The sequence below is a fragment of the Microtus pennsylvanicus genome, chromosome 4, assembly GCF_037038515.1.
Source record: "Microtus pennsylvanicus isolate mMicPen1 chromosome 4, mMicPen1.hap1, whole genome shotgun sequence".
In the NCBI taxonomy this organism is placed as follows: domain Eukaryota; kingdom Metazoa; phylum Chordata; class Mammalia; order Rodentia; family Cricetidae; genus Microtus; species Microtus pennsylvanicus.
This window is the reverse complement of record NC_134582.1, coordinates 79,897,258-79,951,198: the sequence shown is the minus strand read 5'-3', so window position 1 is coordinate 79,951,198 and position 53,941 is coordinate 79,897,258. Positions and strand designations below refer to the sequence as shown.

Genomic DNA, 53,941 nt, shown 5'->3' with positions numbered 1-53,941 from the left:
GAAAGAGCCTAAAACACTAACAAGGAGATTCAGGGAGGTCCTGGTGAAAATGCACCTGTGCTCTTCCAGGGAGATTCTGGGAGGTCCCGTGCACCTGTGCTCTTCCCATGCCTCTCGAGTGTTCTGGCTAGTTTCAGCAGCTTGACACAAGCAACAGCCATCGGAGAGAAGGGATCCTCAATTGAGAAAAGCCTTCGTAAAATTTGGCTTTCAGCAAGCTCTTAGGGTGTTTTCTTAATTAGTGATTGATGTGAGAGGGTCCCACCTATCATGGTAGGGTCATCCTTGGGCTAGTGGTTCTGGGTTCTACAAGAAAGTAGGTGAGCAAGCCATGAGGAGCAAGCCATTAAGTAGCACTCTTCCATGGCCTGCTCCTGCTCTGCTTGAGTTCCTGTCCTGACTGCTTGATGAACAGAGATATGGAGGTATAAGCCAAATAAATCCTTTTCTACCCAAGTTGTGTTTGGTCTTGGCATTTCATCATAGCAATAGTAACCCTGACTAGGATGTCAAGGTTATATGATTATATATTTCTTTTATTATCAAAAGTATCTTGGACTATGTAAGCCAGAATTGAAAGTGTTCACGGAAGGCTTCATTCACAAAAGGTACAGAGCGGATTCTCAATGAGTGACCACACCCTGAAACCTTGACACTACACTATGTTCAGCAACATCTTCACTCAGATCACTAAACTTCATGATGCTCAGAAATGTGCCCCCCCCCCCCCGCTTTTGCTGACATCACCGCCACTCTGTTGAAGCTGTGCCCTGAGTGGCTCAAAGTCCGTTCAAGTGCAAAGTTTTCACAGCCTCAGCAGAGCTAGAGAGCAAAACTCCCCGGGCCTTCTGTTTCAATACCAAGCACAGGAGGTTTAGTCCATCAAAAGCTACTTCTGGGGAAAACCAACCAAACAACAAAGCCCAGCCATTTAAAACAATGCTGAAAGCATGTGGGGATGCCACTTCCTCTTCCTATGCCCCCTCTCATTTCTCCCTCCTTTGTCCACCTATGCCTTCTACTTTTTCAAATTCAGTTCTATTCACCTCAGATTTTATCATGAATCCCCAGTCAACTAGGGCTGGAAATCCATCTCAAAAGACATACTTAGGATGGAGAGGTACAGATGATGTCTTGTCCCTAAAACCAGAAGCCCAGGGATGGACCTAGTTTCAGGCCTGGCTAGGCCCAAGGTTTGATGTGACATCTGATCCCCCTCTTAATCGTTCAACATGTTCACTTCTGACTGACAAAAGGGCTGCTTGTCTCCCTTGATTCAAATCCTCAGCTTAGCACCTTCAGTCTGTGTTCATGTGTGGCAGACAGACTGGAGAGGATCAGTGTCTTCCACAGTATTTAATACAAATTCGGGCCAGGAGTCTGTTTGATCCAGTATGGGCCATATATCTGCAGCTGAGGCCGATCTGAGAGGAGAAAGCCCCATAAGGGGTCATCTGACAGATTGAATGGAAAGAGGGAGAGCATCTATTCCCAGAAGAATCAAGGTGCTGAAAGGGCAAAGACATATGACAGGGTGCTGCTGAATAATCCCTTTGTATACTAGAAAGATTTGCCGCTGTGATTGATTTAATAAACAAGCTGACTGGCCAATATCTGAACAGAATAAGGTTAGGCGGGAGAGAATGTTGGAGAAGAAGAAGAGTAGAGTCAAGAGTTGCCAGCCAGCCGGGCAGTGGCGGCGCACGCCTTTAATCCCAGCACTTGGGAGGCAGAGGCTGGCAAATCTCTGTGAGTTTGAGGCCAGCCTGGTCTACAGAGCGAGTTCCAGGACAGGCTCCAAGGTTAGACAGAGAAACCCTGTCTCAAAAAAACAAAAAACAAAACAGAAAAAAAAAACAAGAGTTTCCAGGCAGACACAGAAAAAGCAGGAGATGACTGTACCATGCTAATAAAGGTACCACCACATGGCAGAGCATAAATAAGGAGTATGGGTTAACATAATATGCAAGAGTTAGCTAGCAACAAGCCTGAGCTATAGACTGAGCATTTATAAATAATATTAGGCCTCCAAGTCAATTACTTGGGAAGTGGCTACTGGATTTTTGGGACTGGGCGGTCAGAATAGGAAACATCCATTTACAACAGGATTCGGGGCACACCCAGTTCTTCACCTTCACAATGTTGCTTGGCATGAATGTGATCTGTTTGTTGCTTGCTTGGTCCCACAGACTGCAGCAGAAGTGCAAGTGGTCTCTTCTGTCTTCCCTGCCATCTGGTCCTTTGCTATACAACCAAGCCCAGAACCATCCATGCCGGAAAAGAAACTGGAACAGAGCAAAGGCAGTCAACTGCTTTAGCTAAGGCTTCAGATGCAGAGATGAGCAAAGTCCCTAGCCATCTAGGGATGAAGTAAACTAGCAGAGAACAGGTCAAAGAAGCAGAAACACACAGCCAGCCATAGACTTAGTATTAGAGCACATTGTTACTGTTGTACAGCCTGGGGATGTGGAGTTATGATATGTGGTTCCTGTAGCAACAGGAAAGTAGTGAGTTGTATCTATCTACTACGCCTTCTTCTCTGCAGCCAATCTGGTGTCCCCTATCTGGCTTGCATAGCCGTAGTTACAGATACTGTTGCAAAGATGTCAAGTTAGAAATTCTACAGTTGCCAAGTTTTACACTTGCTTAATACCATTTGTCTTAAATACTTGTTTGCCTTCTCTCCTTTCTGCCCACTAGCTCTTTGAAAGGTTCTTTTGTGCTTTGCTGGAGGGGGGGGGGGAGGTGACTTAGTAGGGTTATTATTGCTGTGATGAAACACCTTGACTAAAGGAACTTGGGGAGGAAAGCATCTATTTGGCTTACATTTCCACATCACTATTCATCATCAAAGGAAGTTACTACAGGAACTCAAACAAGGCAGGAACCTGGAGACAGGAAATGATGCAGAAGCCATGGAGGAGTGCTGCTTATTGGTTTACTCTTCATGGCTTGCTCAGCCTGCTTTCTTATAGAACCCAGGGCCATTGGCCCAGGGATGATAATACCCACAATGGGTAGTCCCGCCAATAACAATCACTAATTAAGAAAATGTTCCGCAGGCTTGCCTACAGCCTGATCTTATAGGGTATTTTCTCAATTGAATCTCCCTTGTCTTTGATGACTGTAGCTTGTGTCAACTTGACATAAAACTAGTCAAGGATTGGGCCTTTGTTTTCCTTTGCAATCTTTTTTTTAATCCATTTTATAATCAGATTAAGGATAGACAGGAGTTCTGAGAACAATGAATACCATTCTAAATATCCATGGAATATTGCCCAGAGTTTTACTTTCCATGTTTGGTTTATGAATTCACCTGCAATTGAGTTAGTTTTATGTTGGCTAAGGCAGGGAGTCCCCTGATCACCGTATATTGAGCAAACACCTTACCTTTGCCTTGTGATACAGCAATTCAGGAGCCATATCTTTTGGTGCGGAATTGGTGGGCAGTAAAAGAAGTTACACAAACCGGTACTGAGTAGGAAGGGGCATGTTCAATGAATACAGTACAATGGACCAATGCAGCCACAGACAAACTGCCTTCTTGATTTAGACCAGGTTTTAATGTGGGACCTGTCTTGATTTCTTTTTCTGTTGTCGTGATTAACATTCTGACACAAGCAACCCAGAGGAGCAAGGTTCATTTTAGAACATAGCTCAAAAGAACAGTCCATCACACTGGGGAAGTCAAGGCAAGGAGAGCTTGAAGCAGAGGGTCACGTGGCATTCAGCGGGCTCCAAGGCAGCTAATTTGATCGGTGGGCTTGGTCACATCACTCCTCTGCCCTCCACACTCAGCAGGAACACTACTTTTCTTTACAGTGTTATTAGAGGCTTCTCCGACCAGCCTTGGAGGCAGAGGCTCCTGCCAGGAGTGTGATCCCTTTCCCATCTCTCCACGGGGTCTGGCATGTCTGTTTGGACTGGAGCTCCTCGTTGATCCTGGTACAAACACACTTCCTCCCTTCTTTACCATTGATCTGTGCCAAATTTTGTAACTGGAGGACAATCTACTCCTTCAGCTGTTTCTCTCATATACATTTTAAAGTCACCACACACACACACACACACACACACACACACACACACACACACACGGAGGGGGGAGGAAGAGAGGTAGGGTGTCCAGGATTCAATATATCCCTCCTCTTAGTCCAAGGAAGTCTGCCACCAACATTTCCACCTGACTAAGCTCAGTAGCCTCCATAACTCCAGAAAAGGCCTCTGGTCTGCACGTTCCCTATGTTCGGGTCTTAGTCCAGCAGTCAGTGACTCTTTCGAAGGTGGTGGTACTTTTATCATCTAAGTTTCCTTATAGCGACAGTTGTGTCAAATGAAGAAACACTGACCCAAAACGAATGAAGGAGCGGGTTATTGGACTTGCTGTAGCAGATAAACTAATAACGAAGGGTAGTCTCCTAAGGGAAATCAAATTGGACTACAGTGGGTTTGACCTGGGCCACACCGCGCGGCGAGGATGAACTTGGGCGTTCCTAGCAGGGCCAGAAGCAAATGCGCGAGCACGAGGGGCGTGCATAGACCGCGTAGCTCCGCAGCCCAGGCAGCAAGTGACACCGAGGCAGAGGCAGGAGCCTCTGGGCGGGGCCGCGCGTCCTGAGCGCGCATCGGGGCCGCGCTCCTGGGGGCGGCGCGCGGGACCGTGGCGCTTCCGGCAGCGGGAGGCGGCGCCGAGCGGGACCGAGCGGTGCGGGTAGCTGCCGGGGAGGCGGTGAGTGACGGGGTGGCTGCGGGGTGCGTGGGCTGGCTCTGTCTTGGGTTCCGCGGGGGACCCAGTGGGGTCCGCTACGCGCGCTGGGGATACTGGGGCGGGTGCCCTACACCCGGGGACCTCGTGGGTCCTCGGCTCCCGCGTGCGGCTAGGGAGGCCCCGCGTGGAGCTGGTCTCGCCTCTCCCCCATGGGAGGGCGCATTACGCATCCTGCCACGCGTCCCTAACCACCGCGTGACGAAACTTACTGGGTGCAGGCGGCCAAGATGGCTGCCGGGGGACGGTCTCCACGAGGATGGCAATTGCCAGGTGACCAGGTGGCTCCTAGACGCTGGGACCCCGGGCTCGGTCAGGAGACTACCTGGTGGCCTCCCTCCAGCTCATAATCTCTGCAGGGGACCAAAGTGTCCCAGGTAGATCTGTGGGACCTGCACCCTCTGCTCCCACATCATGTTACAGAGCATCGCAGGTCCAGCCGCCCCAGAATGATATTAACCACACTAAGGTCTTTGCCTACTGGGTTAGATCTCTGACTTTTGTGTCCATCCAATGCTGCCAAATCCTGGATATTCTCTCCATAATCCAGATTTGAAAATTGAGATTCAGAAGTTGAGTGACTCGCCTAAAGTGTCACAGCTGGTCAAGGGAAGAGCAAGGCAATCCGAGTATATGTAGTTTTTGCTAGTATGCTCTCAGTGAAGATTTGTTGAGAGACCTCCTGGAAAAGCCTGGAGTTTGAGCACTTACCTGGGACCCTTTCTTTACAGTTTTCTCACACTCCTGGTCCCGCGTTTGCGCGTTTGCATTCAAAGAAGATGCAGCAAACGAGATTAGCAGGTTAGCTGTTCTCAACTTGTGGCTGGTATCAGTTACATTATGATTCATAACAGTAGCAAAACTACAGTTATGAAGTAGCAAAGAAATAATTTTATGGTTGGGGGTCACCACAACATGAGGGGGTCACGGCATTAGGAAGGTTGAGAACCACTGCCTAGATTTTTCTCTCTGTCCATTTTCCAGGCAGAGGAAGGGGCAGGCACACAGGTAAACAAGGGGACTTTGTGGCTCTTACAATGTTAGACTCGGGCTTGCAAGGGAGAGCTGTTTGGGGAACAAATGGAACTTCGGCAGGAAGTCCCGGGACCTCAAGGCCTCTTCCTCTCCCTCAAGACTGTAGTTGCCCTGTTCTTAAAAATGGCAGTGTTTGGGAAGAGTTTGTCAGTTCCCGCCCAGCTCTGATAAGGAATTGCTTCATCAGTGGAGTCAAGGGTTAGGTGTAGGGTGCAGCCAAAGGTCTGTAAAATGTAGAGAGTGCATTTAGTTTTCTGTAAAAGTTTGGTGAAAAACCCCAGAATATGCAACCAAAGCTACTGGCTGAGAGGAACATCCTCTTGCCCCTCCTAACTTCCTGCAAAGAAAATTGTGAAGACAGCCAGGCCATAATGACTCATAAGGTTGTGTGTGTGGTGTGGCCAGAAAAGGGCATTAGATCCCCTGGAATTGCCCACCTCTGCAAGCTGCCAGATGTGGGAGACAGGAGATAAGAACCAAACCTAGGTACTCTGAAAGAGTATCAAGTGTTCTTGACAGCTTGTCTCTCTCCCCCACTTTGTAACTATTGGTTTCTGATGGCTGAGAATGAAACAAAGTATCTATCGCTGCAGAAATGGCAGCTTTAGCTGTGTAGAATTGTGCATAGGCCAATAGATGGTTTGGAGTTCAAGGTAAGAAGTCTTGTTTTTTTTTCCCTGTTGTTTGTTTGTTTTTGTAGATATTCATTAGAAAGTTAAAATTCTTCCTTAGGAATCTATCAGTATGGAAGTTTATATATCACTAATTGAGTGTGTATGTATATATGCCCAGGTACTTCATCTGTACAAAGTCCAAACTTATCAAACTTATTGTTTAGTTGATACTATTAATCTGTAACATCATTTCATAGACTTTGGTATCTATAATCTGTGAGTTGACCCTTCCCACCCTGCCTAAGGACCAAATCAAGGGCCTTGTGCTTGCTAAACAAGCACTCTACCGCCGAGTTAAACTCACTCCCAACACCAAGATGATTCTTTTTTTTTTTTTTTTTGATTTTTCGAGACAGGGTTTCTCTGTAGCTTTTGGTTCCTGTCCTGGAACTAGCTCTTGTAGACCAGGCTGGCCTCGAACTCACAGAGATCCGCCTGCCTCTGCCTCCCGAGTGCTGGGATTAAAGGCGTGCGCCACCACCGCCCGGCAAGATGATTCTTTTTGAGTAATAAATCATTTGACTGAATAGGTCCAAAATATTCTGTTAACAGTTGGGTAGTGTTTTAGCATTTTTGGTGGGTAGTGCCATTATCTCAAGTAGAAATCAATAGATTTTTTTAATTGGGTATATTTTCACCTTGTTCTAGGTGACTGCTTAAACAGCCCAGGCTGAGTTGCTGGAACATGAACAGGGTTGTCTTGTCACCTGAGTGCCAGCAGACAGATGTGCATGGGGATTGGGGGCAAAGCAGCAGGGCCTACATCTGCACCCAGCACTGTCCTTGAAAGCGAGGAAATGGATTTGCAGCACAAACCCATTACAACTGGACATGCTCTTATTAAACAAATTATTATTAATGTTATTATTATTAATTTTATGTACATGTGTGTGCAGCTGCATGAGATAGTGTGCAAGTTCCAGGCAGTTATGAGCCACTTGATATGGTGGGTGCTGAGAAATGAACCCAGGTCCTCTGGAAGAGCAGTCAGTGCTCTTAACCACTGAGGCATCTCACCATGCTCTTCAAACTAGTATAATTCTTTACACAGAACCTAACTTTCTGTGTAACTATCTATGGTTTAATCTCCTGAATGACCATGACCATAAGAAAGGACTGCGGGGGAGGGGGAGAGTATGCACACAGGTAACTGGCTAAAAGCCAAACAGAAATTAGTAAATAGTTGGCGTTAGTTTAGTGTTATTATCCATTGCAGACAGATCACCACGTCCATCCAAAACTGTGGTAAGGACAGAATTGCCCAGGCTGTCACCTTAGGAAGATACCTCAGGAGGCTATGTGGATTTAGCAGTTTACTGCTGCATGGATAGCCCCATATCTGAACCTGAGGAACCCCCAGAAGTGAGTCATACTTGCCAGCCTCAAGGGAGCCACCTGAACAGTGAGCTCCACCTTTATCTCCAGTGCTGGGAATGAAGCCAGGGCAAGTGCTCAGCCACTGAGCTACGTCCCCAGCCTTTGCTTAATATCCCCCAAAGAACAGCAGTTTTAGCCAACAACCTGCTTTCCAGTTCAGTAATATGATCGCCATTGTTAATCTTTAGCCAGGCTTAAAGGTTTGTCTCCGATACTCTGAGAAAGTTCTTTCCCTGTTTATTTTCTATGAAATTTCAGAGAACTCTTTTTTTTAACTAATAATCAAACATGTTTTGACATGTATCTCAAAGTTTTGAATTTGAATTCTTTTTATGAAAGTTTCTTTTGCTTAGACATTTGTGAAGATCTTTGGGAAGCTGGAGCCGCCTTGCTCCATTCTCCGTCAGCAGCCACCAGTGAGGACAGCAACTTCCGCCCTCCAGCATGGCTCGCTCAGTGGCCCCTACCTTTGGTGATTTCTGATTATGAGGTCAATATAGCCCTTTACTTGGTGATCCTACCAACCCTGTGAACTAGACTGCTTATCCAGTTTCTTCATTAGAAAAATGAGATTTAGGGTGAAAACTAACTCCCACTTTGTGGGGTTAGAGAATCCAAGTCACGTTCACTTGGTGAGGCTCCTGTTCTGTAAACTACTGGGGTTGATTCAGTTCTCAGATAGGTCACTACATAAACTGTCCTCCCTAGGCAGGAACCAGCCTGGAAAAACATGCCAGTAACAACAGGCACAAGCTGGGGAATCACTGAAATATTTAGACTGCTCTAGCTCAGGCCTAAAGGTCTTAACTCTGGGTCATCTGACAAACTAGGTTTATGTCAGCTCTGCCCGGTCACATTCTAGGGTGATGCGGTCCCTGGTCACAGGCGGTTCTCAAGGGAGTAGAGATCCTGGCAGCAGGTGACTTAGATTCACATTGGGGCACTGCTGAATTTGTGAACTGCTTTCCTGTGCTGCAGGAGGTAACGCCTGTGCTACAGGACAGTACGTGAGCTGGGAACTAAGCCTGGAGAGTTTAAAAACATTCAGACAAACACAGAGACAGAGACACACAGAGACGAAGACAGGCAGAGAGACATGGGGACCAGGTCATCCTTGATACAAGAATGCCAAATGTCAAACTTTATTGTGCTCAGGGGCAGCTTATATAGGGATCCTTAGCCACACCCAGCTCTCGGGACCTTTCAGCTGGAGGCTCATCAGGGTCTTGTGCCAGAGCAGCTGCAGTTAAAGAAAGTCAAGGGGCCAGGGGTCTATAGCTCCCAACAACAGGAGGTAATGGCTCCAAGGCTTAGATGGGGGAGAGGGTGCTGTGAGGGCAGTTTTTAGAGTAAATTGTAGGTGGTCCCACACTAGCTCAGAATGGAATATAATAAAGGTCTCTTTACTTAGGGGTAGACTCACAAATCAGCAGTCCTCTGCACAAGCAGGGAACGGGAACTGAATCCAGCAGCCAGGGGGCTTGCCCACGCCCCTACCTCTGCATACATAATACCCAAGACCATGCCCAAAGTGGGCTAGCATTTCAAAGGCCATTGGCTGAAGGAGTTCCCACAGCACCTCCCCCTTTTGTCTAAGAGAATTCTAAGCCTCATACAAAACTATATGCAATAAGAACAAATATCAAGTATAAAAGTTAGAATTACAACCAGCATAAACAATATCAGGTAAGAAATGTTTACACAGATTTTGACAATGTTGACTAACATGTAGTTGGCAAGCCACTGGCAGAAGCTGAGATTTGAGCTCAGATTTGTTAGCCCACAAGCAGAAGTTCTCATGAACACCCCACCCTCCTCCATCTAGGGCCCAAGTTACACAACAGCAGGCAAAGATAGGGTGGCGTGTGTGCCACAGAACAGAGTTTCAAGTCAATTCAAGTAACCGCCCCACCGGTTGACAGCACCCCATCTTAACAAACCTAACCTGGTCATGGAGGAGGTGTGTGAAGGAAGTACCCCAGGATGCCCGGCTGTAGGCTGCCAGTATGGTGTCAGGCAGATGCTTCCCTAGAGGGGAGGCAGTGGTATTCTCAGAGAATTGCTCGTGAAGATTAGGGCATGTTCTTTTGTAAACACGAGGAGTCTGGGTCCCCTGTTACCCAGTGAAGCTAAGAACAGGAGAGACAGTGACTGAGACAAATGAACTTTACTGGCCTCAAGCTGGTGAGCTGGAAGGTTTACATATAGATTCCTTCCTGCCAGGACTGCAGATACAAAAATTACTTGACATTCCTAAGGGATCTAATTTTAGGGCCAGGTGAGTGCCCAAATGGTCACTAATTCTTGCAGTAACCAGTTCTCATGAGGTGGTTTCTGTAATTGTCCACGAGTCCTCAGGGAGCCAAGATGCTTGGAGGCCGTGGGGGCCACAATATCTAAAGAAACATTATGGTCAGGTTGGATGAGGAGTGTTGTTTTCTTTGATATTTTCTTGTTGTCAATAAGAATAATTTATAAGCTAATTATAATTCTTTGGCTAGAGTAGCCAGACAGAAATGGCGAAAAACAGGTCTCTAAGCGCCAGGAACAAGTTAGCTCAGTCATTGTTTCCGTTTCCCTTGGCTGATGCTGGGAGGGAGCTGACCAGCCGTTGGCCTCACCATAGGACATGCGCTGACTTAGAGTTTTCTTTGTGCTCCTCAGTCTGAGATGCGGGTGACTTGGCTGTTGTGAATTTTAAAGCAGGTTGAGCCCATCGGCAGGGTGGGTGTTTCTGAGCAGTGTGTGTGGACACCAGTCAGCACAATCCCAGTCTCAGACACGGTTTGCTGGGTTAGTGGTCTCATGACGACTTTTCGGCAAGCTTGGATGAGGCTCGGTTTAGTGAGTGTGCCGTGTGAAGGGTCTCTACATGCGCATTGGAAGAGATGAATGTAGGATGGTCTCCGTTATAATGTGTGTGCTTTTCAACTTGATGTTTTGCATGTTAAGAACTTTGGAAACAAGCCTAGGCCAGTGAAAAGCCTCGGTGGGCACTGGCTGCATTTGTTGATTGTGTTTGTTAATGAATGTCTACAAAGACTGGAGAACTGTGTTTTGATGAAGCTCCATGAACCTTTGCTAAGAGATTAAATATTAGAACTGAGAGTTCCTGTCCCCTTTGAAAGCTGTTTCGAGGTCTGGCACAATGACTAACAGGTACCTAGTGTTTAGCTTGAGTTAGTCCCAGGATCTCCACCTTCAGGAGAACCAACTCCTGTACCACGAATAATAAAAACCCAGAGACAGATATTGAAGTTCAACCTGAAGATCAGAAAAGCAAAACAGCCAGCCACTGGCTCTTACCTCTACCTCAGACCGAAAATGGGCAATCCTGCCTCCGCAAATCCTCAGGTTGACACTGAGGGTGAGACCTGTCTCCTCCCATTTTATATTCCTCTCTAGTGCTGGGATTAAAGTCACGCATCAGGAGATATAAGCGAAATAAATCCTCCCCCACCCAAAAAAGTTATGTACCCCCACTGCCTGGCCTCTGTGGCTAACTAGTGTGGCTGCTGGGATTAAAGGTGTGTGCAACCACTGCCTGGCCTGTCTTGCTTACTAGTGTGGCTGATTTGCACTGATCCTCAGGCAAGCTTTATCTATTAAAACTCAAATAATAGACCACTGTAAACTCCTTCAGGTTGTCCTCTGGCCTGTGCACCATGACTCCCATGTGCATATGTGTGCATGCACATTTACGTACACACACACACACACACACACACACACACTTGTGCAAAATAGATAAGCATAACAAAATAGAAAAAAACAATTAAATTAGTTGCCTCTGTGGCTAAGAGCATTTATTGTGGGTGTTCTTGCACACAGTAGAGCAGGCAGAGTATCTGTCTGAGTGGAGCAAGAAGGAAATACTCTGGTTCAGCCCAACTCAGTAGCCGGTGTTGGTTCAAACTTTGAGAGTCTGACCCCTGGTAGTTTATTTTAGGCATATTAAAGCAGAGCACAGCTTTGGGGAAAGTTTCCTGGTAATAATTAACTCAGGCCCATGTGCACAATAAAGCTTAAGACATGACTACATCGGAACTCTTTGTAAAGTATATGTGACAGCCTCCGTACAAATGAGTGTTATAGATTGACTACCAAAGGGTCTGGGGAAGGAGTTGGTGTGGTCCTGGTCATACAGGTAGTGCAAAGGTCGCCAGGCTATAAGCCATCTCCACTCGCAGCCTTCTGGGCAGAATACAGGTAATGTGTCTCTTCAAAGGAAGAGACAACGCTGCATGTTTAACATTCCTGGGTCCCCTCTTCCTCTCTGTGAGCACAAGAGCCTCTGTGCCTCCTACAACTTAATGCTCTAGCGGAAGATCCGGATTCAGTTCCCAGCACCCACATGGCAGTTCACAGCCATCTGTAATTCCAGTTCTAAAAGCAGCATAATGCTATAAGTATTAATGTTCCTAGTAGCTGACATCCTAAATTGTCCGTGAGACTGTCTAGTAAAAGGTAGTGGTTATTCACAGGCAAATGGCTTGAATTCACTTCGCTTCTTAGTAAACTACAGAAAATAGCTTTAAATCTCACCTTTTGTCTCTTAATAAAACAAATGTTTTTAAAAGCCAAGGTGCTCGATCTAAGGATTAAAATCACTTTAGAAAAGGTCCTTTAGTAAGTAAGAATTAGTGTCTCAATTAACCAATGGAGTTGTGCGTCAGCAGAATAAACTCAAGTCAGAATTGGCCCCCCACTGACCAAAACTCCAGAAGTTAGAGCTTGGCTTTTGAAATGCATTGTGAGCCAGCCTTCTTGCCCCGGTCGTTCTGCTGCTGCAGGCCAGCTAGGTGGTTGCATCACTGCTTCCCTGTTGCAGGATTTCTTCAGACTGTGAAACATGAGAAGTGTGCAGTGTGGTATGTTGAACCCTTTGTGTTCGCTGCCTTCAGCCCTCGGGTCAGCCCATGCCCGCGGACGCCTCCTCTGCCTGCTGCCTTTAGTCACAGGCACGGAGTGTGGTCATTTCCCTAAGGTTCTGTATCCTTGCTGGCTGACTAGAGAGATTCATTTTAGCAGTCTGAACTGTCACAGCCTCAGATAGATGTGGCAAAGAGAATGTACACCCAGCCTGTTGCCTCCTGTCTCTCTGGGCACCTTTCAGTGTTCTCCAGTGTATCAAAGCTGAGATGTTCTTGAACATTCTCTGGGGTTGCATACAGTCTATTCTTTTGAGAGATGGCATTTTTCATTATCTCTGCCTCTGTCTGCAGTTTGAAAATGTGCATCTCCTCCAACATCTTGAACTGTCTGTAGCCCCATGATCATCCATTCTATCCCCAGTATCAGCATGAAACCAAGCAACAACTCTGCCACTGCAGGCAGGCACCGGCCTCTCCCAGTTGACTCATCTGCTGGAGAACCAGTACCACTGATCATCAGGAACCGCTTAAATCCTTGCTCAAGAATGGTTTGAACTTCGTCCGGTTTCAACCTTCAGGACACATCTATGACCACAGCCATTGGACGGCTTCCCTCTACATGTTAACCAAACGTTCAGGAATCCAAGTCCATCCCTGTTACCTCACACGCCCCACCCATATCCTGCTCCCCACAACAACCTCACTTCTTCAAAGATGTGTGTGTATGGCATTCCCAGTCAGGCTGACCAGTCAGGATCAAGCATGCCAGGTGGATGCCCCTGCAGCCTATCTCTGCATGTCATTCAGGCCACTAACCCAGGTACCCTGTGCCACCATCCAGCTGGTAGTTTGTGCTACTGTGGTCTGACCAGATGGGCTGGAGGAAGGAGAAACGCCCACAATCCCTCACAGCAGCCCCCTTTCTTGGCCCACTCAACCCAGATTGAAGCTGGCCGAGGCGTCATCTCAGCTTTGCTTCTTCCTCCCCTCCTCCAGCTGACACATTGCTCCTGGGTACCAAGTACAAGAGCAGCTCCTGTTCCTGCCCATGACTGACCCAGGTGAACTTCGGAGTCAGGGTGGGTGCAGCAGTGTGAGAAGAGGCAGGAAGGCTGATTATAAAAACCAATTCCTGGAGAAAATGCAAGTGGAGAAAGTGAAAGCTATGTCTGGAGGCGGAGATTAATACCTAAAAGGGGGGTTGCATAATTGACCGTAGTAAATAATTAAATATTATCTGACTTGGTATCAGCCTTGTCTGTCAGAATGCTGATGTGGCATTGTTGGATAGTCTTTCTGGGAGTGGGAAGCTCTGGCTACTGCACCCAGTTTATGCCGGTAGAGAGCTACTTGAACTCACAGAAAAGGAATGGAGCCCTGTTTGTTTCCTTTGCCCCGCTAGCAAACCACACATTTCATACAGCTTTATTTATTTATTCTCTTAGTGTGCTGGAGGTCAGAAGCCTGACTGGGGCAGCCTGCCACCGGGAGGCACTAGGAAAGTGAAGCTTTTCTGGCCTCACTGCAACTACAGCTTGTAATTGTGTTCATTTATCTGGCTCCTGTTGTGACTCTGGATGTCCTTAGATAATCGGTCTCGGGGGCTGAAACCCCTCAACAAAGTCCTAAACCATGAATACAGCATTTTCACCGCTCCTGGAGACCAGGCTGTCTCCATCTTAAGAGGCCATTCTTCTGCCCATAAGGACAAGGCCATCCATGGGGTTTGTGGTTTCTGAGGTTTGACAGATTAACCTAGAATGTGAAAGTCACTGTTCAGGCAAAGCTGCCCTGCTTCCTCCCTTCCTCTGTGGGTTGGGAGTGGCCTCTTAGAATATTTTCCGTACTCCATGGAAAGGGCACGGCTCTTATGGGAAAAGAGCTGGCTTGCTCCAGCACTGGTCTGAGGGGAGAGCACGTGCTTTTGGGCATCCACAGTTATCCCTGTCTTTAATAGAAACAAAAAAGTGCTCACTTCTAGCCCATCTTTGTCTCTTAGAGAAGACACTAGCAGAGGCCTCTGAAGCGTTCCTGATATCAGAGAAAGCCCAATGCAGTGGACAAGTTCTTATTTAAAGGGAAAAGGGGACCTCAGAGACACCAGTGCTCTATAGACATTTACTGGTTTTATCCTTTAAAATAGCTAAAGAGACTGGTGAGGAAAAGTAATGCTGCTAGCCAGCATCCTGGGGTCCCCTCTCACCTTCAGCCATTTCAGGGGACAGGCTATTTCCTTTCCTTGAGTCTCAGTTTCCTGGTCTGTGTGGTGAACTTGTAGAATGATTCCTTTGTGAGATCCTGAATAGTTCTTTTGCAACAGTACCAGAAAGTATCCATTCTGTTATAGTGGCATCATGTTGGTGACAATTTAGCCAAAATGTTGCCTGTACTTAACACATTGCCCATGGTTTGTTGCTCTGTGAACGCTACATTTAAATCTTTGCCTTATTGTTAAGCATAAAGGAGAAAAAATGCTCCAGAGAAAAATCAGGCATCCTGGGTGCCCTGGGGACCATGACAGTCTGCTCTCACCTGAAGGATTTCACAGGGAGGGAGGGAGGAAGCATCAGCCAGACAGCCCCATGTAGAGCATGGTCCGTGCCTGCCCATCAAGCTGGAGGTTTGTGCCCGGAGCACCTGCAGGGTCACATATCCAGCCAGCCTCCTTCAGACCTAGAGTGTGAGCCTCTCTAGAAGGCCTGTTTGTGTGTTTTAAAGCTCTGCACATAATGTATCCTGTGGTTTAGAGCCTGTTTTCGCTGCTGTCTTTGTCGGAATGAACTGAGCAGGGAGGCTTTGATGTGATTCGCTGCCATCTTTGCTTGTGAGAGTCTCTGGACTTTGTGACCATCCCTTCCATCTTCAGTTGTCATCTCTTACAGCTATCATCAACATTATTATTATATTATTATTATCATTACCATTTTCTAAGCAGGAGGGATCCCTTGAGAACCATCATCCCCAAACACAGACACTGAAGGCAGGTCAGGTGGGCTTGAGATGAAGACAGGCTTCGGGACCCAGGACCCACATTCCTGACTCTGCTTCATTACAGAGGTGGCTGAGATGCCTTGGCTCATCTCTGCAGGCGAGTCTGGAAGCTTTCCTACATAAAACTGGAGTCTTTATTTTACTATTTGTGGGTTATAAAATAATCCATGTTTCCACGCAGTGACAAAGACTCTGATGTCCATGAGACCCTGTTTATCTGTTAGTGATCCATGATCAACTATGACCCAAAAATATGTAATGGAATACTTCAAAAGCAAAATAATTTGAGAGAGAACCCATTCACACAGATTATTGTCATGTGCATTGTTCATTGTTGGTAGTGTTAACTTTTTGCTATGCCTAATTTAATAATTAACCTTATTCAAAGCACATATGTACAGAAAAAAACATTATATATAGGGTTCCATATTATCTGTGGTTTCAGATATCATTGTGGAGACTTGAACCCCCTCAGATAAGGGGGGTAGCTATGTACTATATGTCTCTGTCCCTGGATTTAACACGCACAATAGTATATTCTAATTTATACTTAGGGCCTATTTATTTTATGTTATGTTATGTCATGTTATGTTATAACTTTGTCAGGCAAAGTCCAGCAGAGACAGAGCTCTTGTCTAATGGTGGTGTACTTTCTGGCTTGCTGTGATAAGAAAGATCATGACCAGAGGAGTTGTGTGGGGTCTACGAGCCTAGCAGGAAAATGATGGCTACCATAGTGTTATGGAGAACATGGAGCTTAATGCTTCAGTATTCTGGTGGACACAAACCATGACTGGGCAAAGAAGTTTGCACTGTGAAGTGGACTCGCATCCCTGTTTCCTTGGAAACCACAGTGTTGAGAGGGACTTAGGATACTGAGTCCAGAAGGTCCTCAATGTGAAGCTTTGTGCCTGGCCTGAGAATTCAGCGACCCCTGTGGTAGAGGGGAAGGGGAATTTCATCCTTATCTTTCAGACAGCAGAGTTTCTGAGCATCTGTGACTATGCAAAACAAGGTTGCCAACTAGGGTGTGGGATCATCCAGACAGAGCTGTTGACACTTTGTAGCTGGAGGAAAGGGTTGGCTCTGTACCTACTGTGTCTGCTGCTCAAGCCCAAACCCATTTTATCAATAGCTTCAGGCTTGGGTGCCTGACTGATATGTTCAGTTTTGATCCGCTGGTCAGTGATGTGTCATTTGTGTGTTTTGACAGGACAAATTACAGGGCTGGCTAACATTTGCATCTGATGTCTTAAGTGGTCCTCAGAATTCGTGTAATGCTAAAGAAAGCTATGGGTAGAGCTGGCTTTAGAAAAGGGAAGGAGAAGAAGCAGAAAACTAAGCCAGATGTGGATCGTGTGAAGTGACCAGCCCCTTTGACTCACCAATGCCAGAGATTATCTGAGAAAATCGCCAGAGATGAGGGATGAGGGCCCCAGACAAGGGTGTGGTGTTATGTGTGATGTTGAGAACTAAAACAGAACAGCTCCAGAGTGGAGCTCTGATGTCACTGGAGGGCTTCATGAAGCAAATGCAAATGGCCATCCAGAACAGGGTGGGAGGATGGTTAGAGCCAGTGGGCCGGGGTGGGAGAGGGCCTGCTGGGTGTGCTCATCAGCTGCTGAAGGAGGAATCGGTTTTCTTCAGGGGGAACCATATGATAGGTTGCCCGTACCCCTGTGGTTAGCACTACACCCATGGATATATGGGGAACACTAATTGGACTCAGTATGTTTATATATAGCACATTATATATACACATAGTTGTAGGATAGGTCGTAATTTGAGAGGGGGATGTAGAAGGGGACACAGGAGAGACTGAGGAGGAATGGATATATTCATGTATGAAATTCTACAGTTTAAAAGATAGCCTGTCAAATTGCTTTTTAAACTTGAAAAGCTTGTCATCAAAGGAAAAATTGTAAAAATTTTTACAGGGAGGCTGGACTGGGGAGATTTTATTTCTTTGTTATTTGCATAATAAGCTTGTGGTTTTCAGCATACCATAAACAAGCATTAAAACACTCCAGCGCAGTTCTGAAAGGAGCAGTGATGACTCAGAAATAAGTGAACAAACACGGGAAAAATGCTCTTGAGCCAGAAGGGAAGACAGCAGCCGGGTTTGCGCTGTGGGGCCATCAGGGTGTGTTGCTTGTCTCCATGTTTCTGGTAAATTGATGGAGATGATTTTTAATTTTTGATTGGTGGTTTATGCACTGGACAGGCTGGAAGAACCCGCCTTCTTTTTCAGTTTATACTCACTAGCATTGGTTATCATTATTGTTAGTTTTGTGCTCTTGTGCATCGTCAGTTACTCCCAGCAGGGATGACATTTGTTAGACCAGGACGCGGTAACACTGACATCCACTGCTTCCCTCAAAGGCACGTGCAGATGGAGGCCAGAGCTGACATCAGGTAGCTTCCTCTGTCACTCTCCATGATGTGATGAGCCTGGAGTTAATACATTTGGCTAGACTGACTGGCAGTGAGTTCTTGGGACCTGAACTTGGGTGTGGCAGGCAGTTTACTGACTGAGCCATCCCTCCAGCCCTGGCTACTTTAAAGCTTTGTGTTTTTATCTTATGTAGAATATCGTTGGCTTTCCTACAGAAAAGGGATAATTAATGAGAGAGATGTGGCGAATTCCTGAAATTTGGTTGAGATTCATTGAGATTTTTGAACAGCTTGCTTTGGTTTAAAAGGGGTTCCAACTTGCAGCTTGGGGGCTGCATGTACCCCACGATAGCTATGAATGTGACTGAACACAAAGTCAAAACTAACTTAAATATTATGAGGTATTTTTGTGTGGTTTTTAAAAATTGATTAGTTATTGTGTGAAAGAGAGTGGTTGTGTATGTGACATGCAGGGGGGCTGTAAGCTCCCGAGAGAGTCAGAGGACGCATCTTCGGAGTTGACTCACCTGCCTTTGATGTAGGTTCCAGCAGCAGAGCGCAGGAAACCATGCGGGCGAGTCAGAGCTTTACCCACTGAGCCATCTGTACACACAGGCTAAGCGTGACTGCCAAATGTCGTGCTTGTGATAACAGTGTCTCCTCACTCGCCTCGTCCTTCCCTTTTCAGGATCTGGGACAATGTCTGGGGAAGTGCCTCCCAACATCAATATCAAGGAGCCTCGATGGGACCAAAGCACGTTCGTTGGCCGAGCCAATCACTTCTTCACGGTCACGGACCCGAGGAACATCCTTCTAACTAACGACCAGCTGGAGAACGCAAGGAAAGTGGTGCACGATTACAGGTAAGGCTGGCGCCGCGTTTGCTGCCTTCCCGTTCATTGCATCCTGTACCTCTTCTCTAACTTAACTGTCCCAGGTACCTTTCTGTCTTCAGAGGGACACAGCACTGTTCAAGAAACTGGCTCCTGATAACTAGGGGTAGGGTCATTGCTGCTGAGACTCACCCCCAGTGAGGGAGACTCAGCTGCGAACGATTCTGATGGTGTTCAGGGATGCAGAGGGGAGATGCACTTCATCAGCTGAGAGAGTCACACATGGATAAGAGGAGCCACCTATGCAGGGACAGTCCATCTTCCACATTCACCAGTTCTCTGGCAGAAACCACTGGAAAACGTCTTTTCTCAGCATTGGACTTGAACATGAGGAATGCAGTCTAACTGTACGGGGCATTTCTTGTTCATGATGTATCATGTGTATGTAGCAGGTAGTCTAGAGATGAATCAGCACATGAGAAAGAATCCAGACTTGGTACTGCCTGCCGGAGTCCTAGCTACTGAAGAAACTGAGGCGGGGTCTCACTCAGCCAGTGCTCAACAAGCCTGAGCAACACTGTAAGACCCCATCTCAGAAAATAAGTAAGGAATGATGGGATTAGATACAAATAAGCTAATATCATGCATCCTATAGAAAACACCCTAATCTCAGAATTCATATCCTTGAGGACAGCTAATTCAGAAGTAGATGTATTTTTCTATCTAAAAAACTGAATCAGAAATACTGTAAGGGTCCAGAGAGAGGCTTACATTTCAGAACTACCTGCTATAGACAGATGTTTCTCTCCTGCCCACCTGTTCCCAATACCCAGAGGCTGCTTCCCAAACAATTGGCTTGAAGGTTTAATATTACTAATAAATGCTCAGCCAATAGCTCAGGTTTGTTATTAGCTAACTCTTACACTTAAATTAATCCATATTTCTATTTATGCTTTGCCACGTGGCGGTACCTTTATTACCATGTTCATCTTTTGCTCCCTCTGCATCCCTTTGTCAGCCCTTCTTCTTTCCAGCATTCTTAGTTTGGTCTTCCCGCCTGACTACTGGCCAATCAGTGTTTTATTAAACCAATTCAAGTGACAAATCTTTACAGTGTACAGGAGGATTATTCCACAGCAGCCTGCTCTTGCAGAGGACCCAGGTTCAGTTCTCCGCACCCACGTGGTAGCTCATAACTGCCTGTAACCCAGTCCCAGGATACTTGAAGCCTCCTTCTGACCTCCACAGCCCTAGGCATGCACATAGTACACTTACACGCATGCACTTATACACATAAAAATTTTTTTCAAAAAATAAATACTTTAGACTTTGTATACTTCAAAGAGTCTCAGTCACATAATAATTTTGTTAACTTTTTTATAACCCTTTTGATGTAAAATCCCTGTGATCTGGGGGACAGACAGACCATGGACAGTAATTTGCCAATTTCTGATCTAAGGAAAAGCCAATCAAATATGGGGAATTTGACTGTCAGGTGCTCTGCACCTAAACATGGCAGGAATAATGCGCTGGCTAGGCATTTAGGAAGGGACTAGTGCCCGTCTACAAAGAAAGACCATAAGCATGATTTCAGGAATTCAGGACAATCCCCTTTTCTTTGTGGATTTGGGACAAAAGACAGAGAGGGCAGGTTGACTTGAAGAGGTTGACATAATGAAGAGACTTAAAATGCCATAAAAAACTTCAAACCTTCGCTGGAGACAGTGTTTGGGAACTAGCAATAGACAAAACAGAGAATAAACCAGATGGGCTCCTCACAGACCTCAGTGAGAGGGCAGCAAACTCTAAGAGGCCCAGAAAAGGCATTTTTAGGCAGAGATGGTCTCTGGCGGACGTTCTAAAACTCCAGCTGATCTGAGCACACAGGTCAGGCTCTGAACTGCCCTTGTCATTCGCTAGCAGATGAGAGCAGAACGGATGAAAAGGTCACACATCCATTACTTCAGCAGTTACCTTTGTGTCATTCTGACCAAAACACCTGACTTAAAGGAGGCTCCAATCTGCTCGCTGTTTCCATGGTTATTGCAGAAAAGGAGGAAGGTCAGCACTCTGCTCTTTCCTCCTGTTTCCATCTGAGACCCAGCCCAAGGATGGTGGCACCCACAGTCAGGATGTACATGCATGCATGCACACACAGGCACATATAGATGCTTACACACAGTTAATCTTCTCTGGAAATGCTTTCAAAGGCACACCAAGAGGTGTATTTTTCTGATCTCCTGGTGAATTCCAAATCCAGTCACATCAGCAGTGATTATATAAGGGGACTATGGCCTAGAGGGTGAAGATATTTGCTCCAAGAAAACCCTGATCTATGCAACAGAGAAAGACTTTCTGTACTGAAGGAACCTAAAAGCTAAAGAGACATGCTCTTTACAGAGGAAAGATCTATGGGCATTTTGTTTGCATGTGTGTCTGGGAACCACTTGGGCGCCTGGTGCCTGGTACCTGGAGAGACCAAAAGAGGGAACTGAATTCCTGAGACTGGGGTTACAGATGTTTATGAACCACCATGTGGGTGCTGGGAATCGAACTAGGGTCCTCTGGAAGAACAGCCAGTGCTCTTAACCACTGAGCCATCTCTCAAGCCCTAAACAAATTTTTTTTTCCATTAAAAGTAACATTTTTCTCTTGGTGTGTATTCATAGTACTGGCCTTCAGAAAGACATTTTCATGTAAGTATAAAAGTTTGAGCATTTTCCCACAAAGCCTTGTTGTCTGCTGTTTCTCCCCCTCCCCCTCCTGTTAATCCCGTTTGTCCTCTAAATTGGCCTCCATGTACAGAATACGAAAGTTCTTAGGAAAGAGCAGACGCTAGGAAAGTCTGTCATCTGCACACTTGGGTGTCAGAGATGTGGCGTCAGCATGTGCGGGGGAGGGGAGGTCCAGCCACAGCTGCAGCCCAGGCGGTTTATACCGGATTGCCATCATTAGCAAAGGTAGAATCTCAGATCCACAGTCCTCGAAAACTCTTCTTGAGTAGACAAGAGGTAAAATTTAAAAATTAAAATATCAAAGAAGAAGGAATTTCTCTATTGAAATCAGACAAGGGACCATTGAGGGTGAGTGGCAGAGAAAAATCCCCTGTTGCTGTCAGCTCTAGTGAGCTTCAGCCAGACAGCATTCAACAGCCAGCTGAAGCTGCACAGAAAGAACCACTAGAAACACATAGGAATCTGACTTGGCTCTGTGACGCTAAAAGCCCGACAAGCAGGCCTTTGCCACACCAGGATTTTTAAATACCTTCTCTCACTCCCAAAAGAGGAACCAGATAGAACTACACAGTGAGAACAATGATCCTTTAATAGAAACTCGTAAGGAATCGAGCTCCCATGGAAAATGTATGTGTTTGGTTAAACAGTTAAGTCCAACACTGGGTGGACCGAGACTGTTGTTGATCCCAGCTCAGCATCCTCCTGCTGCTGGGAAGGGATGGGGAGGTGGGAACCCGAAGGTCTGTCTGCAGTGTGCGCTTTGTACCCTCACCTGTGCTGCTTTCAGCAAGGATGCAAAGGGCTTTTAACATCAAAAGCAGTTCGTTCCCAGGACTCAAAGGTAGCAGAAGACCTGCCTCTTCAGGGTCCTCCTGCTACTCTCTGCCTTTGCCTTGGCAACAGATTCTCTCGATGAACCTGGAGCTCACCCCCCTTCTACTGAGTGAGCAGTCAGCGTGCCCCAATGGTCTTGCTGTCTCGGCTCACCCCCACACTATCCCACACCCCATGCCAAGGATCCAGGCTGGGATCTGAACTCCCTTCTTCGTGCTTGTCCAGCAAGCGCTCTTAACTGCTGAGCCATCTCTCTAACCGAGTCCACTTTTCTCATTTTTTTGATGGCAAATGTAGTAAGTATGTTAAAGCAAAAATAACATGTCTCCCAGATCAGCAGTCAGCACCACACTAGTGAGTCTGTGTAGCAGGACATGCTATGGGAGGGAGATAGTGTTTGCTCAAACGAGATTTGAGAAAGGTCCAGTCTTGAGAATGTCATATTGTCATATACCACCCCGCCCCACCCCACTTTGCTTTCAGGTTCCAAAATATTTAGGATTTAGGGTTGTAGGACTCTTTAATCCATTTTCCTAAACTTGCGCATAGGCCTTTATTCTTCCTGTAACCTCTATTAATGCCTAAGGGAACACTGGCAGGAAAGTGTGCATCCCAAGGCATCAACAATAAGAGCAAGTCCAGGACACCTTAATCTTCACTGTTCAAAACCACTTTGAAACTAAGAGGTATAGGTATTAAAAAGATGAAGCCTTTGTATTTTGCAACTGACAATATCCTAATCGACTTGAAACCTGTAACAAATCAATGTGATGAGAGTGTCTGCCTTCAATCCACATAAAGCATCCGCACGCAGAGTGACAGTGGCTCATGTGCATCAGAACACTTAGAAATACAAAATATGGGCAGGGGAGATGGCTCAGAGCTTAAGAGTGCATACTGCCCTTGCGAAAGACCAGTTCGGTAGCCAGCACCCCACCTCGAGCAGCACAAACACCTGTTAGCTCCGGCTGTAGGAAACCCTACATCCATGGCCTCTGCAGGCATCTGCACCCTGATGCACATACCCAGAGCAGCTCACAAACACCTGTTAGCTCCGGCTGTAGGAACCCCGACACTCTGCAGATGAACAGGGACACAACAGAAGCCTAGAAACCAAGCCCAGTGCTTCTCACACCTCAGCTGATAGAAACCAGTCCATGGGGAGTAAAACTGAGCAAATTTCACATTTTCATACTGTACTGGCTGGTTTTCGGTCAGCTTGACACAAGCTAGAGTCATCAGAGGGGAAGGAGCCTCAGTTGAGGAAATGCCTCCATGAGATCCAGCTGTAAGGCATTTTCTCAATTAGTGATCAGTGGGGGAGGACCCAGACCTTGGTGGGTGGTGTCATTCCTGGGCGGGTGGTCCTGGGTTCTATAAGAAAACAAACTGAACAAGCCAAGAAAAGCAAGAAATAAGCAGCATCCCTCCATGGCCTCTGCATCAGCATCTGCCCCAAGTTCCTGCCCTGTTTGAGTTTCTATTCTGACTTCCTTCAGTGATGAACCGTAATGCTGAAGTGTAAGCCAAATAAACCCTTTCCTCCCCAGCTTGCTTTTTAGTCGTGGTGTCTCATTGCAGCAATCGAAACCTTTACGATAAATTCCTCTGCTTTTTAAGACAAACTCAGTCTTAAGAGCAAAAGGCAAAAGGCATAGCTTTTGCTATCACAACCTGCAGCTTGGCTCCTGGAACTCTGACTAGGGGCAGGGAGGGCAGGAAGAAAGGGCACACACACAATAGCTGAGATCAGGAGGTGACGTGGGCTGTGCTGGAGGGCGCCTGCCAGGCAACCCAGAACCTCAGGTGTTCATTCGGTACAGCACAGAGGGGGGCTGACTGTTCTAGGTAGGGGGTCTCCACTGTTGAGCACTCTGAGGCTCCAGACACCCTGCAAGAGGAAGCTGCAGTTGCCAGTCTTGGCACACACCGACTGCTCATACCCAGACCCATCCCTTGCCATCCCTCTTGAGCCTGGCCCGTGTGGCTTTGCCAATTTCTCACAAATAAAAGGCTGGTCTTTGTCATATACGTTCTCTCAGTGCTTCCTTCACATCCTACAAACTCAAGTGCAAAGGAGAAAGGCAAAGAACATTTAATATTTTACATGGCGGTTGATTTAGCACATTGACTCATTTATGTCTAGATAATCTTGGGTGTGGGGAAAATTCTTTATTATGGAGGCTTATCCCTACATTTCCAAGTGGATAAAGTGGAAGAATTAAAATCCCAACTAAAATTAAAATCCCAGTTAAAACTCACATTGTGGAATAATCTGTAGTATTTAAAGGATGGTGTAGCCCCCTTCCCAATTAGGAGGCTGGAAGTCTGAGCCAGGGCACAGTAAGGTCACACTTCCTTGGAAGGCTTCCTGGGTGTTGGAGGCTCTGGGAATTGTCAGCGTCCCTTGTCTTGTAGATACATCACTGTACTCTGCCTTCTCTGTTTGTACATAAACACTGTCCCTTGGATTTAGTGATCATTCGTCCAATAGGACTTCACTTTGGCTAATGGCATCTATAGAGGCACACACCCTGTTCTTCTATGTGAACATGCATTTGGGAATTACTATTCAAACCAACGTATGATGGTTTAGAAGAATGTTATATAAACACGGGAACAAATATTTATAGAGTATTGTTGAATAAAAGTCATGGTTAGGGAGCCTCTGGTTTGGGGTCAGATCTTAAACACCTTGGAAAATTGAAAAAGTATTCTCCCAAATATTGCCAGCGACCATGGTAGATAGGCCCAGGGTAACTTCATTGCTCCACGAAGTTTGTATATTTTCCAAATCTCTGACAAGGAGTATTGCTCGGGTGGGAAAATCTGACAAATTGTGCACCAAGGCCTGTATTTGCACCACAGAGACCTAAACCTAAGTTTGCCAACTGCAGGTTTAAAATGAAGGAACAGCCTTGAGTGCCCTAACTTCGGTCTGATTGGTTAAAAAATGGTTGTTGAGAGTTTGCCGAGTTCAGACTCCAGTTTTTATTTATTTATTTATTTATTTATTTATTTAAGAGTTCTGCCTCCTCCCCGCCACCGCCTCCCATTTCCCTGCCCCTCCCCCTATCAAGTCCCCCTCCCTCATCAGCTTGAAGAGCAATCAGGGTTCCCTCACCTGTGGGAAGTCCAAGGACCACCCACCTTCATGCAGGCCTAGTAAGGTGAGCATCCAAACTGCCTAGGCTCCCCCAAAGCCAGTATGTGCAGTAGGATCAAAAACCCATTGCCATTGTTCTTGAGTTCTCAGTAGTCCTCATTGTCCACTATGTTCAGCAAGTCCGGTTTTATCCCATGCTTTTTCAGACCCAGGCCAGCTGGCCTTAGTGGGTTCCCAATAGACCATCCCCATTGTCTCAGTGTGTGGGTGCACCCCTCGCGGTCCTGAGTAGGCCTTGCTCATGCTCTCTCTCCTTCTGCTCCTCATTTGGACCTTGAGATTTCAGACCGGTGCTCCAATGTGGGTCTCTATCTCCTTTCATCATCTGATGAAGGTTAATATTCAGGAGAATGCGTATATGTTTGTCTTTGGATTCACCTTCTTATTTAGCTTCTCTAGGATCGCGAATTATAGGCTCAATGTCCTTTATTTATGGCTAGAAACCAAATATGAGTGAGTACATCCCATGTTCCTCTTTTTGGGACTGGCTTACCTCACTCAGGATAGTGTTTTCTATTTCCATCCATTTGTATGCAAAATTCAAGAAGTCCTTGTTTTTTACTGCTGAGTAGTACTCTAATATGTATATATTCCATACTTTCTTCATCCATTCTTCCATTGAAGGGCATCTAGGTTGTTTCCAGGTTCTGGCTATTACAAACAATGCTGCTATGAACATAGTTGAGCATATACTTTTGTTGTATGATAGGGCATCTCTTGGGTATATTCCCAAGAGTGGTATTGCTGGATCCAGGGGTAGGTTGATTCCGAATTTCCTGAGAAACCGAAACACTGCTTTCCAGAGTGGTTGCACAAGTTTGCATTCCCACCAGCAATGGATGAGTGTACCCCTTTCTCCACAGCCTCTCCAGCAAAGGCTATGATTGGTGTTTTTTTATTTTAGCCATTCTGACAGGTGTAAGATGGTATTTTAAAGTTGTCTTGATTTGCATTTCCCTGATTGCTAAGGAAGTTGAGCATGACCTTAAGTGTCTTTTGGCCATTTGAACTTCTTCTGTTGAGAATTCTCTGTTCAGCTCAGTGCCCCATTTTATAATTGGATTGATTAGCCTTTTACAGTCTAATTTCTTGAGTTCTTTATATACTTTGGAGATCAGACCTTTGTCAGTTGCGGGGTTGGTGAAGATCTTCTCCCAGTAAGTGGGTTGTCTTTCTGTCTTAGTGACAGTGTCCTTTGCTTTAACAGAAGCTTCTCAGTCTCAGGAGGTCCCATTTATTCAACGAGGCCCTTAATGTCTGTGCTGCTGGGGTTATACGTAGGAAGTGCAGACTCCAGTTTTAATATGTCACTTAAGACAATGACTATTTCCAAGCTGAATACTCCTTAATATGCATATTGCTTTCTGTTATCTTCCAAATTACAGGTAATTGATGTGCATGGGTTTGAGTTCACTGTAGCCGTGTTCTTGTTCTTACTCTTTAGGCTGCCAGGAAGACCAGTGGTAGGAGTACACGCTGTATGCGTGAGGCTCTGGGTTCAACCCCAGTGCCCAAACACATAAACAGTTAAAAATCATACTTCCCACCAATGCTCTGACAGACCTGGAAGGTTTTGCAAACCATGAAGGTCATGATGAGATCTCTGAACGGAGCAGTGGCTAGGATTCTCGTTGTCATTTTCTAGACAAGGAATCGTTCCCGCCGGCCTCACGGAGAATGAATTGTGGAGGGCGAAGTACGTGTACGATTCAGCTTTCCATCCTGACACGGGCGAAAAGATGATCCTGATAGGAAGGATGTCGGCCCAGGTCCCAATGAACATGACCATCACGGGCTGCATGATGACGTTCTACAGGTGAGTCACAGGAGCACGGGAGGAATCATCGGAAGAATGTTTTAATATACATTTTGCTGAAGTAAGTGTCACCGTGATTATGCTAACAAGGATGATGGGTTCATGCTACAGTGTGTCAAAACATGTTGCGCCCCATAAATATTTCCAATAAAAGGAGTTAAGTAAATGGAGGGCTGGCAAGATGGCTCAGTGAGTAAAGGCACTTCGCGCCACGCCTGAACACGCAGTTCGCTTCTTGGGAAGTGCTTCGTGGGTAGAGAGCCCAGTTATTGCAGGGCATCCTCTGACCACCATGTGCACACACACGCATATGAAATAAATAAAAATTTAATTACAAATTAACCGGAACGTATAACAGCTGAACATAAGGTGGAGGTGGTTTGTAGTGGCTCGCCTGCAACCACAGCTCCTGGGAGGCCGAGAGGAGTGTGAGGCCAGCTTGGCTGTACAGCTGACACCTGTCTTTATCGAACAGGAACAGCGAAAACAGGCAGTAAAATGAGGTGTGTTGCTTTAACATTGAGAAAGATATCATTCATCTTTAGTTCACTCCGAGTAGATGTTGCCACTCTATTAAGCAGCATCTGGCGTGATTCGTGAAACTCAACACAAATAGCTGGGCATGGAGGGCTCATGCCTGGACTCCTAGCATGTGGGATGCTAAGGCACTTGGAGATCATGAGTTTGAGGTCATTTTGAGCAGCCATAATAATAATAATAATAATAATGAATAAACCATAAAAGTGTTTTTGCCTCTAATGTTGATAAAACAGGGCCATAGAGGTGGCTCAGCAGTTAAGAGCACTCACTGGCTGTGCTTGCAGAGGACCCCAATTCAGTTCCCAGCACCATGTGGCAGCTCACAACTGTCTGTAGTTCCAGTTCCAGGGCATCTGGCACCTTGTGGCAGGCACTGAACACACACAGTGCACATACATATATGCAGGTAATACACTCATACACATAAGATAAAAATAAATAAATAAAACTTTTTTAAGGATAGTAAATAATATATTTATTTAAAAAGAAGTTGACACTTTTCCTAAGTCTTAGACCCTAAAGAAAATAAAGATAGGAAAAAAGGAGTCTAGAAACAAATTCCTCTACTCCCTCTCTCCGTAGACTCAGATGCATTTGGGTGTTGGAATAGACCCAGCATAAGAAAGGCCAAACCTGCTTTGCTCTAAATTGTTTTGTTTTATTTGCCCAAGAGAAGCGAATTTCTCAGTCTACTCTGTACTAGGGTTTTTATAAGTTTATTTCTTCTTGATGAAAGCTGTCCTGGCTGGTTTTTGGTTTTTTTGTTTTATTTTCTTTTTTTTTCCCCCAACTTGACACAAGCTACAGTCATTGGGAAGGGAGACTTTCAATTGAGAAAAATCCCATCATCAAACTGGCCTGTAGGCAAGACTGACTGTCAGACATTTTGTTGATTAATGATTGATATGGGAGGGACCAGCTCACTGTGCCTGGCGTCCTGGACTGATGGTTCTGGGTTCTAAGAAAGCAGGCTGAGCAAGGCAGGAAGAGCTAGGCAGTAAGCAGCGCTCCCCCATGGCCTCTGCGTCAGTCGGGTTCCTGCCCTGACTTCCTCTGATGATCAACGGTGATGTGGAAGTGAAGCCAGGCTGATTTTAGTCATGATGTCTATGATAGCAATAGAAACCCAAAGCCTGTGAGCTTGGTGATAAGGAAACTGGGTGTCAAAGTAGACAATCTGTGTCTTCCTCCCTCCCTGGTCCCCTTCCTTGCTGGTGTTTGGTGTTTAACTGACTGTACTGAAGACAGCTCACTGCTGCTAGAGGGTTTGTAACAGTGTACTCTGTTTTAGGACCACACCGGCTGTGCTTTTCTGGCAGTGGATAAACCAGTCCTTCAATGCCGTTGTCAACTACACCAATAGAAGCGGAGACGCTCCTCTCACTGTAAAGTAAGGCTGTGGGGCCAACCCGCCCTCCCTTAGCCTGTGCTCCTTAAGTAGCCATGCATTTAGACACTAGTTTGCTCTGTGCAGTCTCTTCTCCTCCCTCTGTATCCAGATAACTTTCTGCTTTTGTCTTGCCTTTTCTGATGTCATCTGTGCTATTATTAGTGGGATGGTGCTGTCTCTTATATCCCAAGCTCCGGGGTCCTGCAGAATGTCTACCAAACAGCCCTCGGGCCTGACCTCTGTCCACTAACTCCTCTCAGGGCTGCATGAGTCAACGCAGGAGGGGCTTTGCAGTGGTGTAGCCTTTATAGATGCTTAACTTCAAAAGTGGGTCATTGCTGGAGTCCAAAGACAGCAATTTATGAATTTGTCTTCTGTTTTAGAGTGTGTGTGTGTGTGTGTGTGTGTGTGTGTGTGTGTTGCCAAGCCGAAATCAGTTAAAACTATAGATATAATTTCACAACACTTGAAACAAGTCACTTTCCGGTTTATATTTGAAAATTGCCTTTGACGCCTGTATTCTGCTATCATCAAATGGAGGAAAGGATGCTGATACCTGCCACCCAGGGGTGTTTCTCACAGTTAGAATCGCTCAGGCTCAACTGCCCTTTAGGGGTAAACTTGGGCTGTTTTTACACAGTGAAAACACCATCTAAGATGGTCCTGCCGCACTTGGCTTTCTACATTTAATATTAGGAGTGATAGTTTTGAATTGTACAAATGTGCCCCAGACACTTAGCCCAGACTGTTTCCTCTGCCCACGGCTTTTCACACACTCACAGCTCCCCTCCTTCCCCATCTGCATGGGTGCTTCGTCTGCACGTCTGTCTGCTTGGAGTTGGAGCCCGTTTTCAGGGATGTGTTGGCCTTCTCTCTGGACTCCCATGCTGATGGAGTGACCCCAGACGTTGCTCTGCAGACTCCCCACTGCTGATCGTACACTCCTGTCTCCTTGGTTTCTTCCCTGGTGTACATGCATCATTTACACAGTGTCTTTATTCTTTCCAGTGAGCTGGGGACGGCTTATGTTTCTGCAACAACCGGTGCTGTAGCGACGGCCCTGGGACTCAATGCCTTAACCAAGGTATTTTAGTTTTCTATCCGTGGAGGAGCATCTTAACTGTTCTCACCTGTCCCTCTGGGCGCCTCTGTTATTTCTCAGAAGAGTTGCAACCACTTGGCTTTCTTGTAGCCATCCTCAGCTGCCTATGTTAACTGTATCTTCTAGTGGATTTGGGGAAGGATGGTAACTAGTAGCAGCAACAAAGACTGGTATGTTCCTGGCTCTACGCATTAAGTTCTAACCCCTCTCTCTAAAAGATTCCTCCTGAGACTGTCAGAGGGGTGCCTTGAAGAGGTAGAAGCGCTGGCTCTGAAATCAAAGTTCTGGGACTTGGGGATGTGCTTCCAGCCACATGAACTAAGCCATCAAAGTGTCTTAGATAGTTTTGTCGTCTCAGTATGTCCTTCCAGAGATGCAGAAGCACCTCTCAGCAACACATTTGAGTCCCCTTGGCCTGGCCCTATGCAGCCGGGGCTGTGGTATTTTTAGGAAGATGTGAGAGTTTCCATTTAGCCGTTCAGGAAAAGGGAGATGATGTTTCTGGAACTGTCTTTTCTACAGCGTGTCTCACCACTGATAGGACGTTTTGTCCCCTTTGCTGCCGTCGCTGCTGCTAACTGCATTAATATCCCGCTAATGAGGCAAAGGTAAGAAGAGCGCATGCACTGGGCAGGGACTTGCACTTACTTGATCGGGGAGTTTCTTGTGTAGATGGAATCTGAGATTTGTTTCAGAATACTCTGGTGGTAAGGGCAAGCCCATTGGGTTCCTACTTGTTGAAGTGGGCTGAAGAAAACCTAGAGGCTTAGGATGCACAGCCTTTCTTCCTACTTCAAAGGTGTGTCTCTAGCCTGCAACCTCTGCCCAGAAAAAAAATCTGTAAGACTGAAACCAGAGGTGGAAAAAGCCAAAAGTTTCTTGGTTTTCCCTTGGATTTTTTTTTAAGGAGCATAAGGTAATTTTAATCTTTATCTATAAAAATATTGTTTTAGAACTGACAGAAATTAAAGGAGAAGAAAGAATAAGTATTTTGATGATAACAAAAGAACAAGGCAGTAGCAGGAATTGGGCTCCCAGCCTTAGGAATCCTGTGCAACTAATGAATATCCAACAGGGCTGTGTTACAATGACTGTCAATACGTGAGATACCTAATAACACTATGTACTGTATCTATTTCTGATTTAGAAGGTTGTTCAGATTTGTACATGAGCATAGAAATTAACCTCACCTTTGAGCTAACATATCCACCCCTCAAATCATATTATTGGAAAAGTACATCCTTCTGAAAAAAAAAAAAAGAGTACTGTTATTTTCCCTTTGTGTCTATCCCAGGAGGCTTGAACCTGTTCATGGTATTTAAAAATAGATATATCAGTGCCAAAATTGACACTTGAGTGGGAAACTGGATGAAGGAGGCACTTGATCTTTCTCAACAGAGTCCTCCTTCAGGATGCTGCCTGCAGCTTCTGTGAACCCCTCTGCGTGTGTTCTGCCCTTCAGGGAACTCAAAGTCGGTATTCCTGTCACGGATGAAAACGGCACCCGCTTGGGAGAATCGACCAATGCTGCAAAACAAGCCATCACGCAGGTGGTCATCTCCAGGATCCTCATGGCGGCCCCTGGCATGGGTGAGTGAGCCTGGAGGTCCTGCTGTGTAGTTCATGCCAAACCTTTACGTATCGGTAAACAGAAATGGTCAACAGCACTCCTCTTTGTGAAAACTACCTTCTGTTGGTGGAGTCTGCCACTGAACAAGTAAATAATACACAGTACAAGTGGGGCGTCCCTTACCCAAAGCTTGGGGCTTTCAGAAGTGCCCCAGGTTTAGGATTTGTTTGAATTTTAGAACATTTACAAATATATATAAAATGAGCTACCTCTTAGGAACCCAAAGTTAAATTTGAAGTTTATTAATGATTCATATACATCTTGTACACGTGACCTAAAAATAGTTTCATGCAGTATTGCTAATGGTTTCATACATGCAGCAGGTGGTGTGCATCCTGACTCATGCGTGTGAGTTGAAAGAAGTGACATCATTTAGTTCTCAGCAAGTTTCTGATTTTGGAACATTTCAGAGCTGAGGGGTTTTTATGATTTATTTGTATTTATTTTATATTATATGCATTGCTGATTTGACTGCATTTATGTCTGAATGAGTATGTCAAATCACTTTGAGCTAGATTACAGATAGTTCTAAACTACCGTGTGGGTGCCAGGAATTGAACCCCAGGTCCCCTGGAAGAGCAGCTGGTGCTCTTAACTGTTGAGCCATCTCTCAAGCCCCCAGAACTGAGGGCTTTTTTGATTAGGAATGCTTACCCTGTATCTAAAATAGTGATGACAGCTAAGGGAAGGGAAGAGTAGGGATGGGAGAAGCAGCAATGGCCAGGCAAGGGACTGGGATGGAACATACTGAGCAGGCATGAATCTGAGGTAGAGTGGGCATTAGCAGAGGGGCAGGAGCTTGCCTTTTTGTGGGAGGCATCTGCAAAGGAGGAAAAGGAGAAAGGATTTTAATGGGCCCCAGAGACTGGAGTCAGCTACTTGGGCATTACAAGCTCTGACTTTTAGTCTGAGGGATAGAGCACCACACACAGTTTTGAATAATTGGTAATTATTCCAATAATTCCAATAATTGGTAATTATTTGATATGGGTGCTATGTGAGACTAGATTAAAGGGGTGCAGCCATGGTGAGTAGAGACAGCTCAGGCTCAGGAGGCTGCCTCAGCACCACAAGCAGCGAGCCATGGCTAGTTGGACCACAGTGATGTAGTGGAGTGATAAGACTGAGTAGAGTAGGCTGTGAGCTGAGTGGAGTGGGGTGTGAACTGAGTGGAACAGGGTGTGAACTGAGTGGAGCGGGGTGTGAACTGAGTGGAGCGGGGTATGAACTGAGTGGAGCGGGGTGTGACTGCGTGGAGCGGGGTGTGAACTGAGTGGAGCGGGGTGTGACCTGAGTGGAGCAGGGTGTGAACTGAATGGAGTGGGGTGTGACCTGAGTGGAGCGGGGTGTGAACTGAGTGGATGGGGTGCGACTGCATGGAGTAGGGTGTGAACTGAGTGGAGTGGGGTGTGGTGTGAACTGAGTGAATCTTAAGATGACTCTGAAGTGTATGGAGATCAGCTCTTTCTACCAAAGCTCTCCCTGGAACATGGGACAACGGTGATGCTGAGGACTGTGTATCTGGCCACTGCTGTGATATTTATATAGTGTGGAGCCAGCATGAGCAGAGGACATCTGTGTCATATTAAGACCTTTTGAGAAGCTCTTGTCTACCCACCAGGCTACTCTAGGCTACTCTGGGGGCCTAGAGAAGGTTCTTAGACACTCAGAAATCAAAGGGCTTGAAAGTGACAGCATTCTATGTAGGGAAAACAAAGAAACCCAGGATTTAATGCTCTTGAATCTCTTCACCTAAGCTGCATGCAAATGGCCCTTGGCTATTACAAGATGCTCTCTAATGAAGCGTGTCTGTCAGCTGCTATTGACTATTGTCACAGGATGCTCTGAGCTGGCTGCTTTGAATGAACAGCAAAAGCTGAAGGAAAGTGCCCAAAGGAAAACTGAGGGACATTCCACTGTTGACCCTGTGTGTACACAGCTCAGCATCCAGAGTCAACCAGCTATCAAAGAGGAAGACGTGTGTATTGAACACGTTTAGACTTTCTTCTTGTTATTCCCACAATAGTGTAATGATTTGCACATCATTTATGTTGTGTTATAGGCTACAATTCACTTAGAGATGACAGCAACTATGAGCACCCATGCACTTTGTAACCACAAGAGTCCTGAATCTAGTCCCCTGTAGATTCCTAGAGACAGCAATGGTCATCTTGCATTTCAGCTAACTGGGGAGATGAGACCCCTCTATACTCTAGTGGGATGCCAGTGTGTTCTGTGAAGGTATCTAGGGACCAGTATGTTTATCATCCCAAAGAGAAGGCTATGAAGCCCCCAACATGCCTGAGCCCTGATTTCTAGACTGTCTGAAAACAGTATTGCACCCCAGTTTCCACTCAGCTCCAGTCCTGCGTTTGCTTTGGTTTGAGTTGTTCACTTTGCCAACATGCAAATAGCCTAAAAGTGGCACAGCTTTCTATCAGCTTGTGTGGGAAACTCCTCTTAAAACAGGCATTAAGTGAAGCCTTACATGGTCTTGTCTTTATTACAGCCATCCCCCCATTTATCATGAACACATTGGAAAAGAAAGCCTTCCTAAAGGTAAGACCCATCACATGGTCATTTGTGAGTGCTTTTGTTTCTTTTTCTTTCTTCTTTAGACAGGGTTTCTCTACACATCCTCGCTGTCCATTATATAGACCAGACTGGCCTTGAACTCTCAGAAATGTACTTGTCTCTGCCTCCCAAGTGTTGGGATTAAAGGTGTGTGCCATCACACCTGGTTGTGAGTCCTTTTCCTAGCTCTTCAGACTTGACATTGGTGAGTGACAGATAACCTGAAAGTCACTTTCCCTTGGACACTTGTGTCAATACAAAGATGCTTCTGAGAGCATCTTTCCACTCTCAGATACTGGAAAGGCTTTTGTACATGAAGACTTCTGCTGCGGTGAGGCCATGAGTGGGCTCTCCACCCAGTCACCTGAGCATGCCTAGCTAGGTCAGAGGGAGAAGATGGCAATGAGTCTGGGACATGGGAAGTTACTACCTGTAATATTGGAAGTGGAAAGATCTGGAATGGTAGCTTCATGGAGCATTGAATTTAGTGTTTCTCTTTGGTAATCATATCTAGAAGTTAAGTCTGCATTGCCAGGTGCCATCTCTGTGCCCTCCAGATTGTGATTTATAGGTTCCAGTATTAGCTCAGTTGGGATACAGTGGCCTAAGATGACTCATGCTGAGTGTGGAGACATGCTTAAGAGCAGAGGCAAAAGCCCTCCTGGAGGAGTAGGTGCACTGAACATGGCAGCTCCATTGGGGTAGATTGCTTGAGTCTTAAAAACAGAACTGTAAAAGCAAAAGAGTGTCATACATAAAGCTTCAGAGAAAAAATGCTGCCCCAGGCCAGATGCTCCTGGATGAGACCGTGATGTATACACATAGGTCCATGTACTGCATATGGACCCAGTAGGAGAAGGAAAGCCAAGTGCTGAATGGACCCTTGATAAACACTGCGAGCACCTCATGGGGATCCTGTGAGGAACAGGAACTCCTGGCCATGCTCCTGGAACTTCTGGGGACATAAAGAACTAACAACCCCAAGTTATGCTTTCTGAAACATCCAGATTCTGTCACATGGCAATGTGGATTAGTGTCAGAGTCACTGTGTAATGCCAGAATAGAAATTCTCACACTTGTCCAGAAAGCTGCACACTGGAGGCTTCTGACAGCCTCAGCCACAGGTTAACCAAAGAGCAAAAACAGTAGCTGGTCTTGAAGCCGCCAGCCTGTCGACACAGCAGTAGATCTCAGCGCCCTAGGGTCACCTACAGTCCAAAAATGTTCAATGAAAATTCCATAAGCCAGCAACGCTTATGTTTTAAATTGTGAGCCTTCCTGAGCTGCCCTCTCCCTCCTGTCTAGATGTGGGTCAGCCTTTGGCCCAGGGTATCCACACTGTTCACACTATCGGCCTGCTAGTCACTCGGCAGCCACCCACTTAAGTCAGCTGTCACGAGTTCTTAGCATTTGTTTCTAAGTATCCCTTCTTTTATGTAATAATGGCCCCAAAGGGCAGGGAGTGATGCTGGCAGTTTTATTATACTTTATTGTAATAATTCTTATTCTTTTAGCTAATAATTGTGTTATCAGTTATTGTCAACTCCTAAGTGGCTCTGATTTATGTTAAACTAAGTCTTAGGGATGGTGCGGTAGCAAGGGAGCCTTCCAGCAGATCCACACAGCAGACACCGAGTTAGTGTCCTGAGCTGTTGTCTCCGGATCTTAGTCTCGGAAGGCACCAGATATTTATTATCTGCACTAAGGATATAGATTGACCCATCAGCCTTTTCACTTGCTTGGACTTATCTTAAGGCCCTGGTATAGATAACTTTGAAAATAACAGATAATGAAAGAACATATTAAATAAGGCAAATATCCCCTCCTGCCAAAGGCAAGTGGTTATCAGCCTGTAAAAGCAAGACCAGGGCTGGAGAGGTAGCTTGCTAGTGAAGAGCACACTCTGTTCTTGCTGAGGACTCGCATCCCTTTCCCAAGTACCCACATTCTGTAACTCCAGCTCCAGGAGATGCAATGCCTTCTTCTGGCATCCTGGGGCATCTATAATCAAGTACATATACCCATACATAGACCAACATTCACACACATAATTAAAGATCATAAAATACATCTTTTTTTTAAGTGAGGCTAGATTTCTAGTCTTGAATAGTGTCATCTTCTGTGTTCATTTTTCTGGCATAAAAGTACAGCTTTTGCAAAAAAAAAAAAAAAGAATAGTAAATGTTAGTTCTTTGACAGATCGTGGTCAACAAGATTTTGTAAGTCACCATGGAAACAGCTTGCAGCCCCCCTTCAGTAGCAACATCGCTCCATGCAGGCTTTCCTGGTATCACCCCACACATTGTTAGCTGCAAACCTGCTGGCACAGTAAACCCCTGATGCTTTGGTTATGTAGGCTCTCCCACAGCCCACGCATATTAACTGGAAGATTCCACAAACAGTGCCTACTGCACAGCACAACCTGATGGTGGCACATTGGCTGAGAATGTCGTCACTTTCAGGAAGGACGTTATTTAGAAGAGATTGGCTCCAGCCTGTAGACACAGGGCACACTCTGGCTGCTGGTGTGTGTCTTGATCACGGCTTGCAATTACATCAGTTCTTTTGGAGTTTGCATCTCATTGATGGAAGACAAATGGCCATGAGAGGAACCTGAGTCATGAAATCAGTTCTTTAGTAATTCTCATGGCTTTGAACTTCTGGGGTCTCAGTGTTGGAATGGTTACCATGGTAACTCACATCTTACCATGGCAGATAATGAGCAGAAGGTCTAGTTAGTCATATTACACATTTTTCTAGCTGTGATAGATGGAAATCCCTGTGTGTATATCCTGGCCTTTTCTTACACAAAAGAGACTAAATGAAACCAAGCATTCTGGTCACCATGGCCACATTATCCTAGACTTCTACATACTTAAAATGACAGAGATGTCATGTGCTTATCCCATCTCATCATTTTTTAATTTTTAAAAATGTATTGTTGTTGTGTATGTATATATATTGGGAGGGCACACATGTGCCACAGCGCACATGTGGAAGTCAGGACAACTTTTTGGAGTTGCTTCTCTTTCCATATTCGTGTCGGTACCTGGGGTTGAACTCAGGTTGCCAGGCTTACACAGCAAGCATCTCTTACTGGCCCATCACTGCCTTCTACCCATCTTAATTTATAGTTCGCAGCATGGTTTGTTTCTGGTTTGGAAGTATCACCTCACTTTCTCTTCACTCAGAAGCCCTCCATCACAACCCCCAAAGGAGCCAGAATAGTTAAAGATCATTCCCAGAGCCTCCCTAGGTACAGGGAGTCTAATTGTTGCTGCTGTCCTTCCTGTTTCAAGGAACAGGTTGCCTTGAAATGGTCAAGACTAAGTGTGCTTAAAGGACCCGTATGTACTCACACTCCCAAGTTCAAGGGTCAAGTTCCAATTACATATTATCTTTGCACTTGGGGCTCGTTTGATAGCGTGATCATTATTCAAACATACATGGGGGCAGAATTTATCAGTGTTCTTATTTGGAGCTTGGAGTGTTTTCTCATTGCTTTTGGAAATGCAGATTTTTTTCTGTGATAACCAAACCCCTCTACAAACATGAAACCCATTGAACATTCTCAGCTTTTTAAACACCACTTGGGGAACATTCAGCATGACTCATCTTCCCCCGCATCTTATCTTTTTCCAAGTGGAGGGCCGGGAAACACACCAGCTATGGGCAGGTGACTCATGAAAATCCCTCCAGCTAACGAAAAGTTCCCTGACTAAAACACGGTGCGTCATCTTGAAGAATAGGCCTCATACTCTGCAGGCTGCCTGGCGCTTGCATTGGGAACAGAACTGATAGATGTAGGTCCTGAGGTCCGGCTTGGAGCTTCCAGTTCTGGATCTTTCATGTTGCTCTAGTCACACTGCAGTGTGTACTCAGAGGCTGCTTCTGGGTGGTGGGCTAATGAGAATGTGACTTATTCACAGACACTATTACTCTTGAGCCCTCTGCTGGGCCCCTGTGGTCAGTGTTCAGTATCAGAGTTACAGAAGCAGGGCATGAGCCTGGCTCTCAGGCTGGAGGAATGAGGGTCCGAGTCAGTGGCCACGGCACAAGATTTCAGCGTGGGCCCACAGAGAACACAGGGGAGCTGTAGTTGGTGTAGACTCACAGAGGACCAACCAGCAGGTGGCATGTGTCAGCAGAAGCTTAGTGAGAACAGAACAGGGCTCTTGGGGATTTGTGAGTGGCGGGTTGTACATAGGGAAGTGATTCTACCCTCAATGCAAATTAACTCTCCATGGTTCATGAGATCTAAATCTAAAAACTCAAGTATAAAAAGAAAATATCATTGAACACAGGGCTTGAGCAAAGATTTCTTGGATACAAGACCAAAGGAAAAAATGAAAACTCAGACTACTTAAAAACTTTTTTAAATTCTGTCTTTCAAAAACTAGACAGAGAGTGCAAGATGAGAAACCAACTAGGTGGAGCAAGTAGCGAAGCAAGCCGTTTTGGTCAGAAAATAAATCAAGAATTTGTAAAGAACCTAAAACCCCCTGCAGGAAAATGGCAGTGCAAAAATGGGCAAAAGTTCAGCAGAGGCACTAAAATACACAATAAAACATAGAAAATGTTTCCGATCTTTTAGTCATTGGAGAAATTAAAATGAGCTGCTGTTAAATACCTGTCAGACAGGCTACAGTCAAAAACTGACAAACAGAAGAAGTAGGTACTGTGTGTAAATCCCTAGATCCAGACCTGGTGATGCTGGCCTGTAAGCCAGCAATTGGGAGGTGGAGATAGGCAGGTCAGGAGTTCAAGGTCATTCTTGGCTCTGTAGTAAGTTTGCTTAGGCCAGCCTGGGCTACATGAGATTCCGTACAAAAAAAAAATAAAAAATAAACTCAAACTTTAGGAAACATCAACCAATACATAGTGAGATCAGAGCTACAACTTTGGCAGGGGACAGAGACCACAAAAGGAGCAGAATCCCAAAGGAGCCAAAGGAGCACGGAAAGCACTTACCATGAAAGATGGGCTCGTTATTTTTATTGATGACAGCATCATAACTGTGATATGGGTCACAAATTACATTGTACACATTAATTTAATGGGAAAGGGGCCATTGGGAGAAAAGAATTGAGACTCATATTAACATTGAGATACATATCCATGTCACTGTGTATCCCAAACCACATTGGTCTGAAGATATATACCTTCTAAACTTAGTATGTCATTTTCAATTCATTTGAAGTTTTTTGTGTATTATACCTCCTTTTCATACAGTCTGTTAAGCAAGACATGCCCCAGACATCCTCAGTTCAGCCATTTCCTGGCCTCAGATGAAATTCTGGGGAATAGGCAGGATGGGGTAGTGAAGACAGAGTCAAGAATGGGGCCAGCGGTGGATTGGGTTTTACAAGCAAGTCAGAATTCTCCAGAGTCCCTGTCATTATGAAGAGCCCTCAAGCAAAGCTAGCCTTTAGCTTATGTGTGTCCATCCTGAGGTGACACACAAGTATACTCTGGAATACATCTGGCTGTGTTTACTTAGGCAGACAAGAGGCCAGTAGAGATGCGGGGACTAGTCTTACAGGCTCAAGTTCATCTACCCAAATGAGCTCACTCAACAGTTAGCCTGGTGTGGCGGGGGAGAGGGTGTTCAAGACAGGGTTTCTCTGTGTTTCTCTGGCTGTCCTGGAACTCACTCTGAAGACCAGGCTGGCCTTGAACTCACAGAGATCGACCTGCCTCTGCCTCCCTTCCCTGAGTGCTGGGATTAAAGGGTGCACCACCACCGCTCGAGCTTGCTGTCCCATCCCTAAGGCTGTGTGTCACCCTTGGTGTCTCATGTCCAGGGAGATCTGGGTGAGGATTTATCATCACCTGCCAAGAGACCAGCCCTCAAGAAGGTCAGGTAATAAAGAGGAGGCATGGAGTTGGCACAATGATATACATGAAACTTTTTTGAGGGCCAACACTTAAATCTTCATTTTATTTTTCACTTTCTGCTGTTCCTGCTTTGTTCTTCTACCCTGTTGTTTTCATTCTTCTTCCCTGATGTTCTCCTCCATCCTTCCTAACATTCTCTTTCTCCATCCTCCCTGACGTTCTCCTTCTCCATCCTCCCTGACGTTCTCCTTCTCCATCCTCCCTGATGTTCTCCTTCTCCATCCTCCCTGACGTTCTCCTTCTCCATCCTCCCTGACGTTCTCCTTCTCCATCCTCCCTGACGTTCTCCTTCTCCATCCTCCCTGACGTTCTCCTTCTCCATCCTCCCTGACGTTCTCCTTCTCCATCCTCCCTGACGTTCTCCTTCTCCATCCTCTCTGACGTTCTCCTTCTCCATCCTCCCTGACGTTCTCCTTCTCCATCCTCCCTGACGTTCTCCTTCTCCATCCTCCCTGACGTTCTCCTTCTCCATCCTCCCTGACGCTCTCTTTCTCCATCCTCCCTGATGTTTTCCTTCTACATCTTCTGTGGTGTTTTCTTTTATATCTTTGCTTCTTTTTCTCTTATCCCTTTTATACCTCCTAAGTCAAAAAATTTCTAAGAAAATATGGCCTCACAGCCACAAGTTACATATTTTCCAAAAAACAAATTAAAATCTTTATACAAGAATAAATCACATATGATCACAAGTGAAATGTTATTCTTAGAAGCCCACAAATAGGTAAACATTTTTCTTTGTATTAATTTTCCCACCATAGCAATGATTCTTTTATAATTGATTAACAAAGTCTTAAGCAAGCTAAGTGTATTTCAGCCAGTTCCCTTTGTACTGGCAGGCAATTTGCAGTTTCAATGTAGCAGATTCCTATCCTATAAAACAAAACTTTAAACAAATGCTCAGCTAACCATCTATTTTCTTTACACACAATAGGGTCATTTAATTTCCTTGCGCAATTTTGTTTTTTCGAGGTGCATACCGGGGCCTGTGGTTAATTCTGCAAATAACATGACCAAGGAACCCGGCTTTACCTTGGGTGTAGGAACATAACTGTTTCCTTTACTCATCAGCCTGGTTTCCACAGACAGAATTCATGGATCTATAATGCATGAAACCTCTTTGTTTTTATTCTCCATATTCTGCAAATCTCACATCTAACAAAGGGGAAGGTGACTTTTAGCCATTTTTGCCCTTTTTTTTATTGGAGCAATTGTCAGAATGACCTAAACCGTGCCCCTAATCATCTTTACTAACTGTCCTAACCATCTGTATCCATTAGGCTAACTCAGAAAGTCCAGTTAAATCATAGATCTAACTGATCATTACTCTGATAAAAATCATCTTCATTATGATCTGTAAGTGAACTGTCCAGTGAGGAGTAGAATCTTCCCCAGAAACAATCACACTATACTGGATACAGTGGCATCTTTTCATATAGTAACCACACCGTGCCAAATAGAGCAGGAACAGGGCAGCAACCCGCAGGAGGAAGCGCAGCAGAAGCCAGGGCCATTCTGCAAACAATCCTCCCGGGGCTTTGCCTGTCCAGGATGTACCCAGAGTAGCTTTGCTGTCCGCTGGGCTGTTCCCATAAGCTCCATTGCTGGCTGCAGCTCCTCTGACATGGCCACCAGCAATCTCCCTGTGTAAATCCCTCCTTAAACAGCCAGTCATTTGTGTAGAGGTGGAGAAGTGTATGTATTGAAATCATATAGCCCAGGGAGCTGAATTTAGAATGTATGCTAGTGAGTGCCCAGACAGCCTGGCCCGAGGATGCATTTTTCAGAACTTATCCTGTCGTTATGTGCCACATGATAGTAGTTTCCTCTTGGAGGTTAACCTCCCCTCCCCCTGCATAGCCTACGTGGGTTGGTTTCATTTTGATGACGTTTTCTCCTGCTTCATTCCCTCTTTCCTTCCATCCCTTTCAGCAAAGGAGTCTCCTTGAGCACCAGGGTATGCCTTCTCCGCACGTTATCTTGCAACACCTTGTGTGACTCGGGGCTGAGGTGGCTGATTGCATCCCAACCAACTCACAGCTCGTTGCAGAAGTTTCTGTGGTCTTACTGAGATAACCCTGTGTTTTATGTTGTGTGTTTTCCTTTTTTAAAAACTAAGTTTGCTCCCTACAAGGCCGACCTACTTGCTCACGACTAGCAAAGATATCTTATTCTGGAAACAGTTTTAACTGACAGCAACTGAATTCATCAAAGAGTGTGTACAAGCAAGTGGAGGGTGGTGTCTACTAAGACTCCTCCCACTCTGCTAGGCTTCTCCCACTCAGTCACCGTCCTGGGTTCCTGGCATGTCTTCCTCCTCACCTTTAGAGGGACTGCTTATTTTGCATCCTAACAAACCCTGGACTCTGCCTGCTTTTTCCACACAGTTGGTCAGTGCTGATGGGGCAGGAATCTAGTGCAAGTTCATGTGTCTTCCAGCTTGCTCCTCCCTAGCAGCAGATAAGCCATAATTAAATGCTAGCTAGTCCCCTACCTCATATACACAGGTGAATAACACTCGGGATGGCTGCTGCTTGGTCATTCATAGCTCAGGGCCATGAAGTCAGAACTAATTGGTGTGGTAGTGTTGCCCAAGGTCTCACTAATCCCATTGCGCTGGGTTTTATGCCAAGGGGATGCTCTTCAGTCAGCAGGAGAGACTCTTGAAGAACCACACAAGTTCTGACACCTGTGTGTTTTTCAATACAGAGGTTCCCGTGGATGAGTGCACCAATTCAAGTCACGTTGGTTGGCTTTTGGTAAGTGGAAATGAGCCTTTAAAAGCATAGCTGCTGTTGTTATTGTTGTGTATGTATTTATTCAGTAGGTGTTATATGTTCTCTTGGAAGTCAACTCAGAAATCACACTTACATAAGTCTTTTTGGTGCCTGTGGGAGTTTGGGTGACAGAAAAGTTTTGAAAATGGCACCAACCCAGAATGCCTGCAATTTGTGGCCCCAATTATTAAAAAGATGAAAACTGTCCATACAGGAACCTCCACAGTTAGGGCTATTTGGGTGTTCCCACGTAAACTCCAGTTACCCCTTTGTTCCTGGTGCTTTTGTTTATCATTTTGGCGATTAAACATTAAATATTTGTAAGGCAGTTCTGTGCTCTAAAGGAAAGAGGTTGTCATATATATATATATATATATATATATATATATATATATATATATATATAGAGAGAGAGAGAGAGAGAGAGAGAGAGAGAGAGAGAAGCCGAGAAGTGACCACTTCAGCCAACTGACCTGTCTTTCTGTTTATTTTGAAGTTTGGTGTTCGCCACCCCCCTTTGCTGTGCTCTGTTTCCTCAGAAGAGGTAGGTGGTAGCTTGCTTGTTTGCTTCAGAATTATTGTGAATTTTGATCTTAAAAATGAGCTGGAGAGACAAGTGAAGATAGTTGATTTCAATCAGGTCTCTAACGGGCCAGGAAAACCTCTAAAAGGAAGAGACTCGGGCAGACAAGCTCCGGTCTGTGGGGCCTCAATACTCGCTCTACCCAGTTCTCTCCTGCCCCCTACTGTTTCATTTGAGAACATTTTAGCCTTTGTAAGAGTCGGGTTGCCTCATGCTCATTTTGCTTCTATGACTATTAGCATGACTCATTAATGTCACTGGATCCACAGACAAGCACATCTGCATTCGTCCATGAATGGGGTTCTGTGACCTCAGCTCTGCCCTTAGCTTGGGTAGCTGCTTGTGACACGCAGGTCTGTGCATGTCATTGCACTGTGCTTACCAGCAAGGAGACGGTTTCAGCTTGAAATAACAGAGGTGAACAGGCTTAGCAGTTGGCTTCTTGCAATTCTTTGTTGTGACGATTGTTTTCATGGCAGGAACAGAATGCTCCTTTTGTGGCCATGTGCAGCCTTCCTGGTGTGTTCATGCACACCAGACCTGGGTCTCTGAGCCTGTGTCCTTTCCCTGCCCTTTCTAGTTCAGGGTCCCTTCTTTGCCCATATGATAACCTTGTTCCCTCTGCCTTGTCCCAGTTCCATGTCTGTGACAAGCTTGGAGGATGAGTTGCAAGCCAGCATCCAGAGGAGTCATCCTGAATTACAGCGTGTGTACTTTAACAAGGGCCTGTGAAGCCACGATCAAGCCCTGGAGGCTCCTGCCATCATCTGTGGACCTCCCGAAGCCACAGCAGTGAGGAAATCCCGTGTGACGGGCACTCCCAGTTACAAAAGCCTCTAAAAGATCTGCATTAGAATCAAGCTGCCCCTTGACACAGCCCCCAGTGCGGGTCAGGAGCCTGACATTTGAATCATGTTGTAATTTACAAACATACCCTTCTGGTAGACTTTAATGACATCATTTGTTCAAAGCCCTCACCTGGAGCTTTCTAAAGCACTGGTAGGCACAGCTAGGTGCTCAGTAAACATGGTTGTCAGTCATTGGAAAGGTTACCTGTGCAAATACCGATTTCATTTCCACTTCTGCCGTGAACTGGGAAATCCACCAAAGGTCTAAGACTAACTACGCAAGCGTAAATACTAAGGAAACTTTGTCTCCGGTTTGTCAATGGACCAGTTCAAAGCAGATGGTGAGGAGACTTGAGGTTCAGAGGGTAAACACTCCATACACCTTCCTGAAGTCAGCCACAGAGCAGGGTATGAAGCCGCCCCTGCAGCTGAGCATGTGTTCATGGTACTGGATTCTCTTGGTTAACTTTCCAATTTGTCTAATGTTCTTGTGAAATTACTAATATGACCTCTAAGGTATTTAAGAATCATGAATTTCCATCAAATAATTAACCGAAATGCCCAAATGCTATTAGGAGTATATTGGGTTTTTTTTTAGGACTGTGAAACCATAGTTCCCAGTCCCTATCTGCCTCTCCCCTTGTGTGTGTGTTTCGGGAAGATACAGAGACAATACATGAACAAGTCAGCAACAGTGAATGTCGTGTTGCATTCCACTCTGTTTGAAGACCCAGAAATGACGGGGCATGTCCACATCTCTCTAGGGATTTTACATGCTATCTGTTCAGTGTAGCTGAGGTCGTGTTGGAAGTCCATAGATGTTCCGTGTCAGTAATTCCAATTCAGAGGTTTGTAAGTGGAAAAAAAGGAGCCACCCAGTTTCTGTAGATCCTTTTTCCCAGTAATGTGTCCAGACTGAATTTCCTCATAAAGAAAACCTGGTGTGCCTTGTGTCTGTGTTTCTGTTTTCTCTGAAAGGATGTATGGATCTGAAGCTCTCAGCCCTCCCTGTGCTGCTGGAATCTTCTGTAGAGTTAAATGCCAAGCTACTTGAAATACAATGGCTTCCTGTGACATTCTGGCCTTGGATGAGCCTTGTTGCCCTCAGTGCATCTGTGTAAATGGTGGGGAGAGCTTGGAGCTCAAAGCAGGGCTCAGAGGGTGCTTACAGGACATTTCCGCAGGAAGCTAAAGGCCTTGAGGTCCGCCCCACCCGGCTCATCCCTGAGCCCTCACGCCAGTGCACACTCAGCTCTGAGAACATGAGAACTCAGTAGCTAGTGGGGAGACACTCACCCAAGTGTCAGCCCAGGTGTACCGAGGAATGCATAGTCGATGTGGAGCTGGGCTCTTTTCAGTTTGTTTGAAGTTTCGGCCTCTTAATGCTTTTGTATAGGAATACTCACTGCGTGGTTTAATCGTGATTTATTAAAAAAAGAACAAATGAGCGAAAATTGGCAACCTTTGCTGGTCTTTTAAAAGCCTGTTTTTTCTGAAGACACAGCCACACGAAGTGCAATAAGGTTGTAAGGTGACTAGTTAACATTTCTTCAATGTGAGACAGCGTTGTGTGTGTGGCTGACTAGCAGCTATCAGTATTAGTGAGGTGTCCTGCCAATGTCACAGCCAATGTGTCATTTCAGTTTAACTGGATGAAATGTCAAATAAATGCAGAATGAAAATAAACTCTCTCTTTTATTTGCATGCAGTTTGAGTGTAACAATCCGTGCTGCCTTTCATCGGTGCTTTATCAATAACTCTGAATGCAATGCTCTGTGTGACCGCCTGTCCCTTAACAAATAGTGTGTTTCTGCTTTAGGTTGCTGGGCTTCCACCCTCTTGAACCTCACAGGAACCCCTGTGAGACAGTACCCTGTCTTCACTGCAGACATGCTCTTAGACCCCCAAAGGAGCCCTGACACAGGTCCCTTTGAAGAACAGTTGTTAAATTTCATTGATGAGTTAAGCACAGCAAGTTTAACAGTGATAACAAGCAAGAAAGGTAAATGATGAACTAATTTATACATGAGTTATTTAAAACTCATGGGCTGTTTATTTCTGGAATTTTCCATGCAATCATTTAGACTATTGAGGATAATGAATAAAAACAGGAAAACCCAAAGGTGCAAAGAGACCGCTGTTGACAGAGACCACTAGTCTGATTGTGAGCCTGGAGGGGAGTGAGTCTCTGCTTCAGACCTCAGTGCCCAGTGCCACCGGGGATGCCCAGGGCAGTTTGTTCTCATTGTCTCTCTTCCTGCTTCTGCCTGGGAATCCAGGTGTAGAACTCTCAGCTACTTCTCCAGCTTTCCCTCCATGATGATAATGGTGGGAAACGCTTTCTTTTGTAAGGATTGCTGTAGTCCTGGTGCCCTTCCCAGTCAAACTGGTCGTCAGCACGGCTGCAAGCACCATTGCCTACTGAGCCATCCCGACAGTCCCAGGGCTGAGTGTTTTAGACCTGCACCGGTTTTCCTTCTGTAGCTCTGTTCTCACCTCATTGATTATAGTCAGGAGCATGGAGTCTAAGAGTCAGAAAAGCTGGGCCCAGCCTTCGTTGTTCCCATTTATAAAATGGATGTTTTTTGACTAGTGGTGTTCTTTGTGTGTATTGTCTTCCAATCACTGTAAGAACTACCTGAGGCTAATCATCTAGTAAAAAGAAAAGGGTTATTTAGTTCTAGTCAGTGGTTAGATGGCCTTGCTGTTCTTAGGCCACTGGTGGAAGTGGCGGCTGGTGATGTCGGGGCGAGGCTGCTGAAGTGACTGGGAAATGCAGAGAAAAAGATAGAAGGCCCCGCAGTCCCTTTCAGTAGCGTATCCCCAGTGACCTAAATATGACGCCATATTTTATAGGTTCCACCACTTCCCAACAGTGCCACCTGGGAACCTGATCTTGAACAGATGGACCTTTGAGGTGTGTGTACTTGTGTGTGTGCATGTCTGTGCATGTGTATTGATTGTTTGGAGAAAGTAACTGGTGCTACCTCCTACAGTAGCTGTAAATATTAGAGCTAAGCCCCTGTGCATAAGTTATCATGGTTCCTGGCACAAAGTAAACAATGCTTAAATGATTTCTGAATGAAAAAAAAAAGAAATAAAAAGGGAAAGGACATGACTGTTGCTAGGTATGAGGAGGAGAAAGTCTATTATAGATATGAGGGAGAGTCCAGAGTGGACATAACTATAGCACACACACACAAAAAAAAAAAAAAACCAAAAACCCAGAGACAGATAGTGAAATTCAACTAGAAAAGCGAAGCAGCCAAGTCTCTAGAGAAGCCGTACCTTTAGCAAGGCTGGCCAACTGCAGACTAAATAGCTCTCTCCTCCCATTTTCCATTCCCTCTAGTGCTGAGATTAAATGTGTGTGACTCACTAATACTGGGATTAAAGGTGTGAGCCACCACCACCTGGATTTGTCTCAGCGTTGATCTTGTGTAGCCCACGGTGGCCTTGAACTCACAGAGATCCATCTGCCTCTGTCCTCCAAATCTTGGAGTGCTACGTGCTCAGCCTCTGACCATACTTGGACACAAACCCAACTTGTAGCAGGTATATCATCATCCCTCAGCTGCAGTCTATAAAACTTTCCTGCCCTGACTTGGGCATGCAGCTTCTCTGGCCTCCATCTCTGGGGCTGGAGAACCCACTCAGGCGTTGCTTTGCTCAATATACCTGTAGTTATACTTTTTTCAGTTCAGCTTGATCTGGCTTACTTATAGTCGCGATGGGTGGGGGGCAGAAAACGGTCTTGTGGGGGACTCCCTCTATCTTTCTCTCCACCAGACATGATCGACTTTCTACTCAGGGAAGTCCATTTCCCAGCCACTGTCTAAAGAGGTACCGGGTGTCTCTTCCGTGTATCTAGAACCCCAGGATCCCCTGCCAGGCCACACCATGCCAGGGCAAGAGCGTTCCATTGCAGAGCAGAGACAGTCACTGTTGCAAGGAGCCTTTGGGTTTGGAGACTACCAAAGGCTACTCCACTGCTTAACCCCAGGTTATTGAGTGGGATGCCTGCCCTAGTCTTCGGTCTCCTGCACAGGCTTGGAAATGGGCAGTGTCAGGTCTAAACCCAACCCTCAGTAACCTCTGGGGTGTCTGCTGTAAAATGTATACATATGCCTGGCCTCATTACATGCTAGGTAAGTAGTCTAAATGGCCACCAGAGGGCACTCTTGACTTCAACATCCATCATCCACCAGCGTTTCCACCAGTTTATGGACAAATTGTCAGAGCTCCCTTACGTGCAGGTTTTGGGGTTCTGCTCTCCCACTCCTCCTTCTGTAGTCAGTGCTCGATATGGCAGGTCTCTCGCTCGCTAGGGCTACGATGTTTCCAGACACCCTTTCATCTGGGGACTTGGACCCTGAGCCCTATCCAACCCGAAGGAGCAACCCGAGTCACTGGCACCCCCACCCTTTCCGCAAACCCTGCCTGTCCCTTCCCCTCCTACACAGTCCCATGCTCCACCCAGTGGCCAGCCTTCTTCCCTTTACCTGCCCTTCTCCCTCCCCCTTCAGGACAAAGGTCCATCCTCCTCCCTCTTGACCACCTCCATCTCTTCCTCTTCCTCCTCCTACTGCCTCTCCTTCTTCATCATCACAGGCCCTGCTCCACCACCACCCTCCACAGTGCCACAACCTTCACCCCGGTCCCAGTCCACACACCAGCCTACCCCTCTCGACTCCTTCCCTGTGGCTTCTCATTCATGGTCTTGGCAGACTCCTGCCCTCCTCTGCCCCCTTCGTGAAGTGGCCAGAGCCGATGGAATTGTCCAAGTCCACGTCCCTTTCTCCCTTCAGGTCCTCTCACAGACTGAAGGTTCTGCTAATCTTTCTGCCTGTATCAAAGAGTTCGTCGTCTTTCCTATGACCTGACCTGACATGATGTTTATGTATGTCATCCAGGTCCCCATCCTCACTCCCAAGCTCAGATGGGTCCAGGCAGTGGCTACACAGTATGCAGACCAGAGCCACCCAGTAGACAATATGGTCCCTGTGGGGGACATGGCAGTGCCAGCTACAGAACTCAACTGGGATTACCAACCAGGTCAAAATGGCTGCCAGGGGAGGGATTTCAGGTATGGAGATGGCCTCGAACAAAGTTGTTTATTTTGACAAGCTCCACAAGATTACATAGCAAACTGACAAAAATTTGGCTGTTTTCCTAAAATGATTACAAGAGACCATGATCCAATATACCTGCCTTGACCCAGCCTTCCCTGCTGGAGCTGTGGTCCTGGCCAACTGTTTCATTTCTCAGTCACTGACAGATATGAGAAAGAAACTTAAAAATGCTGAGGATGGTCCCCACACAGGAGTTGGTGAAAATGGCTTTTAAGGTTTTTAATGCCTGAGAGGAGGTGCCCGAGTCTTACCAGCAGCCTCAGCTATAACACAAGGGCACACGCTAAGCTCAAGTGTCCTGAGGCCAGTGGTACTCCCACAGAGGGAACAAGGGAAATCCACAAGGCTCCATCTCACTGGGGCCTGCATCAAATGTGGCCAGGAAGGCCGACTGGTCCCCAGGCTGCCCCAACCCTCAGGCACCCTTCAGGCCACATCCTGTCTGCCAGCAGCCTAGCCGCTGGAAGTTAGAGAGCCACCAAGTGGGCTCATCCTCCGTGCCATGCCACGGAGGTCCATCCCCACCAGTGCAGGCATCTGAGACTCTTCCAGCCTCTGAGCTCCTCAGCCTGGTGGCAGACTGACGGCATGCAGACTCAGAGACTCCCATAAGACTTGCTGAACCCCGGGTAATGCTACAGGTAGCAAGTAAATCCATCACCTTCCCAGTGGACACAGGAGTCACCTTTTCTGTCCTGACCTCTCACTCAGGTCCCATGGTTCCCTCCTTTCCTCCATGATTTCTGTCACTTTAGCCCTAATTTTGCCATCACGGCCAAGTCCCTGTACCAAGCATCCAGACAGACCCCCTTATTCACCCAGCTGCCTTTACTGTGGGATGCCCTGTGAGACAGTCCCTACCCTGACTCTCCTGAATTCCACCTCCCCTACCTCCTCTTTACAGACAAAAAGGCAGGAGTGGTCACAGGAGTTCTAGCCCAATCCATTGGGCCCTCACATTGGGTTTTTGTTTTCTTGCCCAAACAGCTAAACCCCACTGTGTATGGATGGCAGCCATGTTTGAGAGCCCTAGCAGAGGTGACCAAACTCACCTAGGAAGCCCTCATGATCACCCTGTTTCAGCCAATCTCTGTGTACTCCACTCATCTTCTCTCAGGCCTTCTGGATCATTCTTTCTTTTCCTCCTCGGGCCCTCATGGATCCAGGTCTTTCATTTATTATTTCTAGATAAACCCCAAATTACCTTGGCCTCTTGCCCTGTCCTAAATCCTGCAACCCTCCCCCTTGTCCCTTTCTCCTCTGATGCCCTCCTTACTCCTGCCCAGGGCTATGGAGGCCTTATGCTCACTCAACTTGGTCTCCTAGAGCAAACCTTCACAGACCCCAGCTCACCCTCCTTGTCGATGAAAACTCTCATACACAGATGGGGAACCTGCCAGGCAGCCTATGCGGTGATCGCCTCCACTAAAATGGTTGAAGCAACCCATCTGGGAATAGTTGAGAAGGTGTGTTATCCCTGGGACTCTGGTGGGCGGGGGGGTGGTGGTGCAACTGTAGCGATGGTCAAATTGGTCCACATCCAGCCTCTTCCGGAGCAGGATAGAGTTAGAGGTGATCCACTGGAGCACGTACTGTCTTTTCTAAAGAGATGTGAGGCTGAGGAGTGGATTGACATGTGCACTGGCTGGTTTTCTGTCAACTTGACCCAAGCTAGGATCAGGGAGAAAGGAGCCTCAGTTGAGGAAATGCCTCCCTGAGATTCAGCTGTAAGGCATTTTCTCAATTAGTGATCCACAGGGGAGGCCCAGCTCATTGTGAGTGGTGCCATCCCCAGGCTGCTGGTCCTGAGTTCTCTAAGAAAGCAGACTGAGCAAGCCCTGTGAAGCAAACCAGTAAGCAGCACCCCTCCATGGCCTCTGCATCGGCTCCTGCCTGCAGTTTCCTGCCCTGCTTGTGTTCTTGTCCTGACTTCCTTTGGTGATGAATAGCAATGCTGAAGTGTAAGCTAAATAAACCCTTTCCTCCTCAACTTGCTTTTTGGTCATGGTGTTTCAGTGCAGCAGAAGAAACCCTAACTAAGACAGCATATCTAGTGTCACTTGGTCACTGAGCCTCTTGACCCATATCTGCCCAACTCTTCCCTATCTGTAGTGACAATGTAACTGGCCATGGTGCTGCACTCTCCACAGTAACTCCCCCAAAGGTTCCCATGAGCATTATCGCCATTAAACATAAGAATCGTCATAAGGAAGTGATAACGACTAAAATAACAATAATCACCATCATAATCATAATAATAATCATAATAAAGTGAAGGCGTAAGTCACAATCCCACACCAGTTTGGAATTATGATTAATAGAATGGTTATTTATTTAAAGGGGAAAACTTACAGATCACCGTCCCAGACAACAGCCCTCTGCACAATCAGAAAAGGAGCCTAGTCACCAGAAGCCAGAGAGAGAGCAGAGGGAAGTAGCTGCTCTTTTAAAGGGAGAGAGACCACGCCCCAAATGGGCTGGTATCTCAGCGGCTATTGGCTGAGGGAGCGGAAGGAGCTCCTGCAACAATAATGAAGCAAGAAAATATTCCAAGGCTAAGGAGATGGCTCAGTCTGCAATGTCCCTACCATACACACATGAGGACCTGAGTCCTGACCCCAGAACCCACATAAAAAGCCAGGTGAGGTAGGCTGCGCTTATAATCCCAGTGCTGAGGAGGCAGCTAGGCAAGCAGGTAGGTCCTTGAATCTCATTGGCCGACCAGCCTAGCCTAACCAGTGACTTTAGATTCCCTGAAAGACCCTGTCTCAAAGGATAAAGGCAGAGAGCAACCAAGGAAAGATACTCCGAGTCCACTTCTGGCCTCTGTAAGCACAAACACACATGTGCACATACACACATGTACATGCACACACAATAGTAACAAGTGCATGCAGCACATAACACGCCAAAAGTAGAAAATTAGTTCCCACAGACCTTACCTGAAACATCCAGAAGACCTTGAAGGGTCTGCTCACATGGATACAGGGTTTCAGTGCACACCCAGTCAAAACCCAAGTTTAGCATGGCCATGTCCTATACATAGCGGGGCAATAGGATCAACGGTTGTTAGAGGGTGGTCCCTGGAACACAGTGCCCCATCCCTGGAGACTGAGAACTGCTTCTTGACTCAGGTGATCTCAGGCAGCTTTTAGCAACCCCCCTGAGGGTTCTGACAGACGCAGGCCTGAGAACCACGGGCTGAGAGAATTCAGGCTGTGGCAGGACAGACTGACTTGGATTCAGCTCAGCCCCTTCAATTGCAGCAGGCCAAGCTCTTTAAAGCACAGTTCCCGAAGCTGTAAAGCAAAGACAGTCCTTGCTTCCCTGGGCCATAATGAGGTTCACACAGCACGCTGCTTGGCACGGTGTGTGTTCGATACTCAGAGTTTCATAACGTTTCGTCTGCAGCCCTACTTGGAAAACAAGCACGCTTGACTGCAGAGTGCAAGGTTTGACAATTTTTCTGCAAGGGTTTGACAGTATCTGTCAAAATTTATAAAATTATAGCGTGCCTCTCCTTTTAACCATTTCAGTCCTACGAAGCAATCCCACAGAAATACACCCTCACACTCTTGGTAGAGTGTAGCTTCTCCCATGGGAGCTGCATCAACTGGGGGAGGGGAAGAGAGGTTGGAGGATGTCTCCAGAAGGTGGTGAGATAGTTCCTAGAAGAAATTAATAGGCATGCTCTGCTATAGGGATAATCAGAGGTGCTAGAACTCAAGTCCTTTAGTATTTTTTAAAGTTTTGCAAAATAGATAAGTAGGTGCATTGTCGCAAATGTAAGCTGAGCTGGGAGAAAGGCTGCCACTGGGCGCTAGGACTGGCGATGGCCCGATTATTGGGTTTTGGTTGTTTGGTTGGCTGGTTTTCCTCTATTTTCTATTTCTTGAACTCAGTAAATGTTGACTGCTATTGTAAAGTAAGTCGCTAGCAGGACACAGTAGTGCACACCTTTGGGAGACAGGAGCAG

The 53,941-nt window shown here is 46.1% G+C and overlaps 1 protein-coding gene across 1 annotated transcript; it reads left to right on the top strand.

The window, feature by feature from the left end:
* The first annotated feature begins 4,610 nt into the window (after nt 1–4,610).
* Nucleotides 4,611–46,541, top strand: Sfxn1 (sideroflexin 1). Its single transcript, XM_075969612.1, has 11 exons — nt 4,611–4,729; nt 18,799–18,973; nt 27,324–27,494; nt 29,326–29,424; nt 30,433–30,508; nt 31,049–31,134; nt 31,989–32,116; nt 34,666–34,715; nt 43,335–43,384; nt 43,899–43,946; nt 44,621–46,541. Exons 2-11 carry the CDS (start codon nt 18,810–18,812, stop codon nt 44,715–44,717), a joined length of 969 nt encoding a protein of 322 aa, XP_075825727.1. The 5' UTR covers nt 4,611–4,729; nt 18,799–18,809; the 3' UTR covers nt 44,718–46,541.
* Nucleotides 46,542–53,941: the final 7,400 nt, after the last annotated feature.

Bases quoted from the DNA above. Each gene is read 5' to 3' on its own strand.
- Sfxn1 (XM_075969612.1), top strand. From the start codon at position 18,810: ATGTCTGGGGAAGTGCCTCCCAACATCAATATCAAGGAGCCTCGATGG. The intron at 29,425-30,432 runs GTAAGGCTGTGG...TATTCTTTCCAG, and splicing joins GACGCTCCTCTCACTGTAAA to TGAGCTGGGGACGGCTTATG. The intron at 30,509-31,048 runs GTATTTTAGTTT...TCTTTTCTACAG, and splicing joins GACTCAATGCCTTAACCAAG to CGTGTCTCACCACTGATAGG.